Consider the following 60,948-nt stretch of genomic DNA (forward strand, 5'->3'; position numbering starts at 1 on the left):
GCCGAGTCAAAGAGATAAAGGGCAGGTTTGGTTTTTTACCCTTTTGTCAATGTTTGTACAAGAAATGAGGATTCTGTTTCATGTTAGGGAATGTTAGCTCTTCCAAATTAAATAACCCAGATGTATTTGGGTTGAACATTCAGGCAATGGAAGAGTACCTACCACAGAAGTGGATTCACTTATCACAAAAAGCGACAGTTTGCTTTAACCACAGTTTGCGGAATAAGCCATAATACTTTTGTTTACACTCAATGCTAAACCATCAAACACAGTTTGCTGGTCACAATGCTGGGTTCATACATGCCAAACCATAACGCTGGATTCATACAAGCCAAAAGCAAATTCGTTATGGCTTAGTATAGTTATAGTATCTTATTCCAGCTGTTATACAATGGCCATTCCTACCTCTGTATGGACACCAAAGCACGGAACAGAAATATTTAAAGATTGCTATGGAATAAAAGGTGTGCAGTCTTCTGATTTACTCATACTGGTTCACTTAACTTTGAGGGGAACGAAAACATTAGAAGGCAATTTAATCCACGCCATATTGGGAAAGACAGACTGTCATAGCAACCTCTTCTCTCCGGAGGTCAGTCTGCGCTCCTGAAGGGTGACCCTCAAATGATCTTGATCAGGATATTTAACTTAGCGGGGTCAATTTTACAAGAGTCTAGGAATTCATAAAAACTCTTCACTACAGGTAGTCCCTGACTTACAACAGTTCATTTAGTGACTGTTCGAAGTTACAACCGCATTGAAAAAAGCGACTTAGGACCATTTTTCACTCTTATGACCTTTGTAGCATCAACCATGATGTGTGATGCTTGTCAGCCGGTTCATACTTATGACTGTTCCTGTGTCCTAAGGTCATGTGATCTCCTTTTGTGACTCTTGACAAGCAAGGGAAGCCAGATTCACTTAACAACCAAGTGACTAACTTATCAACTGCAGTGATTCATTTAGCAACTGGGGCAAGAAAGTTGTAAAATGGGGCAAAACTCACTTAACAGTTAACAACAGGCTCAGTTGTGGTCGTAAGCTGAGGATACCTGAACATGCCCATTCCTCTCCCTATACACCACACCCAGGCCCACACACACACACAGACACACAATTCAGGCTCAGGAATTTCCTCTTGTTCCCCTGGCTTAGAAATGTTCCCAATCCCAACTGTCCTTTATGCATTTATTTCCCAAGCCCTGCATACAAAGAGACTTGTAACTCCCTTAACCAACAATGCAGCAGTAACACTGCAATTTAGCAGCCAGGAGTAAAAAATTGTAATGTCTGAAATTAGTACATTCCCCAAGCGGGAAGGAGGCACGAGTCAGTGTCAAGGAGTCTTGCACGCTCCCCATCAGAAGGGGCCACGTGTCAAGACCCTCCTCTTGAGGGTTTCTTCAGCAGGGGTCTTGGTAGCACAGGCACAGGGATTCAATTTCCCCATGGCAACCTCCTGTAAGTGCCCACACGTGACACCACCGCCACCAGGTACAAGCACCCCTCCGTCTCAAGGCCCGGAAATCATTGCTATGAACTCCAAGTAACTAAGGAGAACTTTAGAAATGCAAATCCGCCTTGGCGGGGTTCGGAGAGTTTGAGGCAGACGAAGCAGCAGCAGGACAGGCTCTCTCTTGCAGGCTTGCCCAGCAAAATCACACTCTCCAGCATGTAAGAAGTAACATCTCAAGGATTGCAAAACTGGAGAGCTCCAGTTGCAGGAATTGGGGTGGGGTGGGTTGAATCTGGATCTGGGGGGCCAGGAGAACTGAAACTAACAGCCCCATCATAATAGGCAGCCTCTTCCTTTCTTTTAGGGGAAAGAGAGGTTAGATCCTGTTCCCCTATCCCCACTTACATATACATCCTATATTCTAGTTTTCTCCATTCGCTTGCCTCCAATGTGCCTGATATTTGAGCTTCAGCATAATGGTTCCCCCCCCCCCCCAATCTCTTTCGTCCTGGAGCTTTTGATAGCTACCAACCCTCTTTAACCTTCTTCCCTGGTTGTTCTCATTTGCCACATCGTCTGCTCCCTGGATCACCTCTATCCACCTTCTCCTTAAATATGGGTTCCCTTCTCTACACCCCACTGCCCCGCCACTTCCAGGCCCGGTCTGGATCTGACCTCTTCACCCATCCTTTCCCCTCCATCTCTCCTATCCTCCCCTCCTGACAATACCTCCTGCTCCTAACAATAGCTGCCATGGGCTACTAATAATTATTAATAACATTCATCCTTTCCTCCCTCTCCTCTTCTTCAATCACCCCCCCCCTTCCGCGGACAAAAGAAGAGTCCACTTCTCCTTGTATTTATCTGCTTCCCCTCCCTTCTTCGGCCATTGCACCTCCCCCCCCCTTTATTTTTTTCTTACCCGCACCCCTCTACACTCACTCACACACACACACACACACAAACACACACACATCAGATCTCCGGATAGCCCAAAGCTTTCCAGCTTCCTTTTTTCCTCTTACGCAACTTGAGTTTTATTAAGAGACAAAAATCATATAGCCTCAGTCCCGTTCAATCTTCGCCCCTACAGCCAGCACCCACCATTCACAGGGCACACGGGGAGGTGGGGGGAGGTGTTTCTTAATATTGCAACGACGCATATTTACCGAGCATTAATTGCCCGCTTTTCAAAATCGGAAACGCCGGGGATACGAACGCCCTGTCTCCTTGAGTCTCTCGTTCCCTTCCAATTCCCCTCCCTTCTTTCTTCCATAGCCAGAGTATCAGAAAAGCCGAACTACCGCTGCCGAGAGCGAAAAGACATCTACAGAAAATCCGCTAAAGCTCTTCCTCCGTCTTCCGATTTTATTTCATTTTTTATCCATGCAACACTTCTTTAGCGAACGCTTTAAAAAGCAACGACCTTTGCTTAAAATGCACAAAGCCATTTGTAAAAGGAAATAACAAGAAGCAAACACATTGCCTTTTTTGTAACCATTGAAAAAAAAACACCTCCCCTTTTTCAAGGAATAAAAATGTCTTTTAAAACCACGCCAGCATCATTTCTGCCTTTTACTTGCTTTTTCAAAAAAATGCATTGTTTTATATCTATTTATATGTATGTATCGTCCGTTATTATTTTCCCTGTTTGCATTTTTTTGTCCTTTTCCTTAAAGGTTGAGCCACGGACACCACCATCTAAAAAAAAATAATGAAAAAAAATGCCAGAGAGAGGAAAAAAAGAAAGCTCTTGGAAGGAACAATTGCAGCTGCCGGTTTGAGAGACGAAGAGAAAGGAATAGACTGCCGTGTCTCTCTGCGTGTGTGTGCAACAGACCAGCTGCTGCATTAAGCATTTTGCAATCAATAAAGAGCGGGTGAGATTTATGCAAAGTGCAGATATTAATATGCAAAGTTTTAAAGATTTTTAAATGGGAGAGAGAGAGGGAAGGAGACGGAAAGGAGGAGGCGGGGTGGGGGGGATTGCATAGAGACTGCACCTACCTCTGCTTCCATCGGTGGGCGCAAGCTGACTCCTCCATGCGCGCATGGGGGCAGCCCAGATACACAGGGACTGAGGGGGGAAGCAGCAGCAATAGCAGAAGCGGCGGCGGCAGCACTCAGAGCGCGAGCCCAGGCGCGCGCTGGATTCTCTCCATCAATTCCCCCCTCCCCTCCCCATTCCCGGCGACGGTTGCCCGGGCAACGAGAAAGATGCAGCAGCATCAGCACCAGGATAAAAGATGGTCAGGGCAGCAACCGCAGATGGGGATGGAGAGGGGGCGCGCCTGAAAAGGAGCCCTTATCAAAGTCGGAGGTGTGGGGGGGGGGTTGGAAATGAGGGAAGGGGAGGGAATAAATAAGGGACCCTCCGTATTTTAAAAAAATCCATGGGAGGGGGGAAGAGTTCCAGAACAGGGAAAGAGGAAAGAAAGGTTTGGGGAAAAGATGGGATAGAAGAAAATACCCAGTTTAAATGGGGGGGGGGGGTAGGAAAAATGTGGGGGAAGGGTCAGTACAGGAAGTGGGGGCAGTTTAAGATTTGAAGTCTTTAGAAATAGATAATGACGGGAAATAGCAAAATTTGGCATAGGAGATAAGCACTTCCTAACTTTAGGATACAGTGATCCTAACAAATGGTATAAACTATAAAGGGAATATGAAAAAGGTTCCAGGGTTTGATAGGATGTGAAATGTCTGTAAATTTGGGGAGCTGAAGGAAAAAATTCACCCCAAATTTAAAACTGAGTGCATTAAATAGAAGCTGTGAAGAGAAGTTCATAGCAATTAATTATTAATTTTAGTTAAATTTATGGATGCATAATTCAGAATCCTGGAATTGCTAAATGTATGAATATGCAAATAATATACAATATGTATATAACTAAACCTTTAAAAATATCCATGGGCTGGTATGTTATACCTTACCCCTTTTCTTTGCAATGTTGTATTTTCATTGATTAGGCATAAGAATTAAAAGGTCCTAATAATAACCAATTGTTTTCCTTCCATAATTGGCTTCCTCTAATTTAAGCCCATCTCTTGGAAGTGAAAAGCATGCTACAGCATGTTTCCTCATCCAAGGGACCATAGGGATAAAATCTGTTGGTTATGAACATAACAATGCAACATACTGAAAAGATTAAATCAAAATTTAAACATCCTATATTGTGCATATTGGTGATTTTAATATAATTACTATTCAAAGGAAATGAAGCAATAATTACTGTATATGGAAACTAAGCACATTAAAACAAACACTTTACAAAAACCTATTTAGCATTCAGGATTAAAATTATTGCATTCAGTTATTATATGCAAAAATATACAGATGATTAGAATTTTTAGTAAAAACTGCTGAGAAAACTACGCTATTCCATTATTCTAAATAACAGGGAGCACATATTATAGGTAGTATGTAAATAGTGGTAATATATTGTGTGCATATTCAGATTTAAGACTAATTTACAAAATAATGTTCTATCTAGGACTGCTGGATAGAAAGCATAACATTAGTAATATTTCTGTATATTATTTAGAATATTATTCACATGTCCTACACCAAAATAATTAAAGAGGTTTGCATGCAAAGTATGCTAAACCACAGTGCTCCAATTGTCTTAGTCAAAAAGCTGTATTTATCATCTTTTTCTAAACAGCAAGGTAATCTTATGTAAAAAAACATAATTTCCATATGCAAAATAATTAATTATGTTTAATGCATATTTAAGAATCATATTATTATTTGGAGATCAATAGAATTATTTTGTATACCAGAAAAATATACAGTACTGCATATGAACTATTTTTGAAATGTGATGCACCAAAATGATCAAATCCTGCATATCACCTAGAATTAAAATAGTATACAAAATAATGTGTGTTCTGATTAAGAATGATGAATATTTTTAATACAGTATCTAAATAAAATAAGTCTGTTTTGTTAAATAAAGCATTTAGTAGCATTACTTACTACCAATTAAAGAGAGATGTTAACCACATAAAAATGTAAACAGTAAATGCAGTATTCAGAAAAAATATCAAATAAAATAATTCTAAATGGCAAATAAAATTAGATTTCTTTTTCAAATAATGTGTTTTCACATCAAGGATTAATATCCAAAATTATTTCATTTAAAATTTATAAAAGGTAAATTGTTGTTTATATAGGAGGACCAAATGCTGTAAGTTTCTACAGGTTATTTATTAAGATAAGTATTATCTGGGTTGACGAATATCTCCCCGAATGTTAAAATCATGTATAAAACCAATTATAAATTTTACATTCAGTAAATATAGAAAATTAATAACCAAACCATTAAATGAGTGTGTATAAATTAAACATGCCATTGAGAAATGTAACTTTTGCAAGAAACGTACAATAAACAAAGACTCATGTTTAAATATTTTTCATTAGATGTTTGCAATGTTTTAATTCCTTTCATCTAATCAGATAGAAATGTTAAATATAGTATTGTTTAAATAGACTTGATTTGTAATATGGATTTGCAAAAAATATATAAGAAATAAACTATGAATCTATGCAAAATAAAATTGAGCACATTAGAATTTTAGGTTCTACATACTAAGGAAGCAGAAAAATAGAAGAAATGTATCCAGTATTTAAGATTATTACATTAATTGGAAATTAACTTTCATTTAATGCCCTAAATATCAATGAAAGACAAATTTGGCAAAGCAGTTTACCCAGCTTTTAATTTCCAAATACATTTAGGTAGCTGAATATTATAGCTGAAATGTGAAACAAGGAATCTAACTAATTTTCAGAAACAGAACGATACAATTTCCTTCTTTGATGTTGTATATTTATGATGTTGAATGATTGCAAAAGCATTTTTTTAAAAAATAGAAGAGGTAGCTGTAGCTTGATTTTATGTATCTACATAAAAAAACCTAAAAATCCTCAAACATTTGGTGCAGAATTTAATTAAACTTAAAGAATATCATATGAATGACACAGTCATACCACGTTTGTCTGAATGCTGAATTTTTAGATTTTAGGCAACTAATTTGTTAATTTTCTATGAACAGTGTATGCTACAGTGTTGCTATTTAATGCTATTGAAGTGGTAATTCTCATTAGTTAAATAGTTAATAACTACAAACAATATTTGTGAGAGATGCATTTGGATGGATTCAGGTGGTATTCCGTTGTTGGCCGTAACATGTATATAGAACATATAACTGTCTAGCTTCCGAAATTACTGAGATCAGATTCTAACTTAACAAAAAAATTATAAGAAATATTCTTGAAATATTACAATACATATTGGTCATTAGCTATGTGTAGGACTCTCAAAATCTTGCCTACAAAATTAATACTGCATTGCCTGAGTTTTAAATACACACATTTGACTCATACATTTTTCAGTAACTTGAACTTTTTGTTGCTTTATGCAGTCCTTATTTTCATACATGATTTGAGTATATCATACATGCTGGAAGAAAATCGAAATGTTCTGTGCAATTATTAAACTCGTCTAAAATTCACATTTGGGATCAAAAGAACCACAAATGTCAATATGTGCAATATGGAGAATGAAGGTGGTTACAATAAAGCATTTTAGAAGCAAGAGGGAGGGAGAATAAAGAACTGTTGCATTTAGCTCCAAGGTAATTATTTCTTTAAATGTTTGACTTTTTTTCTTTAGCCTACAGTGCTGTAATTGGTGATTATAAGGTCTGTCAATGCTAAGAAATGAGGAGTGTAGATACTGTATCAAATGTGTTTTACTGTTAGGTTGAATGCCAGTGAGCGAAGGACAACATGGGGATTTTTTTTCTTTATTGTTGCTCGGTGGAAAAAAAATACTGATTTTATTAGTTTCCAAGTGAGGAAGGAAGCAGATCATGTACCACAACTCAGGATTACAATCCTGGAAGCAACATCAAGAAAGAGGCATCCAATTTTATTAAACAATAAGTATCAACAATTGCAAATCTCTCCTCCAAGCCTTTTAACTTGGAAATCAAACTGAATTAATTAAATTATTTTGAGATCCAAACCTCCATGTTTACAACATAGGCACACACAGGCATATCCCAATCTTTCAGTCTTGCTGGCATGCCTAACCCATGGCTGACATGCTTGGTGCTTTGCATGCCATTTCAGTCCATGTGTTTGACCATAAAGATTCAGTACATGTCACCATAGAAGGCTGGATCATGTAGAGCATGTACACTTATTCTGTATTCTGTACACTTATCACATCTTAAATGAATGTCATTTGGAACATCACACTTGGTGTGTGTACTTTTTTAAATTAACTTTTTGCAGGAACATTGCATTTTCTAGCTGGACACATCACAAACACATCTAGCTGTTTTTAATAGCTCCAGGAAAATCAAAGAACCAGCCCCTCCATTCTCTAATTTATATATTTCACCCAAAGCCTAGTTATTGCTGTGCTGACAGGCTCACGTATCTTGTGAACAAACGTTAAAAGGGAGGAGATAGGTAGGAAATAACAGAAAATTACGTCTTTTTGTGGACCAATTGCACCAAACAGGAGAAAATCTTAATGAAAAACCAGCAATAGGCAAGCTACAAGGTAGAATCATGAATGCAAAAAAGAGTGGTGTACAATTGGTCACGGCACGTACTCCTAGCAAAAGATAATTACTTCCTTTTGATTAAATTCATAGTTTCCTTGAACTTAGAGCTGTGCTTTGGGTGAAGCACCAGCCACAGGGGCTTTCAAGGGGAAGGTGCAAAAATTGGAAGCTTGGACAGATGAGATCACCGGATATCCCACAGCATTCCAGGATGGTTGCACCAAATAATGTGGGAAAATAATATTACAAGCATTAGAATTATATTAATTACCATTGTGTGTGCTTGTTGATATCATACAAATGTAGTTAACCCACATCTGAGTTAGAGATGTTTGCTGTTTGTTTATTTAAATATCTTTTTTGGGGGTAGATAATTAAGTAGGTTTTTATTGTTAACTTGCTTTCTACAACTTTTGCTCTCCAATCTGAATGGCCTTTTGGTAGCCCAGAAATAGACTTGTTTAGATAGGCTGGATTTTTCTGGTAATTTCCACAGCCTTTCCTTGCTCATAACTACCTCGGCTGGATAGTCCCTTCCAGAACATTCGGCCTGTGGTAGGCCCAAATTCAACCATCAAAATGGCTTTCTAAGAAAGCCCAGACTCTCTCTTTGCTTCCTCTCCCTCTAGAAAATTTGAGGGTACACCTTTAAGGAGATAAACTGGTCTCCAGCATTACCAGTTGCTGCAAACCTCAGCATGGTTTCCTTCACCTGCTCTACCACCATTTCACAAGGATGCAGGACAGGAACGCATGAATTAATATCAAGATAAGCTTTTGCTGTTGAAGCTGGCAAGCAATTTCTATCAAGGCCAGTGGCGCCCTCTTGCCAAAAGGTTTGGAAATGCCAGGTTCAAAAATAATTCCCTGAAAACGTACAGAGGTGTTTCACGCTTTGACACGCCATACAATGGAAGGGTCCTGGGTCTTTCTGGCCCAGATCAAAATGTAAGGGACTAAAGCTCAATGCAAAGTATTTGAATAGAAGGGAAAGGGGAAATGACAGCTGGGGTAGAAAGGGGAGGAAGGCATAGAACAGGTAAGTTTGCAAAACCACAAAAGGACTTGCAAGGTATGAGAATATCCGAAAGGAAAGAGGTATATTATATATATGTATATAAACTATACTTCTTTTTTCATGCTAGGAACTGAGCTCTATGGAATAAGCAAATCAGGACAAAGATGAAGACCACTGCTTTGATTTAATTTTAAATTCAATTAATTTAAAGTAATTTAAGGAGGATTTCTTCCCCTGTGGGAAGAATTCTCCTCTTCTGTCACATTCAAAATTACAGTTTGTGGGACAATTTCTAGAAGAAGGCTAGGAGCTTAGGCACAGATTTCAGAAGAGACTTGCAAGTAGGAATGTCCAACAGAATAGCTGTACTAGGTAAATCCTCTGCTTCGCTCCACCTGATCCACAGATGAGAAGGGAAAATTATACAGCTTAAAAAAGGGAAGGTTACATGGGAAGGCAAGGATGAACACCCTATGAATGGCGCAGGAGTAAATACAATTAAGGTTTCTACAGACAAAAACACACCTGTGCCATGGGTTCACCTGTGTCCCCCATTGTGGCCAATCTCTACGATGAACTACATGTAGTTCTCGACTTACGACCACAATTGAGCCCAAAATTTCTGACTGAGATATTTGTTAATTGAATTTTGTCCCATTTTATTATCTTTCTTGCCACAGTTGGTAAGTGAATCATTGTAGCTGTTAGAGACAAAGCTGGTAACTGGATCTGGCTTCCCTGCTTGTCAGAATTTTGTAAAAGGGGATCACATGACCTCATGACACTGCAACCGTCATAAATATGAACCAGTTGCCAAATGTCTGAATTTTGAGCATGTGACCATGGGAATACTGCAGTAGTCATAAATGTGAAAAATAGTCATGTCCCTTTTTTTCAGTGCCGCTGTAACTTTGAACAGTCACTAAATGAATTGCTGTAAGTTGAGGACTACCAATCCTTCCATTGCATCCAACCATCCTGCCGGAATCGGTGGAGCTTCTTGGATGAGAAGCAAAGCGTCTTCCTCAAGAAAAAAAACTGTTCAGTTGCCTTTTGAAAAAGCACCTTTGAGACACCTATGACCTGGATGACTGAGAATCTCCACAGACATCAAGAGAATTCAGTATCTTTGAGAAGGACAAAAGGACAGCTCTACTAGCCTAGTATTGACGTTCAGTGGTGTCTGCAGTAGAGACTGCAGACACCATTTTGACTGGTATGTATCTCTTGAAAAATTTAGTTAGTCCTCAACTTACAACAGTTCATTTAATAGCCATTCAAAATAATGACAACCCTGAAAAAAGTGATTTATGACCATTTTTCACATGCCCATTGCAGCATCCCCATGGTTACATGATCAAAATCCAGATGCTTGGCAGCTGTCTCATATTTATGACTGTTGCAGTGTCCTAGGATCATGCAACCTTCTGAAAAAGAAGTTTTGAGCTCATCTGTGGTCGTAAGTCAAGGACTATCCATACTGTTACTGTTAGAAGAACAAACAAGGGAAGGAAAGAGTTACACACACCCACGCAGTACCAGGGCTCTGATCCAAATTGGAGGAGAGGGGAAATAATAAATGCTTTTAAACACAGACTAAGCAGCCATGGCTCTCGCATTTAGCTCAGAAAAGATTTTTTTTTTGAGAGCAAGCCTTTGAAGTAATCCAAACTGTTAACCAGGTTAAATGTTAAAGCACTGGGGTTTAAAAGAAAAAGAAAAAAGATAGAGGAAGATACTTCTTTTGGCATGGTAAGCTGTAAATGTGGTAGTCTGTAGATTAACAGCATCTAAAGATAAGCTTAGGGGGGAAAAACGGGTTTCCTAGGAGGGAACCAGTGATTTCCTTTTCAAAATCAATGAAAGTGACTGCTCTGTGCCCCCCTTGCTGGAGAGCAAATTCCAGACAACTTATTTGCAAATTACATGCAAAAGGCTGAGCAGGGGGTTTGATCTTGCAAGCTTTCTCACCTCCAAGCCATTAAATAGGAGGAAATGAAGTGCTTTGTAAAACCTTGGCTTTTCTGTAAACCAGGCACACTTCACCATTGCCAGAGCTACTGGATTCTTTCACAAGGATTCTTTGTGAAGTCAGTTGTTGAAAGACACAAGGAGCAGGAGCGAGAAGCAGTAGACGGACAATGCTGTATTATTACAGAATAACAGTGTTGGAAGGGACCTTGTAGATCATCTAGTAGTCCAACCTCCTGCTCAAGCAGGAGACCTTACATCATTTCTGACAGATGGCAGTCCAGTCTCTTCTTGAAAGCTTCCAGTGATGAAGTTCCCACAACTTCTGAAGGCAAGCTGTTCCGTTGGTTGATTGTTCTCACTATCAGAAGGTTTCACCTTCTTTCTAGGTTGACTCTCTCCTTGATCAGTTTCCGTCCGTTATTCCTTGTCTGGTCTTCAGGTGCTTTGGAAAATAGCTTGACCCCTTCTTCTCTGTGGCAGCCTCTCAAACATTGGACCACTGCTATCACATCTCCCCTGGTCCTTCTCTTCACTAGACTAGCCATGCCCAGTTCCTGCAACATTCATTGTATGTTTTAGCCTCCAGTCCCCTAATCATCCTGGTTGTTCTTCTCTGCATTCTTTCTAGAGTCTCGACATCTTTTTTATACTGTGATGTGATGACCAAAATTGGATGCAGTATTCTAGGTGTGGCCTTACTAAGGCTTTATAGAGCTGTATTAATACCTCACATGATCAGTTATGTTAGTATAATAATTTATGCTCTTTGGTTCTAAATTTATTATTATTCTCTAAAATAGCTTTCTGCAGTTTGAAAACCTACAGGAGGCTAAATTGGTTGGGGATTATAGACAAATAGTCCAGAGGTAGGTGCCTGAGGATGGGTAGATTTAGAATTTGGACACTGTGATATAGACACATTCACACAATAGCTGTCATGGGAAATTAGCTCAAATAGGCAACCTAGTCGCAAAATACCTATAGGCAGTTCTTGACTTGCGGCCACAATTGGGACCAGAATTTTCGTTGCTAAGCAAAGCGGTTGATAAGTGAATTTTGCCTGATTTTATGACCTGTTTTGCTATGGTTGTTAACCAAATCAGTGCAATTGTTAAATGACTCATGGTGTTGATAAACAAATCTGGCTCCCCCAGCCCTTGACTTTAGTTATCAGAGTCTGCCTTGGAAGATTGCAAATGGTGATCACATAACCCTGTGACCTTTGAACATAAAGTATTATTTTAACTTACATTCTTCCTTGATCAATTTGGGAACAATGAATAGTGAGTTTGCAGCAGAATATAGGGTGCAGTAGTGAGATTGCAACAGAATGAAAGATGCATTCAAGAAAATACAAAATATTTCAGGGATATTGTAATCCTTGTGGAAAATGAATTAATATGCAGGAAACAGGCTGAATATACAGTAGACAGAAGTTTGGCACAGGTCTGTCACAGGTTAGTGGAGCCACCTAGTGGTCACTTTGACAACTAGCTCAACGTCAAAGGGAGTGCCTTGTATAGTTCCTGAAGGAAATGCAGTAAAAATTGTTTCTGTAAATACATTTTATTTTGTTTCATGACCAGAAGGCAGCCCTTCTCTGTGGTCACTCCAATGCTTTGGAACTCCCCTCATGACACTTTCCCTAAAGTACACCCAGCCTCTTTGTTACTGAATTTTTTGCAAGAACAATAATATTTAGGCAAAACCCTTTTAGTTCAATGGCAATTGGGTTGCTGCTATTTCTTCTTTTATATTTTTTTAATGTCTGTATTTGTGTTTGTTAAGGGTTTGTGACTTGGTATTAGGGGCTTGATGAAGTGTTATTATATATCTGCTGCTTTTGTTTCTACCCCATATCTGATGAAAAGAAAGAAAGAAAGAAAGAAAGAAAGAAAGAAAGAAAGAAAGATTGTTTAAACTAAAATTTACTTACCAAAGCTTTTTCATTAGAGAAAAAAAGAAGCAAGGCAATTAAAATGCTAGGCTGAAATAGAAATTCCATCAAACAAAAGGATGCATTCAGTCTCTGCTCTCCCCCCAAACTTTGGATAAATCTACATATTATGACAAACTTAATTGAAACAATACAAAAGAATGAACCCACATGCAATATAGCACAATGTGGCACAGTATTTATATTTAATATGCACATAACAATATCATTTTCCCCACACAACCACTAGACCAACAAAAGAGTGGATTATATTTGAACTCAGCATATTGTCCAAATCTGTCCCCCCACCTTTTTTTTCTCATCCCACAATCGTAAAACCTGGAAGCCTTGTTCTCAATTACTTACCAAAGCAAAACGGATGCCCCCATAATTTTACATCCAGGAGGTGTCAAATGATGATCTGGGGAAAAATTGTCCTCTCACTAGGTTTCTTCGCATTCTTTCATTTGTCTTTTCAGTTCTGCAGAATTTTAGAAAACAAATGAATGTAGGAATTGCAATGGAAATGGCATACAATTTGTAATGGCTAGAATCTTGCATGAGGCAGCAGTATTATTTTTTAATCTTGCTTTTCAATCAAAATGGTTACATCATTATTATTACAGATATTCTTGGCTTATAAACCATTCATTGAAGGTTTTTAAGAAGAGATTGGACAGCCCTACCCAAAATGGTATAGCGTTTCTTGGTCAAGCAGGGGGTTGGACTAGAAGACCTCCAAGGTCTCTTCCAACTGTGTTATTCTATATTATTTAGCAATCATTCAAACATACAATGGTACTGAAACAAGTGACTTACAACCAGTCCTCACAGTTACAAGCATTGTAGCATCCCCCCCATTTACATGATCAAAATTCAGGTCCTTGGCAACTAGCATGTATCTATGATAGTTGTGGCATTCCCAGGATCATTCTGACAAGCAAAGCCAATGGGGAAGCTGGGTTTGCTTAATGACGGCACTATTCATGTAACAACTGCAGTGGTTCACTTAACAGCTGTGGCAAAAGAAGTTGTAAAATCGGGCACAATTCACTTGAGAAAGGAAATTCTGGTCCCGATAATGGTCGAGGACTACCTGTTTTTTATATTATTATTATTATTATTATTATTATTATTATTATTATTATTATTATTATTATTATTATTATTATTATTATTATTATATTGTATCACAGTGGCCAGTTGTTTCGCCGGATTTGGCATTGATTACTAGTCGGGCCCCACCCAGGGGCCTAGGAGGTCGTAACGTATTTTCGAAATATGTGTGCAGATCCAAGCAGTGCGGCCTTTTGCATTTGACTGATGGTGATTTTGTCAATTTTTAACTGTTTTAAATGTAATTCCAGTGCTTTTGGAATAGCACCCAGTGTGCCGATTACCACTGGAATTACCGCTGCTGGTTTGTGCCATAATCGTTGAATTTCGATTTTTAAGTCCTGGTATTTTGCGATTTTTTCATATTCCTTCTCGGCGACCCTGCTATCACCTGGTATTGCGATGTCTATGATTGTAACCTTTATTATTATTATTATTGTTGTTGTTATTGTTATTGTTATTATTGTTATTAGATTGTATCACAGCGCCCAGTTGTTTCGCCGGATTTGGCATTGATTACTAGTCGGGCCCCACCCAGGGGCCTAGGACGTCGTAACGTATTTTCGTAATATACGTGCAGATCCAAGCAGTGCAGCTTTTTGCATTTGACTGATGGTGATTTTGTCAAGTTTTAACTGTTTATTATTATAAATATGAGTCCTTCCTCATGGGCTTGCAATCTAAAAGATGTGTCCATTAAAAAGGAAGGAAGGAGTGGGGGCTACAAAGCTCCAGCCTCACCCCTTAAATTTGCAGCAGTAGTTAAATGGTAAAGGCCAGTTTGATCTAGAGAATGGAAGGCAACCAGTTCAAGTCCGGTCTTAGGCATGAAAGCCACTGGTTGACTTTGGGCCAGTCGCTCTTCAGTCCAAGCCACCTCACAGGGTTGTTGTTGTGAGGAAACAGGAGGAAGGTGTGTTGGATATGTATGTTTGTTATAAAAAATAAAATAAACACTTGGAAAGAAAACCACATATTTACAAACAAAAACCAAATATTTACAAACCCCTCCCATCCTGGACATAAATTGTTTCAACTCAAAAAGCCCCTAAAGAGCACTGCACACCAAGACAACTAGACACAAGAACAGTTTTCCCCCCGAACGCCATCCCTCTGCTAAACAAATAATTCCCTCACCACTGTCAAACTATTCACTGAGGCTGCATTACTATTACTATTAGTCTTCTCATTGTTCCTATCTCCCACTTATGACTGCTGGACTGTTACTTTGTTGCTTGTATCCTTGATATTGTTTCCTGATTGCTTATTTGTACCCTATGACTATCATTAAGTGTTGTACCTTATGATTCTTGACAAATGTATCTTGTCTTTTTATGTACGCTGAGAGCATCTGCACCAAAGACAAATTCTTTGTGTGTCCAATCACACTTGGCCAATCAATAATTCTATTCTATTCTATTCTATTCTATTCTATTCTATTCTATTCATTATATTTGCCTCCTTTTCTTCCTCCTTCAAGATTTTTCCCGCCTTTTTTCATACATGGCTCAAGAAAGCGAATATAACTCCTAATCCTTCCTCTTTTCCCCACAATAACAACCCTGTGAGGTGGGTTGGGCTGAGGGAAACCAGCCCAAAGTCCCCTCAGCCAGTTTTTCATGCCCAAAGCGGGACTAGAATTCACAATCACCTGGTTTCTAGGCCAGCATCTTGACTATTGCATCAAATTGGCTTTTTTTTTTTTTTTGAGGGCGATGGAACCCTCTGGAAATGTTAATAGCCATCGATGCCTCCCCCCGCCATTACAAAATGGCTGCCTGAGGGGGAAAAAAACAACCTGAACCCACACCACCATTTCAGAGACTGGCATAATCAGTGACGCTAAAAAGTGGATAATTCGCCTATGAGCCTTGAAGAGAAGAGGCAGCCACCATGTTTGCGGAATAACATTTCAACTCCCTCAAGACCAACTCCCCAAGACCAACTCCCCAAAGTTTCCCTGGATGCTGCTTCATCCCCTTTCTCCCATTTTTGCACTATCCTCTCAGGAGGCTGCTCTGTGGCTTATTTTTATGCTGCCTTTTTTTCCGTGCACAATTCAGGGCAGTGAACATACTTCCTCCCCCTTTCCTCCTCCTCCTCCTCCTCCTCCTCCTCCTCCTCCTCCTCCTCTTTTCCACACAACAGCCTTGCAAGGTCGGTTGGGCTGAGGCAAGAATGGGCGGTCCAAAGTCACCCAGCAGCCTTCCATGCCTGAGAGGATTAGAACTCAGATCTTCCTGCCTCCCCTCCCCCACCCCTCAAATAAACCACACCAGCTGGACTTTTTATGCAGCCTTCTTTTTCCCCATCTACAATTCAGGGCAGCTAACGTACTTCCTATCCCTTTCTTCCTCCTCCTCCTCCTTTCTACACAACCACCTTGCGGGGCTGGTTGGGCTGAGACAAGAAGGACTGGTCCAAAGTCACCCAGAGGCCTGCCATGCCTAAGGGGGGATTAGAACTCAGAGCCTCCTGGTCCGTCCATCCGTCCGTCCGTCCCCAATAAACCACATCAGCTTGACTCTCCCTGCCAGTCCACTGAGGGAGGCTTGGCTAAATTGCTGGAATTGTTAATAGTGTTGCTGGAGAGGGCAAGTAACAGGCTTTGAAATCCTGACAGAGATCCTCTTCTCTCCCTCGTCTTATACTTCATTCTTCTTCCTTTTTATTGTTTGCCAGCCACCTAGAGTAGCCCCATGTCGAGATAGGCAGCCAATAAATTCAACGAATAAAACAGTGAACGCTAAAGAGAATCAAGGCACGGCAATCTTGAGTCTTTTTCCTCACGTGAGGAAAAGGCGAAGGCGATTATTTGCATAAAGCAGGGGTGTCCAAACTTGGGAACTTTAAGACTTGTGGACTTCAACTCCCAGAATTCCCCAGCCAGCATGGCTGGCTGGGGAATTCTGGGAGTTGAAGTCCACATGTCTTAAAGTTCCCAAGTTTGGACACCCCTGGCATAAAGGCTGTTGAATTTTCTTCTCCAAGACCATCTCCGTATTGCTTTACTTCTCAGAGCTGCCCTCAAACCTTCCTTGTGGCTGGCCACCATGGGAGTTGTAGTCCAATGGCACAGCTATGTGGTAGGCTGGCCTGTTGGTGCAGGGTGGGCCGAGAGGGGTATTATTGCTCAGCAGAGATAATGCCAAGAGTGGGCAATCTGCAAACATTTTTTTAAAATTCTGCCTTTATTTTTGTAAATAAGTCAAAGGTGGTAACGAAACCGAATACTCCTTCCTCCTCCCATTTTCCCCACCGAAACAACCGTGAGGTAGAGTTCGGGCTGAGAATGATGAGCCCAGTCACCCAGCTGGCTTCCATACCTAAGGCAGAACTAGGTGGTGGATATTTACAAGATAATCAAAGTCATACTTGTGGTTTTGTTCAGATGATGCAACTTTTGTTTGTGGTACGTGACTTTCCTTAATTTAGCAAGGCAATTATGAACCCAGCCCAGAGTGGCTTGCTTAAAGCAGGATTAAGCAAAGCAAACCACGGGCTGAGCCCAGGTAGTGTTTATTTGTTGTTTTAAAAAGGGTTTTCCACCCTTGTGAACACCACATTCGGAACCAGTTTAATGTGGTGGTGAAGGTAGCTAGCCTAGAAACCCAAGAGGGTCTGAGTTCTAGTCCTTCTTTGGACACAAATGACTGCTGGGTGACCTTGGGTCAATCGCCAAGAGATGGTAAGTTCTCCACTCTCTTCAGAAACATTCTATCAGGTTGGCCCGTCCCGTTGACCTTCCATAAGGCTGTAAAGACCTGGTTATGTGCCCAGGCCTGGGTCCCTCGCTATGTTAAAGCCCTATTTCTGGGCTATATTAACATATACTGCAATAGTTTTACTTAGCAACTATTTATCTATTTATTTTGTATTGTTTTAAGGGTTTTGTTTTTATGATGTACACCACCCAGTCACTTGTTCAGATGGCAGCTATAGAAAGCAAATGAAGGTTTGGCATGAAAACTGTGTTCACCAATAACTTTGTGTGACTTCATGTGGGTTTGGGAAGAGGTTGCAGTGTATATGTCAAGATCCTTCTGGACTGCGTCTCCAATCCTCACCATCTCCGACATCAATGTCTTTCATTTATTGAGAGTACAACCTAAAATCAAGGGGAAACACATGGAGCACCTACTAGTTTGGATCACACCTTTCCATTACTCAGGTTCCTATTAAAAGACTTTTACTCCAGTTTTCACAAGTATGGTTTAGGTCCCTCTTCTCTGACCAGCAAATATTCATCAGCATCTTTTAATGTATTCTAAAGACGAATCCGTCCTTGTGCTGATTTAGAACACCTGAAAAATTCCAGGAATGTAGGTATGAAAGGCTGGACTCTAGGCCAGCTCTGTTCTTGTTAGGAATTAAAGGCAGTTGCAAATTATCTTCTTTATTAACATTGTGACTTGCAAATACAGTACATTAAGAATTTTGTCCAAAAGTGGTTTTTGTTTGGGTTTTTTTGGTAAAAAAAAATACAATTTTTAAATTACTTATTTCTGGCTCTTCCAACTGCAATTTAGCAGCTTCCTTACAATCCAAACCTTTTCATATTTTTAAAGTCTATTATTTATAGTATATACAAAGAACCACAGAATTGAAAAGTATCCTTAGAAAAGTGACTCAAGCTTCCACACCCTTATGATCAACTCTCGTAATATGGAGCTAGGCTGCATTTTTTTCATAAAAGGGAAGAATCTACCTCAGCACCATCTTTGAGAGTGTAAGGTTTTTCTTCCAAGAAAAAGAATAGTTAAAGCAGTCTGCTCTGCTGCCATCTTTTGATCAAGTGTACCTGCTACTTTGTAAAATTACTCTCCAGTGTTGCAAGAGCACACACAAAAATGACAAGTACAGGTAGCAAGCATGACATACACAAGTCAGACTGAAAGAGTGTCAAGGCCCTTCAATGCTTCATTAGCAGATAAATTATCTCTCACAAAGATTTTCTTTTTTGCTCCAAATGAGAAGAATCCAGGCTGAATTATTGCCTTTGTTCATATTCTGCTACATCTAATGTCCATCAAGATCATTCTTGGCTTGTTCTTTCAATGCTTCTGTGGCACAATTGATTCCTGGGAATCCCGTCGCTGCCAAGATCCAGCCCTGTCGCATGACGGAATGATGATTTTCTAAAGTCTTTTTTTTTGTTTTTGTTTCCCTGAAGTCTATATCCAACAATAATCAAGTAGTAAAAATACCCTGTAAAAAAAGAGAAAGCAAAAAGTTAAAGCAGAGGTCTAACTTGATATTTAGCTTGTTTGCAAGCAGTGTTCACTATATTTCTTCGGGAGAGTTTTTATCTCAAGACATCATTAGGATCTAGTTACACTGTTGTCTATTTTTCTAGTGCCGTTTGTTTTTATCTTGTGCTATAGGTAGCCCTTGGCTTATATTATTGGGAGCAGACTTTTTATTGCTAAGCAAGGCAGTCATTAAATAAATTGTGCCCAGTTTTGTCATCTTTTTTGTTAAGTGAATCATGCAGTCGATAAGCAAATCCAGTCTCCCCAATGACTTGGCTTGCAAGAAACTCCTGGGGAAGGTAACAAAGATTGTATCCTTATGATTTATATTGATATTGTTTTCTGATTGCTTATTTGAACCCTATGACTATCATTGTGTTGTACCTTATGATTGACAAACGTATCTTGTGTTTTTATGTACAGAGAGCATATGCACCAAAGACAAATTCCTTGTGTGTCCATTCACACATGGCAAATAAAGAATTCTATTCTATTCTATACTAAAAATAGCAATCACATGACCTCACGACCCAACTGTCACAAATACATACTAGTTGCCAAGTGCTCAAATTTTGATCATATGACCAGGGGATGCTGTGACTGTCATAAATGGAAGGATCAGTTGCAAGTCACTATTTCAGTGCCATTGTTACTTTGAACAGTTGCTAAATGAATAGTTGTGCAAGTCGAGGTCTACCTGTATATATTCTAAACAGAAATGATTCCATAAATTATCTATTGGATATTTCCACTAGACAGAAAAGGATGCATTGCCTACATATTTGGCAGCATGTCATGAGGTTACGCTGTTCTAGGAAACAGAAGCCTGTAACATCAAGACAAAAACCACGTCATATTATGGTTCTGTATAATTTTTTCTAAAGCAGCTTTATTTATTAGTTAGGCTCTTTGCAGATCAAGGCTACCCCAAATTCTCTGAAGCACAGAGGGTCCCTATTGTGCTCCTTACTTGTAGAGCTGATTCAAAGGAGTGAATTAACTTCTGAAAAATGAGAGCTTCTTATCAGTTCCGACAACCAGCTAGTTTGGAAGGAACATACCTATGCCACCTAGTTGTTGTTACCACACCTGGGGGATAACATTTTCCAGTAACAAACGCCGACCCTCCTCATAATCATCCTCATCCACGTTGACTAGCAGCCGAATAGCTTCCTGGCCCACAGCTTCTTTAAGGGAGTCTGTGATGAAGACGCCTTTCAATGCCTCGAGCAGCGAGCCGTTCATATAGTCACTCCAAAAGGCATCCAGGTAAGAGAGCTCTGAGAACTTGATGTCACAGATGATTGAGCCCAGGTCACGGGATTTCAGGATAGTGTTTGACTGCCCAAACACATCAAACTGACGCTCCAAATGGTTCTGCTTGTTGGACATCACATTCTGACGCAAGACAGGCTCATGCTGACAATATTCTGCCCGAACACGAAGCCGGATGTCTGAGAGGAGCACACGAAAGAGAGAGAAAGAGAAGGAGGGGGAAGAAAGAAAAAGAGGGCCATTAGAGATGTCGGTCACAAACAGAGCAAGAAGACAAACACACAGTCATGCAGCGGTATTCTAGGATCAGGCTTTCAATAGTCCTGAGCATAAAAACCAACCACGCTGAAGCTGAAACCCATTCAGGATTCCCCCAAAATTCAGGGACCTGAAGGAGTCAAGCTCAGCAAGGGGCATTTCCACTAATTTTTAGATGTTCCTTTGGCACAAAGTTAGAGCTGAACTTCATTTATACTTATCTGGTAGCCTCCATATTCAGCCTGCAACACCTCCCTATTTCAAATTAAATATGAATACCCATCCAGCCTCAATTCCTACCTAGAGGAGCAAAAGAACAAATCCCTCAGTGTAGCATATCCTCCACCTTTACCATCTATGCCTGCTATCAGCCATCAACATGGGTCTTAATATGATGTACATAGTTTTCAGTCAATGGAAGTTAGCGTATACATCTAAAACAACTTGAATTAATAAAATGTAAGGCAAGATCAACCTGATCTATTGGCTGGATTTGAAAAGAGTCTGAACTAAAATGAGGGACCTATTCTGCACACACCCTTGTTGTTTATATTCTGGACATACTGACATGCTGCTAGGCAGGTTTACTACTGTGGCGTAGATGCCTCACTAATTAGCAAAGTTCAGCTCTAACTGTGGACTGCGGAAGCAAAAGAACAGGTCTGTTTTGTTCAGTCACCCCCAATGTTATCGTCAGCATTGTAGCTGAATGTGTTAAAAGGTTCAAAAGGGAGGGATAAATGGAACGAATACAGAGTAAGATACGTTTAAGAAAATGAGGCAGGTGGTGCATTACATACGCTCAACAAGGCCGTCAGCTTTAATTTCTCTGTGTCTTGTGGTCATCACCTGTAGAAGCATTAACTCAAAGTGCAGTCACAGCCCTTTTCCAGTAACTTTGCACGGCCTGGAGCCCAAACCCACCCACACCACCAAGCTACAAGAAGTTTTTCAGTAGCTGAGAGCCCTCAAGCAGCAGGAGCTTCAGAATCCTTTCCCCCCCCACAACCCCAGATGGGCAACAGCAAAGCTGTGCAACAAACTGCATTTAATAGTGGCCCATAGCATTGATTCATTTTTAATTCAATGGCAGACAGCCAAGAAGCAGCAAAATTTAAACACGTTTAAAGACCTTCTACTGAGCTTCTACTAGAAACAGTTCCTTTCCACCCACATTTACGATCATTGCACCAGAAGGTTGCTAGTCCATACACTCAATACCCGCTTGCCTTAAAGGACTTCAGCTGCTGGGCCACTGGAAACCATTTTGGGGTTCCAAATACAGGTTCCCACCCAATTGCTGACTAGATACATTTAAATTGAAAATCTCCCTTTGCACTGTACACAGCGTAAAATACAGACTTTTTGCATCCATGATTAGGCACATGATTTCATCAGAACAGTTCACCCAGTTTCTAATATCAACAATGTTCTGGAGTACTTTATGAGGCAGCTGTCAGAGTTGGCGTTAACATACTGGCAATCCTTGAGTCACAGTTACATTGCACTTGAACTGATTTAGCCGCTTTCTTTCCTCCCCAGGACACAATGAGAATTAAGACTGTATGAAAGAATCCCAGCTTTTATTTCCAAACAGGCAGGAAGCATATCAAATTGCAGGCTCTGGCTATGTGGGAATGGTCTTCTACATAAATGCCTCCTAGACTGTGGGAATTTGTTCAACCATTTTCCACAGCCAGCAGTAATGCAAGCTCTGAACAGCTGCACTGAATTAAACACTAAACTCATGGGCAAATACACCAGCTGAGGCAGTACAAACACTATCATACCCACCCACCCCATCATTTCAGGGCCCGTCCCAGTGAAATAATCCCACTGTGGTTATTATGTAGAAGTAAAGACAAACTTGAAAAAGTTGTTTCTGAGCCAGATACTGCGCATAGGCTTCTGCCAATGTCTTTTCCCAAGTTTGAGTCACAGTAGCAAGAATGAAGGAAAAACCTTCAGGTCCATTATCACTCAAGTAGCATGGTTTCAGAGAAGGAGGCCTGTCACCTCGGTATTCATGCAACCGCATTAGTGTGTGTTCAACACTATTAAAAGATTACAAACCAAGATCAAGTGACCCAACAGGAACCAGAGAACTTTAAATTCTCAGTTTCCGAGACATGTTGGGACCTACAGATCATCCTGAATCAGATATCTTTATTTTACTTATTTATTTATAATAAATTAATAATAATCTATATATTATCCCACCCACTACCCAAAACCAAAATTAAATATTTACAGGCCAACAAAAACCATTACAGACAATGAAACCACAGAAAAAGGCCTCTACTGCGCTGAAGGCCACAAGTCCCAAAGTCCAAGGCTGTGTCCCTCACAGCTTGTATAAGAGTGCTGCAGGGTCCAGTTGCAGGTTCGCTTCTAACATAGAAGAAGCGCTGAAGAGGCAGGTGAAATAATCAAGTGGGACACACTTAGTTTTTGCTTTTAAACTTGTTTGGGTATTTTTACCAGTGTCTGGTACTTGGCCCGCTTGCCTGGGCCAATACTTATGCTTTTCCAGGGATGAATTTCAACTGTGGACCGAGAGAAACATGGTTCAAGACTTTTAGCACATGGTAACATCAAGAAATCATTCTGAGATTCAATATTGTAAAAGAACACAAAAAATGGCGTAAAGAACCTAAGCTAACTTCTGACATGGACTGCTGCAGATACCAGACTGAATACAGATATTTCTCTACAAGGTGATTAACAGGTAGTCCTCGACTTGCAACCACAAATGGGGGGCAGAATTTCTGTTGTTCGGCAAGGTGGTTGTTAAAAGTGAGTTGTGCCCAGTTTTACAATCTCTTTGCCATGGTTGTTAACGTGAATCATTGAACTTGTTAAAAGAATCATGCAGTTGTTAAGCAAACCCAGCAATTCCCCATTGGTCTTGCTTATTGGAAGCCGCTCGGAAGGTTGCAAAGGGTGATCACGTTATCCTGGGATGCTTGCAGCTGTCATAAATATATTCTAGTTGCCAAGTGCCTGAATTCTGATCATGCAACTATGGCAATGCAGTGCAGGGACTGATTTTAAGTCCCTTTTTTCAGTGCTGTTGTAACCTCAAAAAGTCACTAAGGAATGATTGTAAGTTGAGGATTACCTGTGGTTTTTTAAAATTATTATTACTGAGGACAAAGTGACACACAAACAATTATTCTTATTATATTTACTGGAACTGGGAAATACTAGTGACAACCATGAACAATTTCAGGAATATCAACACTTGTGAATGCATATACCAATAATAAATGTTGGCTAACCAAAAGGGACTGCCCAATTCAACTGATGTGAAGAATTTAAGGACATTTCCACTCCAATCAAAGGGATAAAAAAGGAGCCCTCAAGAATCCCATAGAAGTTATAATGGTCTGATATCTGCAGCAGTAATTATATGCAAAATTAAGATCAGTTGATAGGGAGGCCTTCAATGGACTGACATATCAAAGAATGGCAACTCCCAAAGAACAAATCCCTCACAGCTATACTATCCCAGCCTGTTTCCATCACATTAGGGGTGGGCAGCTATAGCAACTTTATGCCCTATGGACTTCAACTCCCAGAAATCCTGAGCCAGCATAGCTGACTCAGGAATTCTAGAAGCACAAGAATTCTTGAAGAATTCTGGAACCATAGGTCATAAAATTGCCGTAGTTGTTGACCCTTGCATCAGGCCCTGCTGGAGGTTTGGGGCACAAGGCCCCGACAGTGCCAGTCTGGAGTAGCTCTAACCAGTATCATAAACCCAGGAGCTGACAGTGCAGCCCTGTCCCCTATGGGCATTCAAAACAATCAACATGTCTTTATGAAGTGGCTGTCTGAAAAGCTGGCATGCAGGGTGGGCAACCTTTTTTTTTTTAGAAATAGTAAGTCAGCAGATATCATAAAATACAAATTTGCTTTTCACAAAGTACTGGTGGAAATTCGGGTGCATGGATTCATTTACCTTTGCGAGACCATTCTGTGAGGAGAGTGCACAAGTGAGACAGAGTCTCTTTATCATCAACTTTTGCTTAGTAACCTGGAATTTAAATGGTGGATTGAGAAAGAATTGGCAGAAATCAAGCAGCAACAAAAAAATGTTCATTCGGGAGTTTGCATGGATTTTTCTTCATTACGGTATTGCTCTTTCAAACTGAGATAGCCTACAGTACTATAGCATACCAGAAAGGGAGACTCCCAGGTTTAGTTCTGCAACTCAGAAAGCTAATAAAATAGCAGAGCTCATTTCAGAAGCAGCTGCCTAGGAATCTTAAATTCTGCCTCAGTGAAGCAAGGTAATTTTACAAAGAATATGGGCAACAATCTAGGTGTTGAACTGAGTTTACAGTTTGATCCTTGCACCTACCCGGCAGTAGCCTTAGCTGCACTTTGAAGTTGCAGTTTTGAAACTGATTGTATTTTTTTTGAACATTCTTCGTTAGAACCCATGGCCTGTAAATTGGTCAGATGGTAAGACAAGTGTTTTTGTGCATTCGCTTTTGTTTCATTTGCATTGCACTGACACAAACACAATAGCACAAGAGTTCTGCGGGGATCATCTGCCAGCCCTGGGTACCCACTGGCTGAGTGGTGAGGGTGCTACAAACTAGGCAGATGGAACACACTTCCAGATAAGGAAACTGTAAACACATTATGTGGTTTGTCAGACAATGGTCCACCTGCAGATTTCACAGTTTTCTTATGCAGAGTCCTTAGCTAATAAGAAAGACATATAGTATCTGAGACAACCTTAAATTATTCAAAGGAGATAAAATATGCTGGTCTTAAGAGACAGGCACTTACGCAGAGCTGGAAACCAAGACAGAAATCTGACTGTTAATTCATCTGTATGATTTTAGTTTACAATTTAGATACATACTGCTGATGTCAGAGTATAATTCAAGAGATGACTACTACCAACCAAGGCAGGAGGATAAACTTCTTAGAAAATCAGAAGAAACCAAGCAGCACCAACAGAGCTATTCAATAATAGCTCAAATCAAGTGTTGGCCTTTATTGGCAAGTCATTCCAAAGAATAAAACAGCTATTTACTTGGCGAACATATTTAATCTTGTCTCCAATCAAAATAGCATGGCTCTATTACTCATGAGTTTTTTTTTTACTACCATCACACAGAGAATGAGCTTGTGGTATGTATGAACTCCTTGCAGGAATGATTATTTTCTTGTAAATGTAAAAAAGGACTTTTAAATCTTTCCATTCTGAGCCCAGAAGTTTTTCATTTGGAATTAATACTTTCACCAGAATTTTTCCATCTGAAATTATTAAAAGTGGAACTAACCAGATTATCTTGCATTTCTCCAGCTCAACACAGAGATCATCATCAGAGTCATTAAGATACTCTCTTCAAGACCAGCATATGAAACACTTCAGTGTACTGAAATAAGTCTCCCCAAAGCTGATGTTATGGATATCCAAGTTGGAAGGCATTCATAAAATTTGTTGTTATGCAAGATGCCCAAGAAAAGTTTATATGAAACTCGGGTATATATTTTGAGCATAAATTTGTTTTGACAGTAGTGAAAAAATAGTTGTCCATTACCAAATTACGCAGGGAACTGAAGACAAATTCTATGAAGCGGATTGGAGACTTCCCACCTTCTCTCAAGAAGGGGTCAAAAACTCCTATTCTCATTTAGTGGAACCAAGTCTTAATATCAGGTTTAAACTGCAGTTAATATTGTAAGCCAAACCTCAGGCTACCTACACAAGACATCCTGTGTAATTCAGCTACTGCATCTCTTTTTCCTCCCCCCCACCAACCAACCCTACTCCTTTGTGATTCTAGTCAAAGAAAGAGAAATATAAACAATGACCCTTAATTGAAACCAGGGTTGCTAATGTGGTTTCATGGGTTTTCAAAACAAAATAAAACAAAATCTAGATCAAATGCATTCCGAGAACACAAGCGCATGCCAGGCAGACACCTACCACAAGTCACTTTGGTGGGAGCTGGAACCTCCTGCTTTGGAGCAGAAGCCGCTTTAGCTCCCCGTCGTCTACAAAGAGAAGTAGCCTTAGATCGACCTCTGCTTACTCGCTTCCTTTTGCTCGAATTGGAGCCTAGAGAAAGAAAGGGGGAGGGGGGAAAGAAATGATACAAGTTTTCATGGTGCTCCCCATTAGCCTACCACTAATAAATAGAAAAGAATCTCTGTAGCTCAGGATTGAATTGTGAGATCTTTGGCGCACTCTGAGGGTTGTTTGCTTGCAGATGTTTCATTACCGACTAGCTAACATCAGTGCTAGCAAGTGTGGGGCTCGCTAGAAATAAATCTCACGTTACATAAATCTGCCATTCTACATCCATGATTCATGAATTTCAAACACCAGATAGCAATTGATTATAATTTATCTGAAAAATGTTAGTTTAAAATGGATCTTTGATTAGGCACAGAATTATACTGCTAAGTATTAATATCCTGACCTTTATAAAAGTTTAGCATCTGTAATCAACAGTTAAAAGACAAATCAGAACACAGAATATTTTTCTCTTTTCAAATTGGACAATTTACAAACCTGTCTCCCACTGATCATGTCGATGCTCTGAAGAGGCTGAATTCAGACAATTGTCCATTTGTTGATCTGCTGGTAGAACAGATGGTCCATAGGTGTATCTCTCAGGAGAAACTAGAATTAAAAGTTTTGAAAGTTAGGCAGGACTTCAACTGGAAGAGTTCTGCAAGGAAACATCACCAATTGGTCAAATCTGTTTGGATTCCAGTTCTGCTGATGTTCTTATAATCACAATATTCAAAACAATATGTGCAAGGAATTATTCAGTTCTTGAAATTGTTGTAAACATTTCCCCCCTTTAACATTTTGTTGTAAACATTTCCCCCCTTTAACATTTATCCTACTATAAGTAAAACTGCTACAAAATAGGTAGAAATGATCTAGGTTAAATATCCACTAAGAAAAGAAACTGTTACTTTGTGAGATTCAGTCAACAATGAAATGTTACATTTCCCCTACTGCTCCAATCCAGTACCTGTACGCTGCCTTTTCAGGGTAACATATGGCAATAGATCATGTCTTGTTAGCACCCTCAGGAGCTGTAAAAGCTGCACAAAATTGGTTTCATCACATTTGCCTCTCCTCTCCAACTCCAGGAGCAGTTGGACACCATTCTTTGCCTGCAATTTCTCTGCAACTGCCTCAAGGTTGCCATCATTCCTGCCCAAATTACACTGGCACGGGTTTTTCCTCTTCCAGTTTTCTAATGCTGGTGAAGTAAGCTCAGAACCACCTTCTTCTGCTGCCGCCACAGTCCAAAGGGCCGGATCCAATGGATGAGTCCAGGGCTGTGTCTCATCCAGAAGGAACGAGAGCACTTCCACATCATTCTCTGTGAGCTGAGAACCAATGATTTCAAACATCTGATGCAGGGAAACCATCCCATAATATTCAAAGCATTCTTCGTCTTCCCAAATGTGGGCAAAAAGTTGCCTTCTCATGTCAGCCATGTAAAAACACGAATCCTAGGAAGCTTTAAAGATTACAAGCTAGGACTGAATGGATAAGCTGTATTCTGAAAACAGATGGAAAAAGAAGAGTCTCTTGCCAAGTTAAATTAAAAAAATACAGAAACTGATCTGAAGCCTTGAAGGAGGAGCCTTTCAGTTTCACCACACAAGAATCTGTAAATGAGAAATTGGAGTTACTGAATCAGATCAAACCTTCCATTGTTGCCTCGATTAACAGAACAATAATCATACAGATCTACGTCATTAATACTACACACCTATGATTTGTGTGTGTACACTTGCATGCACGTGCCTTTGAGTCAAGTGTTGACTCCTGGTGACTACCTGGACAAGCCCTTTCCGTTTTCTTGATCACCTTTTTCTTTCTTTCTACAGAAGTGGCTTGCCATTAACTCCTTCCTTATGACAAGAGAGTAATTAACATAAAGACACAAAGCTGTCTTGCTGCCTCCCCAGGCAAGACGAGAGGGTTCTTATTGTCTACCCCTCAATGTGACTGTGGTGCTCCTCGACAAAATATCCACTACGTTGTGTCTGAATGTCCGTCAAGAGCTTACACTGGCCCATTGTCTGATTTTTTCAACATAGACCACCCTGTCCTTGAATAGCTGGGTGGATTGGACATTAACATGTGAACTACTATAACTTCTGTGAGTCCCTTGGACTGCAAGGCGATCCAACCGGTCAGTCCTAGAGGAGATCAACCCCGACTGCTCTTTAGAAGGCAGATCCTGAAGAGGAAACTCAAATACTTTGGCCACCTAATGAGAAGGAAGGACTCCATGGAGAAGAGCCGAATGCTGGGAAAGAATTGAGGGCAAAAGAAGAAAGGGACGACAGAGAACGAGGTGGCTGGATGGAGTCACCGAAGCAGTCGGCAGGAGATTAAATGAGGATGGTAGAGGACAAGAAGGCCTGGAGGAACGTTGTCCATGGAGTGGCGAATGGGTCGGACACGACTTCGAAACTAACAACGAAGTCTATGTATTTGCCATACGCTAAATAAATAAATAAAAACGCCGTTTCATGGCCGACCAGACGGACGCCTTTCGGGCAGCCTGCAAAGCATGGACACGCCGCGCGAGGGCAGCCGCGGGCTTGCCCCGCCCCTCCTCCCCCCGCCCCGCCCCTCGTCACAAGGAGCAACACAAACATCCGAGGTGTGGACGAACCCCGCTTGGCGCAGCCGAGCCCCCCCCCCCACGCACACACCACGCAGCCCGAAACTCCGCCCCTGCAGGGACGGAGAGCCCCGCCCACAGAAGGGGAGGGGCGGCGGTCGCCTCCCCTTCGGAACAACCGTCTGAGGCCCCTCCCCACACGGCTCATTTACCCTGTTTTTGACGTCCCCTCCCCCACTTCCTCGACCCAGACAAGCATCTCCCCTCGTTGTTTTTCTCCCCCCCACTCACGTCGCCTCTTCCCCTCCCGCGGCAGGTTTTGACATTTCGCTCCTCTCCATTTCTTTTAATCCTCGCGCAGCCCCTCCGCCCATCGTTGTTTTTCTGACAGTAGGCCACCCCCTCAAATACACCTCACAACTACCGCCTCCCTCCCCGCTTTCCTTGTTTTATCGGCACCCCCGACTCCCTCATCATGAAATCCCGGTATCCTTCTCCACCTTTTTTCCTGACCGTCCCTACTTTGGCACGAAATAAACTGCCTCCCCTCACCGGATCTCTCGTCGCCACAGACTGCCGCCGTCGCCGCCGTTTCAATCTTTCTGGCACCTTCGACTCATCTGCGCCTGCGCTCCCCGCGGGTAGGCGCCTGGCCGCGCGTGCGCTCCAAGGTTATTTGTGTCTTGCTCGCTCCAACTGGGCGTCGAGACGGCCTCTCCCGCGCATGCGCCAGGGCCGTCCCTCGGCAGACTAAGCGATGTCGTTCCCTGCGTCGCGTTCCCCCATTCACGTGGCAGCTCGCTACTGTCCCCGTGACTCACGAGCGGGGTGGGATTAGTCATTCAACAACAACTGCCCCGCCCTCACCCCGCTGATCGGAGACGGCGCTTCCGCGTCCTAATTTGGGCTGAACTGAAAAGCAAGTCACTGACCTGAGGCGAAAAAGGCGATCCCGCCGTCTTTATGCTCTAACGGCGACGCAGTGTTTATGTAAAGTGGCGTCAAGGAAACGGCGCTAATTACGTAAGCGTCCTCAAGCGGAGGCGGGCTCTATGCCCAGACACACAAAAGAGGGAGGATGGGGGGGCGGGGAGGAAACGAAGCGCAGGTCTTCATCCTCGTGACGGGGCGGAGCTACAGAGCGGCCAGGCCCGCCCATCAGGTTGCGGTGCTGATTGGCCGGCGCCCTTCAAGCTTCGCTCCCCTGAAGGAGGGGCTGGGACGTCACATAAATCCTCCGCGCCGACCCGCCTCTCTAGTATCGAGGTCTCTGATTGGCGCTCTCGGGGCTGTGGGGCAGGCAATGAGAGGGCGCGGTGCAGCCTAGGCCGAGCGGGGCCTGCGTGAAGAGGGAGCGGCGAGAGGGAGAGACCGGGCGAACGTCGGCTGGTGGCCGCAGCGGTGGGTTCGGTCCACGGGCCGGGTGAGTGCGGCGCCCTCACCACAGCCCGAGCCGTCCCCTCGCGAGGGGCCGCCTTCCCCTTCCTAGCCACCGCTCCCTCCGCCCGGCCAGCCCGCGCCCCTGTCAGGCTCTCCCCTCAGGCTGGGCTGACCTTTGACCTGCACGTTTAAGGCCTGCGGTGTTGCATCCTCCCCGCCCCCACCGATGTTGCCACAAGTCGACATCAAACTATGGCTTAGCTCCAGTCTGTCACGGGTGGGAAGAAAGGAGCTTGGTTTAGGGGAAGGAAGCCTAAGGGGGAAACGTCTTTGGGCCATGGAAGTGCTGCAACTGGCCTTCTCTGCAGATGGTTGCCTCCCACTTTCCAATTTCCTTGGTGGTTCCCCCTCTGCAAAGAGCTCAGGCTGACATATATGGCCCCCTTCCTCCTCCTCAACCTCCCACCCAGCAGAGGGGATTTCAGTGTAGCCTCTTCATCAGTGCGCTTGCTTTTTTTAAAAAAATAACTTTTAAAATCTACAATACGTTCCTTTTCTTCAAGGAATAGCATTTTCTAGCAAATCCTGTCCCCATTCATTTTCTTAGGCTGAATATACCGTTCCTTTGTGGGTTAATGTGTTGTTCCTGTGACGTGGGGGGGAGGTTGGCACATTTTTTTTTCAATGTCACTTTTATTAAGGTTTCTTTCTTCCTCTCTACAATCTCTGTCCTCCCTTCCCCTCAGGTGGAATCATAATGGCAGAGGAGTTGGCTCCCTCTGTGTTTTTCCAGCACCAGTATATGTGTTCGGAGTGCGGACTTCTCTACAACACTTTGGAAGCGGTGCTGCTCCACCACCAGAGCCATTTAGGGGAATCCTGTGAGACTGCAGCCGCCGCCACTGTTGCTGATGCAGAATCCCAACAAGACAACCGCTATCAGTGCCTGGAATGTGGGTGCGTCTTGTGGTCACCTGATGAGCTGTTAGCGCACCAGGAAGTGCATCCCAGGGAAGTCCCAACCCGACCTTCATCTCTCCCAGCCACCACTGGACAGATCCGCTACCAATGCAATGAATGTAATGAACTTTTTCCTTCTACGAGCCTCTGGCTAGCTCACCGCCGGACACACCAGAAACAGGAGGCTCCAGCAAACTCTTCTCCATCAATTTTACCTTCTTCTCAGCCGCCTCCCTCCCCTTTTTCCCAAATATCCAATCCTCAGCCTCCCCAGATCTCTTGCCTCCCAGCCTTGCAGGAACCACATCCGACGTCACCGCAGTCAGTTCCCCCCATGCATCCTTACGAATGCTCGGAGTGTGCCTTCCTTTTCTTAACACCAGAGGAACTGCTGGAGCATCAGGGTGAACATTTTACTGAAATCGAGAAAGAGAGTGGGGAGCCAGCTGAGGTGGCAACCCAGGAGGCGTCCAGCCCCTACATGTCCCCAGTGCCAGGCTCTGAGGAAGCGATAGCAGTGCCTCCTCCTGCTCAAGTTTTTTGTTGTACTGAGTGCAAGCAGGCCTTTGGCACAATGGAGGCGCTGCAAAAGCACCAACAGGAACATGTGGGGAACAGCGAGGAATTCCTGTGTGGGGAATGCCAGCGTGGCTTCACAACAGCCAAGCGGTTATTGGCTCACCAGCGGGTGCATGTGGATGGCACGTACGAGTGTCCGAATTGCAACAAGATCTTCAAAAAGGCAGCCTCTCTTGAGCAACACATGCGCATCCATAAAGGCGAGGCGCTCTACCTCTGTGTGGACTGTGGGCTTGGCTTCTCCACTGAGATGACCTTAATTATGCACCGCAAAAACCACACGGCCAACCCCTTGCACCGTTGTCATTGCGGCAAGACTTTCAGCAACATGACCAAATTCCTTTACCATCGACGCACGCACGCTGGCAAGAGTGGGATCCCAGCCGCACGGGGGGGTGGAGGAGACGCTACTTCCAGCCAGCCTGCCGAGCAAGTGCCCAGTGAGGAGGAAGCCCTTGTGAATGGCTCGGCCCCTTCCACCCTTTCGCCGGGGAACTCGGCCGAGGCCTCCAGTGGGGGGTTCCTGTGTCCTCAGTGTGGAAAGGCGTTCTCCACCCATATCCGGATGGTGCGGCATAAGCGAGTCGTGCATGTGCTGGAGCGCAAGCACAAATGTCCCACGTGTGGCAAAAAGTTCAAGAAGCTGGTGCATGTACGGAATCACCTGCGGACACATACGGGGGAGAGGCCATTCCAGTGCTCCGAATGTGGCAAGACGTTTGTTTCCCAGGCTAACTTGGCCCGGCATCACGTAACCCACACCGGAGAACGGCCCTACCAGTGCCAGGTCTGCGACAAGCGCTTCACTCAGTCCTCTAATCTTCGCCAGCATCGCCTTTTGCACATGGCTCCTAACGGAGACGGGTCCCACTCGTGCGACGACTGCGGCGCTGCCTTTCTCCGAGCCCGTCAGTTAGCCTTGCATCGAACGGTACACACAGGGCGCTTGCCTTTCTCTTGTCCGGACTGCGACAAATCCTTTTCACGCCATCGTCTCCTTGAACTGCACCGGCTTAGCCACTCTGGACACGAACCCCACCGCTGCCCAGACTGTGGTGCTCTTTTCGTGATGGCCTCCAAGCTGCAGGAGCACCGCTGTGCCGGGCAAAATGAGCAGGGGAACCCCCAGCAGTCATACATCTGCACATCTTGCGGCAAGTACATGGGCTCCTTGGCCAAACTGACCTTACACCAACTGGTTCATTCAGGGCAGCGTCCGTACAACTGTCCGCTCTGTGGGAAAGCCTTCACTACCCCTAGCGGGCTGAGCCGACATCAACAGCGCCACGCTGGCCTGCGCCCTCACAAGTGCCCTACCTGCAACAAGACATTCGTGGCAGCCTCGGGGCTGCAGCTGCACCAGCGCACACACACAGGGGAACGCCCGTTCCTCTGCCCAGATTGTGGCAAAGCTTTCCGACAGGCCACCCACCTTCGTGAACACCGACGCCTGCACACCGGGGAGCGGCCCTATCGCTGTCCAGAGTGTGGCAAGGCCTTCGTGCAGTCCATGCACCTGGCTGAGCACAGACGGATCCACACCGGGGAGCGCCCACACCCTTGTCCCCTCTGCTCCAAGACTTTCAAGACCGTCTCAAACCTGCGGAGCCACCGCAAAACGCACACGGCGCTGGCTGACAGCCAGGATGCTGTGCAGTCTTCGGAATCTCTTGTAGCTTCCGGCCAATCCACCCAAACCATTATGTGCACCAAGTTTGGGGAGACCATTGCTATAATTGAGAGCGCAGAGCCTCTCCCCATGATGGAGACCATAGAGATCTATCTTGAGATGTAAATTTCCCAGAAACGTAGAAGCCGTGCGAGGGAGGGGGATTTTCCATCTTTTTCTGTATTTTGAGTTACAAGGGAGGCGCGAGGGCAGCCTCCACACTTTTCCCTTGGTGCAGAGATTTTAAATCATCTTTAACTCTTCTGTACAGGAAGGCTTAACATGTCAGCAGGAAACGGAGAGCACCCTCTCTTCGTGCATCTTTCAGCAGGGCTTCTCGTTGCACCAAAAGTTCCTCATCAGCTGTTTTAGTTTCGCATGGAGGCCTAAACTACAATTTATGGACCTCATTTTGAGAATTTCTCTGGGCAGTTCCTTTTTTGTCTTGGGGGGGTGGGGGTGCTGGGAATTGGAGTTGGACCAGCCACCTTGATCACAGCTGGGTGCTTCTTGTAAATTAAAAGAGATGTGTTATATTCCATTATGGTCTCCCAGTTTCATTATCTGAGATTCTAAGGAATGGCTCGATACAGTATATAGGACAGGCTGTCCTATAGTTTTGACTATTGAATCCTTTGCTTGCTTTCGGGGGGGGGGGGGGGGGAAATGTTATCCGCTATTAAGTCAAACAAAGTTGTAATTTTATGATAGAATAATAATGCTACATCTTAAGGCAAAAGAAGGGGGATACTTTTGTGCTTTGATAGTTTGACAGAGTTTTATTATGCCTGCAGTCCTAGCAGAACAAGCCGCGTTTTAATTAAAACTGTCCCAACCGAGCAACAAGTAAAAATACAGGATTTCTGCTTTAATATGTAATTCCTAGCTGAAGGCCAGTTCCATTTTTTTAAATTGGAAAAGCTCTGTGCCATCTTTAGATGATTGGCATATGATGACTGGTGAACATGCATGTTTTAAAACTCGAGAATTTTAATGACGATTTTTCCAGACCAAAATATTGCAATATGCATAATGGGAAAAGGAAATAATGGTTTCAATGGGTAGTCCATGGCCCTGGGTAGTTTTGTATTTGCTGCATTTGGACATCACCTTAACATGACTGATGTGACCCAATCCGAGTTCACCCAGCATACTAAACTTTCAACTACCATATGTTGGCTGGCTTGACAAAAAAACATGGAAGTATTTGCGGAATCTGGAATGGTTCGCAAACAGGCATGTCAGTTATCATGTGAGGATATTATCTTTTTAGAATGTAACACTCAAAGACAGTCTCTAACTACCAAAGCAGATGTTGGAAGCAACAGCAGGGATAAAAGCTGACACTGTTGAGTGAAAAGATTCCAGTGTAACAACTAACCAAGGAATTATGCTACCTGGTTGGGGGCCATAATGGGCATGTTAATTCTGCACACCTAGCTACAATCCAGTGCACAAGTTCTCGGCTAATACTAAAGGCTATTTTTTAAATTGGGTGTAGCTTCAATAGCAAGCTTGACAGCTGAGATGGCTAAGAGAGACTGCATACACAATTGAACAAAGTAGAGCTATGCCATCCAATCTACATGCCATAAGCATCCTTTAGTGACCTTGAATTCTGTATAGGAGAATTTATGGCATTTCAAAAGGAACATGAGGCTGGAGCCCATGGTAGATACATAGCTCTAGGACCCCAGAATCTACCCCAAAGGAGTCAACCACAAATGCTTGGGGCAGGAAAAACCTTGATTCCCAACGTTAAGGAGCCAATTTTCATTTAAAAACAAAACAAAAAAACAAAACCCTGTACATTCAGATTTAAATAGTGACGCTGGGGTGGTTATACAACTGAACCAATTCCTCCCTCTCTCAGATCTCTACAGATAGTCCTCAACCGCAACTGAGCCCAACATTTTTATGTTGCTAAGCGAGACATTTGCGAAAGGAGTTTTGCCCCATTTTACGACTTCTCTTGCTAGATTTCTTAAGTGAACCACTGCAGTTGTTAAATTGGTATCACGATTGTTTAGTGAATCTGGTTTCCCACCATTAACATTACTTGTCAGAGAGGTCCCAAAAGGTGATCACATGACCCCGGGACACTGCAACCGTCATAAGTGTGAAATCAGTTGTCAAGCATCCAAAGGTCAATCGCCTGGCCATGGGGATGCTGCAATGGTCATCAGTGTCAGAAATGGTCAGACATCACTTTTTCCAGTGCCCTTGTAACTTTGAAGGGTCACTAAGCAAGCAGTTGTAAGTCGAGGACTACCTATATTTGGCAACAAACGCCAACAGTGATTTTAAAAAAAAATTCTGGGGCTTTCTTGCTGTTATTATTGTTTATCTCATTTGATTCTCTCCCCATTAATAAGGAGTTTCATGACAGTCCTTCCGTTCATGCCAATAATTTATTGAACCGGATGTCTGTACACAGCCAAAAAAAAAACTAAGAAAGAAACTAACACACAATGTTGGGAGGAAGGAAGGAAGGAAGGAAGGAAGGAGGGAAGGCAGTGATGAGGATAAATAGGAAGGTGAGGGAAATTATCCACAGGCTGCACCCTGGCTCCCTAGGAGGAACCGTCAATCCTAGATGATTTGCAAATGGAAAGGGAAACTGGGTTTGGGCGGGGAGGGGGGGGTGTCAATCATTGCAACATTTCATTAAGAAAAAAATTAATCTATTTACAGGGAAAATGGAAAAAAGGAAGCCATTTTAAGGGATTTAGATGAGGAAAATATGTATTTACAGCAGGGAGGGAACAGGCATTAAATTAAAACTTGCCTTCTCCAATTCCCTTTGAGAATGCTACGCCCCCCCCCCCCCCCCCAAGAGATCCACAAAATTGAAATTGCAGCACCGGGGAGGGAAACTGCTCTAGGGAGCAGACGCAACAGAATTCGGAGCAAGCTTCTGCTTAGTTTCCTGCCTGCTCTTAATACCAGCTTGTTCCAGACACGCGCAAACACACAACTGCGCACACACCACAGGGATTTCCCTCCCCCCCCCACCGCAAGAAATCCCAGTGCTACCTCTGAGGGGATCGCAGGAGGAGCGAGGAATGGTTGGCCATGCCCCCTCCCCCTCACAATCCAAGGCAAGGGGGAGAGGGCTTTCTTGTTCCCGGTAAAGAGATCGCGGGCAGAGGCATGGCAAGCAAAGGAGCAGGTGGGGAGGGGAGGGGGAGAGAAGGAAGGGTGATTCCCCGCTGGAATGGGACAAAAAAAAAACCTGAATGTTATTGGGCTATAAAAACAGACCCGCTTAAAAATACAGCATCCGGGTTTTCACAGACAGACACGTCTTGGGATGGAGAAGGAGCCATTAACCGTGTGAAGGGGATATACAAGAGGTGGAGAGTTCGGAAAAGCGTGACTGACATGAGACTGGGAAATAAAACCATTTGCCCCCCCTCCCCAGGGGATGTTAAAAACAAGAGCAACTTAAAACCTCAATTAGGACAGACTTGGGATGAGCCAGAGGGAGAGGGAGAGGAGGAAAGGAAGATGGCAGCAGCTCTCCGGTCCTTCCCCCCCTCCACCCCTCTCCTGAGGCACCAACCTGAACCAGTTTGGACAGAGAAGGGAGCCCTCAAGCCATGGGATTTGTCTGTTCTCCCCACCCACCCCTCCCCGAGCCAAGGCATTAAGAGGACCACCTTTGAGGGAATCCCCTCCCCCCTCCCATCCAAGTGGCCGTCCCATCCCCAATTGGCCTCCCCCTCCACCTGGTCCCCGGGCCAAGGTTGCTTTCCCCCCACCATTCACAGTTCAGAGAAGTCCATGTGGGTGGCCTGGGGGTAGGGGGTAGTGGAGGGGACCTGCCCCCCGGGCCCAGCGACCCCTCAGGACGTATTGGCAATGGGTCCTGCGCCATCTCCTGGTGTGACCTGGCTCCTGTCAGTGTTCATTCTTCCCTCACCTGGAGAGAGAGAGAGAGAGAGAGAGAGGAACCACTCAGTGTGAAGCCATGCTGGACTTTCCTTTTCCAAAGAAGCCGAGTTGTTAGTCTCGTTATTGTTAAGGAGCCCTGGCAGCAGTGGCTGAACTGCAATATTGCAGGCCAACTCTGCCCACAGCCTAGAGTTCGATCTTGACGGGGTTCAAGGTTGACTCAGCCATCCATCCTTCTGAGGTCGGTAAATCGAGAACCCAGATTGTTTTGGCCAATAGGCTGACATTGTAAACTGCCCAGAAACTACATGTAAAGCACTACTCAGCTGTATATAAATATAGCAATAGTGTGTAGATTTATGTATCGCTTCATAGTGCTTTTACAGCCCCCTCTGAGTGGTTTACAGAGTCAGCCTCTTGCCCTTAATAATCTGGGTCCTCATTTTACCGACCAGGGAAGGATAGAAGGCCGAGTCAAAATTGAGCCACTCGGGATCGAACTCCTGGCTGTGGAATGCAGAATTATTCCGCAAGACTGCGTTCCAACCACTGCGCCCCCAGGTCTCTTAAGTGCTATTGCTGTGGCACCCCATGCACAAATAACCCCCTCGTGGGACAGTTCCTCCTCAAAATTCAAGGGAAGCGCCACGAATGAGAAAGCACTCACTGTGCGAGGTTCCAGAGCCTGACACAGACCCAACTGGGGTCGCCTGGGACCGGATGTGCGGTGGAATGAGGTTGGAATTCAACCCTGGCTGGATGGAGAGCTCTGTAAAGAAAAGAGAGAGAGAGAGAGAGAGAGGGTGAAGCTTCCCATAACTCATCTGCGGAGAATTCCCGCATTTCTACAGGCTCCTCAACATGCCTGAGGAGCTGCTAACCTACAAAGGTTGAGAGCTCCACCTGACTTATTTTTGACCCAAGGACCCATGCCACCAAGCATAAAAGAAGACCCAACTTTTTTTAAAAAATGAAACTCAAGCTCTTCACCAGTGATAGTTTAAAAAGGGCTTTTAATCCCCCAACACTACAAAGCTTCAGTTTAGAATAGAATGGGATAGGATAGAATATCGGAATGACTAGAAGAGAAATAAAAATAGAATAGGAATAGAGTGAGAATGAATAGAATAGAATAGAATAACAGAGTTGAGGTCTTCTAATCCACCAGCTTAGGCAGGAAACCCTACACCAGGGGTGTCCAAACTTGGGAACTTTAAGACTTGTGGACGTCAACTCCCGGAATTCCCCAGCCAGCCATGCTGGCTGGGGAATTCTGGGAGTTGAAGTCCACAAGTCTTAAAGTTCCCAAGTTTGGACACCCCTGCCCTACACCACTTCAGGCAAATGGTTATCCAACATCTTAAAAACTTCCAGCAATTATTCAATGACAACGCGAAACAGAAAATGGTTTTAAGATCGTTCAAGCTGCAATTTAACCTTTCAAAAGATGGTATCTGGAGCGTGGGACCAGCCTGAAGCGAAAGGCTGCAGGCCACATGATACCATCAAGGGCATTTTTCTCCTGTTAAACTGTTACACGGGCAACAGCTTCAACTTTGCCAAGTGTGCCAAACCGAAAGGAGCTACGTTGTTAAAAAAAAAAGAGCATTTCAGGCTGCAGTAATTTATTCCCTTCCCAGTTCTACTTCACTGAGGCTGCAACCCTTCCCGGGACACTCAATCTGACCTTTGGTAATAGAGGGAAACCAAATCAAATTAATTCTCTCCATAATCATTCCTTCAAATACAGGGAATAGGAAGCGGCAGAAGGTAGAACGGGGTGGTAGAATAAAATCTAAAGCCACAATATAAATGAAAGTCAGTTTGGTCTGGTGCAGTGGTTCTCAACCTGTGGGTCGGGACCCCTTTGGGGGGTGGGTCGAACGACCCTTTCCCAGGGGTCGCCTAAGTCCATCGGAAAACACCTATTTTCAATGGTCTCAGGAACCGAGACACCAATTTTATGGTTGGGGGTCACCACCACATGAGGAACTGTATTAAAGGGTCGCGGCATTGGGAAGGTTGAGAACCACTGGTCTAGCGGATAAGGTACCAGGTTAGAAAGTGGGAGACAATGAGTTCTAGTTCACGCCTTAGCCATGAAAGCCACCTGGGTCACCTTGGGCCTATCACCAGGAGACAGTGAGTTCTAGTCCTGCCACCGTGGGCATGAAAGCCAGCTGGGTGACCTTGGGGCCTATCACCAGGAGACCAGGACTTCTAGTCCTGAAAACTGGCTAAGTGATTTGGGGGGGGGATCTCTCAGCCCAATTCACCTCACAGCGTTTTCCTTTTGGGGAAAACAGGAGGAGGAAAGTATGTTGTATACGTTCGCCCCCTTGAGTTATTTGCAAAAAAAGCAGGATATAAATTAATTAAATAAATTATTGGGAGAAAGGCAGTCCCCAATGCAGTATCGAGCAGCAGTGGATTTAATTAATGCCTGGTTCAATCAAAGCACACTCCAAAAATTATTCACAGTACGTTTTCCATAACGAGCACCTGGGCTTCCTTGAATTGTTCAGCATTTTTTTGGGGTGGGGGGGGTGTTCAGTCCTGCTTCCCTGATGATCCTCTTCTCCTCCTCCCCCCCCCTCCGCATTTGGGGAACTATTGTGCCTGAAATCCCCTTGGATTTATTTTTAACAAACCAACAAAAAATCCTTCCCAGTTGTGTCCGACTGATTCAATGCCAGCCACTTACCCACAGGGCTGAAGTTGAACAGCGGGGGCAAGTCACGGCCGTTGGCCAACCGAGCGTTGGGCTCACGCAGCTCGTCAAAGAAACTGTTGGCACAGGCCTCCAGGGGGGAGAGGCGAGTGGCTGGGGTGTACTCAAGCAGGCGACTGCACAGAGAGATGGCCTCCAGCGGCGTGCGGGGCTTAAACACCTGCAGCGGGGAAGAGCAAGAAGACACGGTCACGCCCAAACCAGATGTTCCCGGCCTCTTGAAACCCTCCCTTAAGCCCAACACTGTTAGGTTCTCCAGGAATCAAAGTTCATCCAATGGAGGCGCTCCATGCTGGAGATGATTGGTGGAGTGCCTCCTGGCAAACATTTTATCGTGGAATTTTTAAGGGAATTTTAATTTTATTTGTATTTTAATTAAATATAGTACAGTATATTTTCTACCTCCTCCGTCCCATGTTTATGTAGATGTATTCTATTTTGATATGTATATGGTTTTTAATAATGACTGTACACCGCCCCGAGTCCTGTTTAGGAAAGGGCGCGGTTTATAAATAAAAGTTGATTTGATTTGATTTGGAGTGATATAAAACAGCGGCAGCCACCCTCCCCAATCCTTTGGGTACCAGGGACCTCTTCCACAGGGGAAAAAACAGTCCACGGACCAGGGGAAGGCGTGGTTTCGCACGCTACCTACAACTCGCGCATGCGCAGATGACGCTTTGATCGCTTGCACAGCCAGATTCCCAGTGGGCCACGGACTGGGGGGTTGAGGGACCCTCGATATATAGAAGATTCCACCACTGCACCAATTTATGTTCTAGGTGGTTTTTTAAAAAACAAAAAACAAATCTGAGCCCTGTTATTTTATTTATTTATTTAGCGCACGGCCTCTGCGTGGGCGATAGCACGAAATCGGACATCGTGTTTCATCCTCTCTCTCCACAATCTCGCTGCCCCCTCCCCCCCCTTACCTTTATCCATGGATGTGCTTTGATCTGGGGGAACTTAAACTCTGTGTAGTTGGGGTTCATCTCTCGTATCTGTTCTCGCGTCGGGGTTCCCAACACCTGCAGAAGGGAAGGGGAGGAGAACGCTCAAACCACGGCAAGTCTCGAAAAGTCCTTCGATCAAGAAGACAAAAATCCCAGTCGCTCAAGCCCATCAGGCTGACTCCCCCGATTCTACTTTGGTTAATTGCAGGACTGAAAATCGGTTGTAGCCAGTGGGGTCAATTCAGCCGGTTCTATCCGGTTTGGGCAAACCGGTAGTGGTTGCAGCGGGAGGCTCCGCCCACCCACCGGGATGTCATCACCGGGACGCCATTTTTGACGCTCTGTGCATGCGTGGAAGATCCCATGCATGCGTGGAGGTGGCGTGTGGTCACATTTGCGAACTGGTAGCGAAGGTAACTTGATTTCACCCCTGGTTGTAGCACTCTACAGGGCAGGTGGGGAAAAAAGAAAGTTAAAAAGTTACCTTGATGATCTCCACTAGCTGATCCACTCCACTATCCCCGGGAAAGATGGGCTGCCCCAGGAGCAGCTCGGCCAGCACACAGCCAGCAGACCAGATATCTATGGGAGAAAAGGGGGTACCGTCAGCCCCATGCGGAGAGAAGCCATGCCCCATTGCTTGCTATAGAGCAGTGGTTCTCAACCTTCCCGATGCCGCAACCCTTTAATATAGTTCCTCATGTCGTGGTGACCCCCAACCATAAAATTGGTGTCTCGGTTCCTAAGACCATCGAAAATATATGTTTTCCGATGGTCTTAGGCGACTCCTGTGAAAGGGTCGTTCGACCCCCAAAGGGGTCCCGACCCACAGGTTGAGAACCACTGCTATAGAGAGCTGCTTCCTCTTGCTTTCTGAAATCACCCTCCTTAGCTCCCTGGTTTTCTGGACAGGCAAAAGATCTCGGTTGCAAACCCAGTTAAAGGCTGGAGAAAATGCTTCTCAATCAACACAGAAATACACAGCAACAGGAATCAATATGCTGGCTAGAAAGATCAGGAAGGCGCTTCCAATCCTCACCTGACAATTACAAATAGCCCCCCGAGGTACAACTATAATTGGGGGCCAGAACTTCCATTGCTAAGCGATGTGGTCGTTAAACGAGTCGCACCCCATGTTATCACTTTCCCCACAGTTAAGTGAATTTGGTTTCCCCAATTCAACTTTGTTTGCAAGGTCCCAAATGGTAGTCACAGGAGGATGCTGCAAGCATGCCAGGTGCTTGAATATCCAAGTTCTGACAATGTGGATACTGCATCGTCATAACTTCGTACGGTTGCTAAATGAATGGTCGTAAGTCGAGGACTACCTGTAGAGGTCTCTTTTCCTATGATGCAGCCATAGACAGAGCTATAGCATAATCCATAATGCAACCCATTCCCAGGCAGACTACAACTGTCAGCATTCCCCAGCTAAAGCATTTCCGGAAGTTGTAACTCGACACTTGGAGGTTTCGGGGAAAGTCAACACAAAACTGTTCAAGCCATCATCCTTTTTTGCAATTCACACCCAGAGTTTGCTCCCGGAAGCAACCAACATCTACGGAAGGAAATTCACTTGGTCTGAGCAGGAAAACGTTATAAGAGCTCTCAACGGACGGCCAGGTCATTCTCACCTATGTTTGAAGTATAATCAGTGGCTCCAAAAATGAGCTCAGGCGCACGGTAATAGCGAGAACAGATGTAGGAAACATTGGGTTCGCCTCGCACCAGCTGCTTTGCACTGGGAAAAAAAGAGGGAACAGTTGATGGAGATCTCCAGAGAACGGGAATGCTATTGAAATGAGAGGCCCCCTTATGACCCCATCCTCGAGACCCCCAACATTTGTTGACTGTGTTTATTATCTAACAAAAAATGAAAACGGTTCAATGCACAATTTAAGAACAATACTATAAATTACAATAAATCTACCGAAAAGTTCTATCTCAGAGGTCTTCAAACTTGGCAACTTTTAAGACTTGTGGACTTCAACTCCCAGAATTCTCCAGCCAACTCTGGCTGGAGAATTCTGGGAGCTGACGTCCACAAGTCTTAAAGTTGTCACGTTTGGGGACCCCTGTTCTATCTAAATAAAATAAATACAAGGATGGGTTTTGTCCTGGTTGCAACCCAGTTTTGGGGGCTGCCGTTTACCCTCTGCCCATCATTCAGAAGCCAGAGAGAGATCTGAGCCCAGAAAAGCATACCTGCTCCCCCGTTTAACAGAACAGCAGGGTTGGAAGGGACCTTGGAGGTCTTCTAGTCCAGCCCCCTGCTCAAGCAGGAGACCCTATACCATTTCAGACAAATGGTTGTCCAATCTCTTCTTCAAAACTTCCAGTGTTGGAGCATCCATAACTTCTAGAGGCAAGTCGTTCCACTGATTAATTGTTCTGACTGTCAGGAAATTCCTCCTCAGTGCTAGGCTGCTTCTCTCCTTGATTAGTTTCCACCCATTGCTTCTTTTCCTGCCTTCTGGTGCTTTGGAGTATAGCTTGACTCCCTCTTCCTTGTGGCAGCCCCTCAGATATCAAACACTGCTATCGTATCACCCCGTGTCCTTCTTTTGATTAAAAATCCATTTTTAAAAAAGCATTAAAATTAGGGCTTATAGCCCTAGATTTGCAGCAGGAAGATGTGGATCCAAATCCTTCTTAATCTTGAAGCTCAAACCTGTTGCTCCCTCTCACAACCTTCTCACAGAGTTGTGAGAAGGGGAAAATGGCAGCAAAGGGGGTGGGGGAGGAATCCAACTGTGCTGTCCCAAATATCTCGGAAAAAAGGGTAAGATCTGTAACATTTATTTACAGGACGTGGCTCATAAATTCCTCCTGGGAGAAGTTTTGCAAGGTGACCGATAAAACCATGCCAGCAACGACAACAAAAAAAATATCCTTAACAGCTAAACCAGGTTACAGAATGACCAACACTCTGAGCACATTGGGGGTGGGGGGCAGAGAGAGAAAGGGTCAGTCAAGACCGCTGACCAACCATGTGTAGTAACTCTGAAAGAGTAATTGTGCTAGAAAGGAAAGCCTTTTTAAGGAACCAGGCGCAACGCAAAAGTTGCCGGAAAAAAGGCACGGGCCACAGAGAAGTTGAGTTTGCACATAAGACAAAGAGCGCACCAATCTTTAGGGTAAGATTTCAACTTCCTGAGAACAAGCTGACTTTGAGGATTGTATTTGAGGATTACGATCAGGATTGTAAACACTTGTTGCTTGTAGGTACACTGGGAGCTTAAGGACCGGAGAACACATTCCTTGTTCACACTTGGCCAATGAAAGAATTCTATTGTCTTCTATTCTTACTTGTGGCTGTAGAGCCACAAGGTCTATAGACAAACCCCACTTCCTCTGGTTAAGAGGCTGATGTCGCCTGCTTCCTCTTACCTGCCGAAGTCGCAAAGCTTCAGTACGGCTGTATCGGGATCCACCAACAGATTCTGAGGTTTGATGTCTCGATGACACACGCCTTGAGAATGGATGTAAGCGAGGCTGCGGAATAACTGATACATGTATACCTGAATGGAGGAAGGGCAGCGGCCATTAACGAGTGTCAGTTTGGTATACTTTAGATCACTGGCCTAGAAAATAGGAGCCTGTGAGTTCTAGTCCTGCTTTAGGCATGAAAGCCAGCTAACTGACTTCATGCCAATCACCAGGAGCCTGTGAGTTCTAGTCCCACCTTAGGCATGAAAGCCAGCTCAGTGACTTTACACCAATCACCAGGAACCTGTGAGTTCTAGTCCTGCCTTAAGACATGAAAGCCAGCTCAATGACTTTAGGCCAATTACCAGGAGATTGTGAGTTCTAGTCCTGCCTTAAGACATGAAAGCCAGCTAACTGACTTTAGGGCCATTACCCTGAGATTGTGAGTTCTAGTCTCACCTTAGGCACAAAAGCCAGCTGGGTGACTTTCAGTCAGTTCCTCTCCCCAAGCCTGCCTCACAGGGATGTTGTCTATTTATTATTCAATTTTTATCTCACCTTTATTACTTCAGAGGGTGAACACACCTAATACTCCTTCTATTTCCCCCCAAATATCAATCCTCAATTGCTGTAGTGAAAATAGATGGAATGGGTGCCTAGATAAGTTTTGCTGCTTCGAGTTGGCCAAAATACATATTTTAAAGTGGGATAAAAATGTAACGCTATATCTTAAAAGCAAAAACTGGCTATAAATACCTACTTTCTTAATACTAAGGTCATCCTCTAATTCTGATACAGCAAACATAAAGAATAATATGGTATCCGTCTACCTACTCTTCTTAGGGATAATGCAATGACATGTGATTTTTCTGAAGTACATTCCTCACTCCGATGACATCAATTTCCTTATTGTCTAGGAGATTCAGCTCAGCATATCTGGAAGGTGTTAGCCTTACCTAACCTATCTTCAGATTACCAGAACGGAATGACCGTGTTGCATCAGAGCAGATACTTTCAGAATTTAAATGAGATAACCTCATCATCACGATCATTTGTCCCCTACCATCTGATCTACAGCTAGTCCTCAACTTACAACCACAAATGAAGCCTGGAATTTGAGTTGAAAGTATTGCAGCCATAAAGTTGAGGCTCCAAGTGATTTGACGGTGTGACTCACCTTACGACCTACAACCTAATTTTAAGACCATTTTCAGGAAGGTCGTGACGTGAGTCACACGGTGACTCACCCAATTGGTAAGCAAACCACGGGGAAATTAAGCAAATCAAATATATCAGATGGATTTATTTATTTTTTGCTCTTTCCTGCCAGGAAAAAACAGAGAGGGGGGGGGATGTGTCACAAATCATGGCCACATGACTGCAGGACGCTGTAGCCGGTCGTAAATATGAGCCAAGTTCCCAAAATGCAATCACATGACCACGGGGGTGGGGAGGGCGGGATGCAGCAAGTTCGAGGACACGCCGTAAGTTATTTTGAAGTCCGCCGTAACTTCAAACATTCGTTAAGCAGAGACTACGGATACTACCGTGTTTCCCTGAAAATAAGACAGGGTCTATTTTTTGACCTCCGAAATAAGCGCTTGGCCTTATTTTGGGGGCGGAGAGTGGGATCTTATTATTTTTGAGCTGCAGGAGGCGGTGTGTGTGGTCACCTCATGGCGGCTGCCGTGTTTGCGTCGCTGAGCCTGCCGCTTTTTTGTGGCGGCAATTAGCGTGACAGAAGAGGCGTGGTGCCTGGGGTTGCAGGAGCGGCCGTTAGGTAAGGGCGTGTGGGGTGCAAGGGGCATGTTCCCCCCTCCCTTTCCGCCCCCCCCTCTGGCCTCACCTTCTCACCTCGTGTTGTTTATGCGGCAAGCAACAAGATGAAATGGCAGGAAGAGGCTGCGGATGTGTTGAAACATTTTCGGGGAGGGCTTATTTTCTTGGGAAGGCGTATTTTAGCGCATACGCTCAAAAGCCCAATTGGGCTTATTATCTGGGGAGGTTTTATTTTAGGGGAAACAGGGTATTTCTGCAAAACAATGATAATCAGGAAGCTTGCCCATCAATGCTGGTAGATCCCATCACTATGATGATATCATATCTTCCCGAATCTATGCTCACCGTCTTCCGTTTTTGCAATAGCTTACCACATGGAGAATGCCATGCCGGTGGAGAATGGGTTGGGTGGATAAAGAAAAGGGGATTCCTCCCTCCCCCCCACTGCTTTTAGCATTCTGTCTGTTAAACCAATGCTAGTTAAGTGGACAGAAAATCTAAGCAAGAGGCAGACAGAAGCAATCACCTGTCCAGAATAACTGGAGATGTTTTGAGAATTCCTGAACTCCTAAAGGGAGTTAGAGAAGGAGAAGAAAGAGAAACCAGAGAGGATGAAGAATGTGGGGAGAAGAAGAAAAAATAAAAGGAAGAGAAGGGCAGGCAAATAGCCCCATTCCGGTATTCACACAATGATCGTGGGCTGCAGATTTTACTATTGCATTGTGCGATCGGGAATGTGAATATCACTTGATTTTAGTGCTTTTTAAATACATTATTAAAAAGAGAAAATGAGGAGGCTTTTTTTTAAAAAAACCCACAAAATAATGCAAGTAAGTTTTCTTAATGGTGAAATCCATTTCTTTTTGCTTGGCCTGAGGCAATCTGCAGTCACCACCCACATCAGCCAGATGGGGATCATGATGGCATCCAAATTATGAGTCATCCTTTGCCCTTCATTCATTACCACCTGCCCCGAGGGAAGCATCCCTGGGTAGGGAGGGAGACATGCAAAGTTTGTCCCTGAAGTCTGCTCACTGGGCCGCATAGGGCTGTCCCCACCATTTGCACCAGGGAGCGATTCCAGAAGTTCTCCTTAAAAAGATCAACTTATATTTGTCTGCAATCTTTTGGATTGCTTAAAAGCCACTTTGAGAGGACTGGTCTCCCCAAAGGTTTGAAAGAAATCACAATATCAACCAAACAAATAGATAAATAGAGCCAGTTCGCTCTAGTGGTTAAGGCACCAAGGCTAAAAACCGGGAGATGGGAAATCCCAGTTCCTCCATATCCATGAAAGCCAGTGGGATGAATTTGGACCAGTCATTCCCTCTCAATCCAACGCACCTCACAGGACTCTTCTTGTGGGAAAAATAGGAGGAGGATTAGATGGGTTTGCTGCCTTTATTTGTAAAAATAATAAAGGCGGGAGATACATAGATAATAATAATGAAGATAGTTAGATAAGGAAAATAGATAGATAAAGGTTCCCCGCGCACACATATGCTTGTTGTTCCCAACATATCTCTGTTTCAAAGCCAAAAAGCCAAGCACTGTCCGAAGACATCTCCATGATCATGTGGCCGGCATGACTCAATACTAAAGGCGCACGGAACGCTGTCCCCTTCCCACCAAAGGTGGTTCCTATTTTTCTACTTGCATTTTTTACATGCTTTCGAACTGCTAGGTTGGCAAAAGCTGGGACAAGTCACGGGAGCTCACTCCGTTACGCGGCGCTAGGGATTTGAACCGCCAAACTGCCGACCTTTCTGATTGACAAGCTCAGCGTCTTAGCCCCTGAGCCACCCTTAGATAGATAGAGAGATGGATGGACGGATATAAGGATAGGGTGATGATAGCTACAGTAGATAGCCACAAGGGCAAACCGATCTTTGCCTTTGGACTCCCTATAAGTAAGAACCTAATAGCTGCTAATGCCATTGCAAAATGCCATTCCATCTTTACGCCTTGCCACTTGAAGAGAAGGACAAATCAAATCCGATCCACTTTTCGGATAAAAGGATCAAGAATTAAAAATAAAAGAACAGAATTGTTAAAAAAAAAAAACGCAGCACCCCAAAAGCATTGCATTTGATGGAAAGGTGGTTCGAAAAAGGCCCAGGTTATTTAAAAAGACTAAGGCAGGGGTGTCCAAACTTGGCAACTTTAAGACTTGTGGACTTCAACTCCCAGAATTCCCCAGCCAGCCATGCTGGCTGGGGAATTCTGGGAGTTGAAGTCCACAAGTCTTAAAGTTGCCAAGTTTGGACACCCCTGGACTAAGGTATTTAAACTCGTGATTAAAAAAAATGCAAAGCTATTTAAGTGATGAAGAGGGGAGGGGAGGGGGAAGGGGTTGGTGTTTTGTTTTTTTTAAAGGCTTTGTGTAAGGAAAGTCTCCTCCCAGCTTTTCTGGTGAAAAAGAGCTCAGGTCAGAGGTGGTGGGAAAAGACCTCAACCAGAGCCCCTGGAAAGCTGCTATTCTCAGTTCAATAATGCTCAGCTGGGTTTTCTTGGGAATGGGGAGGTTTTCTTGGTACAGTCCCATGCAGCATTGTACAGGTGTAGAAAGAATAAGGAGATCTTTAAATCAAATAGCAATCCACCCAGTCACTCGAAAGGTAAAAAAAAAAAGGAGGCAAAGAGCTGCCGGTAGGCAGAGAGGGGTTTAAACAAGAAGAACTCTGATGCCACTTCAGAGGTAGCTGGAGATCAACTCCCAGGCTAACGGTGAGGGATGCCAGGCAACAACGGGAGAACTACAGTTTCCCAGTGTCTGTCTTGGCACTGCAGTCCGAAGAGGACTGTCTTTCCCTGACTAATGCAAAGGTAGGGGGAGATGAAGACAACCACGTTGCATCCAGGCGGAGCCCTCTAACAATTAACTGGATTGAAAATCAAGGGACTTTTGATTTGAACCCAGTCAAGCTTCTTCCACGCACAACGTAAAAAACCCAAACAGTCAGTGGGCAACAACAGTCATACTGAATCCATGCCTTGTAACCATGATGGCGAACCTGTGGCATGCGAGGGCCCTTCTGATTTCCAGCATGCACATATGCACTGGCCAGCCGGTTTTCTCTGGTGTCGGAGCACCGGAAAACAGCCAAAACCCAGGCTGCTTTTCAGGCCAATTTTCAGATCAATTTTCAGAGTGCCCGAAAAAATGGCCCGTTTTTCAGCCAGCTGCTCTTCCGATTTCTGGCAGGCACATGCACGCCAGCTAGCTTGTCTTCGTGGGCGCTGGAGCACTGTAAAATGGCCTGAAAACTGCCCCCCCCCCAAAATTTTTTTTTGAAAAAACAGGCATGCGCGTGCCAGCCAGCTGGTCTTCAGGTTTTCGTTTCTCTGGCGGGCGAGACCAGCTGGTTGGTGCGCCTGCACATGCCGGAAACCCAAGGACCAGCTGGTTGGCACGCACATGCCTGTTTTGGCCAAAAGCTACCAAAAAACAGGCATGCGTGCACCGGCTGCATGTGCGCACCATTTCCGGTGCTCTAGCACGCACACGGACAAACAGGCATGGGCACTTTGTGTCGAGAAAGTTCGCCATCACTTATAAATAGAAGGTCCATTTTAGAGAAAAGTCTATCTGGCTGCTAAAAATAAACAACAAGAGTACAATGGCATATTATTATTATTAAATAGCCAGGGAAGATGGAAGGCATAAATGCTTGATGGGCAAAAATAATTTTACGGGAATAACTTCAGTATTATGGGTGAAGGATTCCTTCTCAAACAAGGGATCATCGGAAAAAACGCTCCCAAAGGCATGACCACCATCGCCCCCGCCCACCCAAGAAATCCCCCGTCTTGACACCCATCCTGCCCAACCAGCAAACGGTAACCGATTCCCACAACTCCCTCCAATCCTCAATGTGCAAACGACGGCTTGGTTTTCACCTACAATCCAAGCCGTGGTTTTTAAAACCCCGTTTTGCTGGACCAAAGCTACAGCGGCTTGCTTGTAATGTGAAGCGGTGTGGGAAGAGGCGCCTAGAGAGATACGAACGGAAAAAACAGAAAGGAAGTGCGGGAATGGGTGGGGAAGCAGCCCACTCACTTCCCTCTGTCCCGTAAGGTCTCTGTAAACTGGCCTTCAGCAATTTGGCTCAAGGTCACCTTCTCCCTTTAGGGCAGTGTTTCTCAACCATGGTGACTTTAAGTCCTGTGGACTTCAACTCCCAGAATCCCGCTGGCTGGGGGATTCTGGGAGATGAAGTCCACAGCACTTAAAGTCGCCAAGGTTGAGAAACACTGCTTTAGAGGAAGGACAGGTTTTCTCCAGGTGGTCCACAAAGTTCTTCGAGACCGAAACCGCTTGCATTGGGTTAAGAATCAGAGACAATTTGAGAATGGGGCCTACGGTGATAACTGGATGGATTCTCCCATGACGCTAAACCTAAAACTCCAATCTCCTTTAGAGCTTAGTATGCACTGGGAATTAACCAAAGCCTCCCTTTGCCGGTACGAGAGGTTCTGAGAGAGAAGAAACGCACTTACCTTCACATAGATGACAGGGATAGTCTGTTTGGCTTTGGTGAAGTGGCGGGCCACACGATAGACGGTTTCGGGCACATAGTCAAGGACTAAATTAAGGTAAACTTCATCCTTCTGCAAGAGAGGGCGAATAGAAGAGATCACATGGGGATCACATGCTGGCTCAGGAATTCTGGGAGTTGAAGTCCACAAGTCGTAAAAGGGCCACATTCCCCCCCAACTCACAGCATCTTATAAAACAGGGGTGGGAGAACTGTGGCCCTCTTATGACTTGTGGACTTCAACTCCCAGAATCCCTGAGCCAGCAGGAATTCTGGGAGTCGAAGTCCACAAGTCATAAAAGGGCCACCATTCCCTACCTCTGCTATAAAAAGGTCAGTATAGACTACATTATTTTTGTTGATTTGATCTGTCTGGCAGCCCATCTCATCCAAGCGATTCTGGGCGGCTGGCAACAGGTAAAAAGAATCCAAGAAAAAACAAGTTGAATATCAACATAAAAAGGTAAAGGTTCCCCTCGCACATATGTGCTAGTCGTTCCCAACTCTAGGGGGCAGTGCTCATCTCCATTTCAAAGCCAAAGAGCCAGTGCTGTCCGAAGATGTCTCCGTGGTCATGTGGCCAGCATGACTAAACGCCAAAGGTAACTCTGTTCCCTTCCCACCAAAGGTGATTCTTATTTTTCTACTTGCATTTCTACGTTCTTTCAAACTGCTAGATTGGCAGAAGCTGGGACAAGAAACGGGAGCTCACTCCGTTACGCGGCGCAAGGGATTTGAACCGCTGAGCTGCCGACCTTTCTGATCGACAAGCTCAGCATCTTAAGCCACCGCGTCCCTGTAAATATCATACAAACACATAAAAAGTGTCCCTCGTCTGTGATGGAAGCCTCCATCTTCTTAGCGCTGCCGCTTCAATAAGGAAAGATTCTACCCTGCCTGGTAGCTGCGGTCTAAACATGCAGAGATAAAACATGCCTCATTTATAAAATGAGAAATGCTCTGCCTTTTCACCCTCTCAGTAGTTCGAAATCCCAGTTGCAGACAGCGCAGTTGCGGCTTCCTTCCCTGTAATTCTTGAGGTTTTGTGCTCAGAGGCATCCTATTATTACTACACTATATTGCCAAAAGTATTCGCTCACCTGCCTTTCCTCGCATATGAAGTTACCGTAAGTGACATCCCATTCCTAATCCATAGGGTTCAATATGACCTCAGTCCACCCTTGGCAGCTATAACAGCTTCAGCTCTTCTGGGAAGGCTGTGCACAAGGTTCAGGAGTGTGTTGATGGGACTTTTTGACCATTCTTCCAGAAGCGCATTTGTGAGGTCGCACACTGATGTTGGGATGAGTTTACGTGGCCTACCACTTTGTGGCTGAGTTGCTGTCGTTCCCAAACACTTCCACGTTCTTATAATACAGCTGACAGTTGACTGTGGAATATTTAGGAGCGAGGGAATTTCACGACTGGATTTGTTGCCCAGGTGGCATCCTATCCCAGTTCCACGCTGGAATTCACTGAGCTCCTGAGAGCCACCCATTCTTTCACCAATGTTTGTACCAACAGCCTGCATGCCTAGGGACTTGATTTTATACCCCTGTGGCCATGGAAGTGATTGGAACGCCTGATTCTTATTTGGATGGGTGAGTGAATACTTTTGGCAATATAGTGTATCTTTAATTATTTTGGGATTCGGCTCCAACAACAAAGACACAGCTTGCAGCTGAACTCTAGAGTCTTGCCTCAGATGACGCATTGGCTAAAGCAGGGGTTCCCCAACCCCTGGTCCGTGCACCGACATCGGGCCGCAGCACATCAGAACTTGGGGCCATGCAAACAAGCAAAGCCCCATCTGCGGGATGCAGGCAGCACACAAAACCACAGACCTTCCAGTCCACGGAAAAACCTCTCTCCGCGGAACCAGTCCCTGAAAAGGTCGGGAGCCCCACGGCTAAACCACAAAGGTTTGAAACCAAAGAGGAGAATGAAGCACCTCTTCATTATGCAGCTTCATTATTTCAGCATCCCTTACAGACCCAAATTTAAGAACCTGCATGTGTAGATTTGCCCATCAGGTCACGAAAGACACCACTGAAGATGTGCGACGATCAGCTGTGCCGAGCTATTTATATTCGCTAGAAAGCAAGCAATCCGTCTTTCTAGTGAATCGAAATTGTGCAACACAGCTGTTTCCCCCCCCCCCCGACACACACACTGTTCTACTTACGTTTGCAGACTCAGAAAAGGCTTTTTCGCACCTGTGGTGCGCCTGCTGCAAAGCATGTGTTTGGTGCGCATGCACACCAGTGGTGGGTTGCAGGCGTTACGCCCCGGTACGGGCGTACCAGAGCCTGCCCGGAGCACCGGGTACCGTTCCGGTACGGTGCTCCAGAGGGCCCACCCGCCAGCCTGCCCGAGCTCCTTACCGTACAGCACCTGTGCGACGCTCTGCCGAGAAGCTGAAGCATCGCGGAGGCTTTGCGGAGGCGTCAATGGTAGGTACGACGCATGCACGCGCCGTACCGGTTGGAACGGGATCCGGAACCCACCACCGATGTACACGCCAAGCAAACCGGTCGCAGACCTCAGAGCATTTCAGCCCTGCTCCCAGCTTTTACTTTTCTAAGCTGATGGGTAAGAATTTCTCAAGATCGGGCAAGGTTTTGGATAGAGCAAGGCTAGAATACAACATACAGGCAGTCCTTGACTTACGTTTTGTTAAGTGACCGTTCAAAGTTACAACGGCACTGGAAAAAAGTGTGGCTTGTGGTTGTTGTTTTTTTAACACTTACGACCTTTGCCGCCTCCCCATGAGTGTGTGTCCAACATTCAGGTGCTTGGCAACTGGTTCATATTTAGGACCGTGGTGGGATCCCAGGGTCATGTGATCCCCTTTTGCGATCTTCTGAGAAGCAAAGTCAACGAGGAAGCTGGATTCACTGAAAAACCGAGTCCCTAACTTACCACTTGCAGCGATCCACTTAACAACCGTGGCAAGCAAGGTTGTAAAATGGGGCAAAACTCACGTAACAAACGTCTCGGTTAGCAACAGAAGTGTTGGGCTCAATTGTGGTCCTAAGTCGAGGATTACCTGTCCTTAACAATTAGACCAGGGGTGTCCAAACTTGGGAACTTTAAGACTTGTGGACTTCAACTCCCAGAATTCCCCAGCCAGCTGGCTGGGGAATTCTGGGAGTTGAAGTCCACAAGTCTTAAAGTTCCCAAGTTTGGACACCCCTGAATTAGACCTAGAAGAACGTTATTGTCACTTTGAATGGACACTAATCAGCATGCATGAAAACGGAATTTTGTTGCGTGCAGCTCTCAAAGGGTCACCTGGACAGTATTAACCTGGACCGTAGATTCATCACATAAATCCTATTCATCCATGTTCAAGTTCCTTTTGGGGCTATCAGAATGGGGGATCACTTGAACTGCAGGCAGGTTTCAACTCTTATTTGGTTTTCAAACTCATTGGATAACTTTGACATACTTAGCCCTTGGGTCCATGCAATGCCTTAAGACAGGATCAAACAAACCGCAGCATAACCAGGAGATCAGACAACAACTATCCATCTTAATCTGTCTCACAAGGCTATCGTGTGGGTAAAATTGGAGAAAAGAGCAGACTGGAAGTATTAGGAGAATACTTTGGACAGGCAGTGCAGGCATCAAAAGCCAGCTCAACCAAAGCTGTTGGAATGGAATCTCTCCAGAAAATGATCTTTTCATGACAAATGATAATAATAAAAGTTTCTCCCTACTACAGCCTGTCGAATTGCCATATTTCCCCCCTATTATTTATCTTGCTAGACTTTTCACATTGAGAAATCTTCGTAAAGCTACAAGGCCATTTTGGGTAACAATCTGATTACTGATCCAGATAACCTCTATGCTTACATTACTTGGGGAAACTGTGTCGATCAACAGTAAGGATCTCTTAACTACCCATCCTGGAGCTGAGAAGTATATTAAACGGACATTTTTTTTCAAACTATGATTTCAATAAACGTATGCAATAAACACAGTGAGATGCTTCCTTCTGTGGAGGCTGTATCCACCAAGAATGAAGATCCGGAGACGGAAGGAAATAAATTATTTGCGGTTTTTCCCTCCCAAAACCTTGTACACTACAGGTTAGCTCTCAATATACGACCACAATTGAGACCAACATTTATGTTGCTAAGTGAGACGGTTGCTAAGTGAGCTTTGCCCCATTTTATGACCTTTCTTGCCACAGTTAATAAGTGAATCACTGCAGCTGTTGTTAGTAACAAGGTTGTTAAGTGATTCTGGTTTCCCCATTGACTTTGATGGTGAGACAGTCGGAAAAATGGTCCAGGATACTGCAACTGTCGTGAACATGAATCAGTTACCAAGCCTCTTGAATTCTGATCATCTGTCTATGGGGATACTGCAACAGTTGTGTGAGAAACAAGTCACATTTACAGTGCTGTTATAATCTGAACGATCACTAAGCAAAGCGTTGTAAGTCGAGGACTATCTGCATTCCTCATCTGTTTCAAGGAAGAGTGGGATAGGAAGTACAAAGGATATCCTTTGTGAACATGAAGGGGCATCGAGTGTTAACCTGGATTTCTGCAATCAAGTCAGGAAACATGCCTGGGATTCATTTCCATGCCCTACTTACAAGGCTCTTCGACCTTGGCAACTTTAAGACTTGTGGACTTCAACTCCCAGAATTCCTCAGCCAGCACGAATCTTAAAAGATCTGCCTTACAGTATAGAGACAGCATATTGTATAAAGGGATTATAGGAGTTTCAATCAAAAATGCAAAGGGGACAAAATGCAAATCCGAGGCAGACCCTCAAAAGCAGGGGTCTCCAACCTTGGCAATTTTAAGACTTGTGGACTTCAACTCCCAGAATTTCTCAGCCGGCAAAGGAATTCTGGGAGTCGAACTCCATAAGTCTTAAAGGTACCAAGGTTGGAGACCCCTGCTTAAAAGCACAAGAAGAGGAGAAAACAAGCCCTGTCACTTTTCTACGCCGTGCCCTCTTTTCTCTTTTTCCAGCTTTCCCTCACCTTTTCTCCGCTCGAGTAGAAGAAATATCGCAGGCGGACAATATTGCAGTGATCCAGCTTCCGCATGATCTGCAGCTCCCGGTTCTAAAGTAACAAGAGAGATGAAAAATGAGGCGGGGGATCTCGGTGGTTAAAAACTAGCAGGATGGACCAGTCCCCTTTTCCTTCTCATCTGACCTTGAAACGTTTATCTTGTAATACTTTCTTGATAGCCACCAGCTCGCCAGAGTCTGCTAATCGGGCTTGGTAGACAACGCCAAAGGACCCATTGCCGATCACTTTGATATCGGAATACGAGACTTCTTGAGGGCGGTCAGGACCCTGGCCAGGTGTGGCCACCACCGTGGTCACTTTGCTACTATCTCCTGAAAAGAGGAATGACGGTCAAATCCGGATGATTCAGACAGGACAAAAGTCTGATTTAGTCCAAGCGGCCTAATTTGAACTCACCAAATGTCTTTCTCGGCCTTTCCCAATCCTTGGTTAATGGTTCCCAATCTCAACCATTAACGCCCTGAAAACATTTCCAGTCCCAATTAAAAAGATGATCTTTGCCAAACCCACATTAATACCAATAAGCGCCTTGGGTGCGATTCCAAAACAACCGGGATCACTCCTGGAACACCATCGGCATTGACAAAATCCCCACCTGTCAATTGCCAAAGGCAACTTTCCTCGGAACAACTGATATCCCGCGATAATATCTGTTAACACCTTCAAAACATCTACATCTGGCTATTCCAAGGAAGGATTTGATAGGTGGACAAAAATACCAAACTCAGTCTGAACATCTGCCTGTGTGATGGAATCATAGTAATTTTTTTTTTAAGAAAAACCCAAGCTGGTTCATCCTTAGCCCCAAACTCCAACTCTACCCTAAGACTATCCAGGTTCCTACAAAACACATCACACCCCAATTCCTGGCATGCTTGAACACCAGGAAGGAGCACCTTGAAGATGCTGTAGTAGCAAGCTTGCCCTTTTAAGGTGGGACGGCCGGCTGATTGGTACCAAACAGGGACATGTCATAAGAAACATTTCAGGTGAATAACCAGGGAGAAGACCAGGACAAAGGGGTTTTTTCGGGGAGGGGGGGGAATGCATTTCTTCTTTCTTTTTTTGTTGTTTTTTTCCCCCAAAAGAGCTGGCACTCACCATCATGGGCTTTATCCTCCTGCCTGCCTCACCCGCTTTTCCTGCTAGGACTTGCATCCTTGGTGAGTTTCTCACTAAACACCTTCACCCCTCGCCTGACCCACCCCCACCCCCACCCATGGGCTGCCATCCCTTGCCAGGCCCTTTTCTCTCCCTTTTCCATCAGTCTCTCCTTCGGATCCAGCAGGGCAAAAGCCGGTAGCCCAAGACCACCGGGAGGAGGAGGGGGGGCAACACTCTTCCCTGCAAGCGGAGGCCAAATGGAGCTCCATCCAAAGGGAAGATGTGCCTGGAGGAAGGGAGGGAGCAGCTGGCAGCAGCCCCAAGGAAAGCAAGCCCACCTCGGGCTCCCCTGGCCTGATCTCCCCCCCCCCCCGATTTCATCCTAACGTCACCGGAGTAATTCTGGAGCCCTCGTCCAGATGCTGACCTCAGATAGCTTCTTCCTCCAAGCCCCGGTGCGGCCAGGGGAGGACCTCGACCCGGGAAGGGCTCACCTTGGGCGAACCCAGCCTGCCTCTCCTTCCCCCCCCCTCACCCACCGCCCCTCTCATCCCCAACGGCAATGCCCCCCACCCACCCACCCGAGGGACATCCTCGCCCCTTCCCCACCTGCTCCTTGCCCCCCCTCCTCCCCCTGAGCCCCCAGACCCAATTCCCGCTGCCCCAGAGAAGCAGGTGAGGGTCACAGGATCTCCCCTCCCCAGAGCCTCCTCCCCCCCGCCTCCCCAACGGCGAAGCCCCCTCCCGCGCCCACCCGAGGAGCTGCCCTCCCCACCTGCTCCTTGCCCCCTCCTCGCCCTCAGCCCCCAGCCCCAATTCCCGTTTCCCCAGGGGGGCAGATGAGGATCGCAGGATCTCCCCTCCCCGGGGTCCCCCCCCTCCGCCCCCTGCCCAGGCTTCCCCTTCCCGCAGCGCTACCGCCCCCCTCCGCTCCCCCGCCCCTCGTGGCCCTCCCGCCCCCCTCAAGCCCCCTCGGCGCTTCTCCTTTGTGTGGCTCCCCCGGCCGCGCCTGCCCATTCATTCCCCGCCCCGCCCGGCCCCAAACTTACGCCCCAGCTTGAGCCCCGGGAAGGCGACCGTCGAGCTGGTCCCGCCTCCCCCCGGCCCAGGCCCGGCAGCCCCCCCGGGTTTGCCCCCCGGCGCTGCTCCCGAGGTCGGGCCGGGCGCGGTGGGGGCCGTGGCGGGAGCCCCTCCGGACGGGTCTGCGAAGGAGCTCGTTCGGGGCCGGGAAGAACCGGCGCTGCCGCTGCTCATGGTGAGGCCGACACCGGGGAAAAGGGAGGGGGGGGCGCGCTGGCTGGCTCCGTCTGAGGCGGCTCGGGAGCCGGCCCTGCCCGGCCCTGTTGCAAGAGCCGACGGGAAATGGAGTCTCGGCCGCGGCCCGCCTACTTAGCGGTTACGGAAGGGAGAACTCGATTTCCCAGAAGGCGTCGCGCGGGCGATGGCCGTAAGCGCGGCGGCCGAAAAGCGCGCTGGGACGGAGAGTCCTCTCATTCCGCAGCCCTTCTGCAGCCGGCCGGGCTCGGGACTACAAGCCCCGGTGCGCCTAGGAGCCGAAGCGAGGGAGCGTGGGAAATGGAGTCCTGCTCTGCATAGCGCGTAATACGGACTTGACGGGAGGGAGACTGCGCTTCCCGGCATCCCTCGCGCGGAGCCTGGTCGGCCTATCGCGCAAGAGGCAAGGGGAAAAGATTGGAGTTCGGCTCCTCCCAAACCAGAGCAGGAAAAAGCAATCGTGAGGTGCGATAGAGAGGCGAGGCGAGCGCTCAGCCGCCTGAAGAAAAAGCCAAGAGACTTAACCTTTTTCCCACCGCCATTTCTTATCCATTAGCCCAGTCTCAAAGGGATCCGCCCTGAGGGCTGTCAGGCTGTGGCGCGATGCGCGGAGAGAGAAAACTTGCGGGACTTCGGCACTGCTTTTCCCGAAGTGCTTTGCGCGGACCCCGTGACTCGGCCGAGGGGGAGCGGGCGGGGACTAACCGCGGCGGACTACGGCTCCCATAGTGCATTGCGAGGGGGGAAAAAGCCGTTGTCAGGGTGAGGGGCCTTGGGCCTGCCGAAGCACCGAGGACTCACGAAACCCTTCGTCCCCCCCCGACACTGCAGACGAGAAGCGCGGATACCCAACCAGGCGGTCGATGCCTCGGGCCCAAGAGCCGTCAGGAGGCTCAGGCGACCTTCAGTGAAGGCCCGACACGCTTCCCGTCATGCACCGCTCTGCCCTCGAAAGGACTTGTGGAAGTTGTAGTTTGCGCTGCGGGATAAAAGGCGCCTGGGAGTCAGAAATCGCAGCCTTCTCTATTAGCCCTGCTAAAACTGCGGCCAAACTTCCTAAGCGAGCGGGCTGTTTTGTCCCGAAATTGTTTGCTTGAAGGATCAATAGCAACCAGCCATGTTATGCATTTGGATGTTTAAAATATTCGTCCACCAAACGGAAGGCGAGGCAATATATAGCCTTTCCTCGCTTTATTTTGCAAGAATCCAGGGAAGTAGTAGATGGCAATGCAATAGCATACAGCAGGGGTCCAAACTTGGGAACTTTTAAGACTTGTGGACTTCAACTCCCATGCTGGGGAATTCTGGGAGTTGAAGTCCACAAGTCTTAAAAGTTCCAAGTTTGGACACCCCTGGCATACAGTATAGCCTTTATTGTCATTGTATATCATGCATTCAGCGAAATTGGTTTTAGCCTTGCTGGTGCAATCCATGAGAAAAAATACAAACAACATAAATAGTATAACGAATAATCCCTGTGCAAGTAATTAGGGAAAAGAAAGAAAGAAAAGCTTGTCATATGTTTCCGCGTGTGCGTGGAGTGATTGTGGTTGTGTTTAAGAGTCTGACAGCCACAAGGATAGAAACTATTTTAAAACTTATTCATTCGGCTGGCTATGCTTTGATGTCTTCTGCCCGATGGTAGAAGTGTGAAGAGACACTGACCAGGGTGTGAATCATCTCTGAGTATCTTCCTTACTCTGCTAAAGCAGCGAGATCTGGCAATGTCATCCAGTGGTGTCAGAGGGCAACCAGTGGTTTCTTGTGCCGAATTGATCACTCTCTGTAGTGCCTTCCTGTCCGCAGCTGTTAAACCAGCATACCATACTGTAATACAATATGTGAGGACACTTCCTATGGTGGACCGATTGAAGGAGGTCATCAGCTGTTGTTCCACCTGATTTTTTCGCAATGCGGGGTTGTGTATCAATCATTATATTTCATAGAGGAATTGGGAATTTGATTTAATCTGGGTTATTTGTATCTTATGATTTACGATCTATATCATTTTTTGCTGTTCGAATGTTAACAGAACTTATGGACCGGAGACAAATTCCTTGTGTGTCTGATCACACTTGGTCAATAAAGAATATTCCAATTC

At 45.1% G+C, this 60,948-nt stretch overlaps 3 protein-coding genes across 9 annotated transcripts; 1 reads left to right on the forward strand and 2 right to left on the reverse strand.

The window, feature by feature from the left end:
- Positions 1-18,459: 18,459 nt before the first annotated feature.
- DEDD2 (death effector domain containing 2) lies at positions 18,460-58,268 on the reverse strand. Of its 4 annotated transcripts, none has more exons than XM_081961751.1 (6): positions 58,259-58,268; positions 27,878-28,526; positions 27,406-27,516; positions 26,818-26,949; positions 20,393-20,785; positions 18,460-19,287 (listed from the first exon to the last, which is right to left on the reverse strand). In XM_081961751.1, the coding sequence occupies exons 2-5, from the start codon at positions 28,350-28,352 to the stop codon at positions 20,412-20,414; spliced, it is 1,092 nt and encodes a 363-aa protein (XP_081817877.1). In that variant the 5' UTR covers positions 28,353-28,526; positions 58,259-58,268; the 3' UTR covers positions 18,460-19,287; positions 20,393-20,411. The 4 variants fall into 4 exon arrangements, with proteins under 4 accessions (XP_081817877.1, XP_081817875.1, XP_081817874.1 ...); XM_081961749.1 differs by lacking the exon at positions 58,259-58,268 and adding an exon at positions 30,427-30,556; XM_081961748.1 differs by lacking the exon at positions 58,259-58,268 and adding an exon at positions 30,047-30,182.
- On the forward strand, positions 30,388-36,907 carry LOC309396558 (zinc finger protein 574-like). 3 transcript variants are annotated; one of them, XM_081961744.1, is made up of 2 exons: positions 30,388-30,517; positions 31,621-36,907. In XM_081961744.1, the coding sequence occupies exon 2, from the start codon at positions 31,632-31,634 to the stop codon at positions 34,206-34,208; it is 2,577 nt and encodes an 858-aa protein (XP_081817870.1). In that variant the 5' UTR covers positions 30,388-30,517; positions 31,621-31,631; the 3' UTR covers positions 34,209-36,907. The 3 variants fall into 3 exon arrangements, with proteins under 3 accessions (XP_081817870.1, XP_081817869.1, XP_081817871.1); XM_081961743.1 differs by lacking the exon at positions 30,388-30,517 and adding an exon at positions 30,743-30,917; XM_081961745.1 differs by lacking the exon at positions 30,388-30,517 and adding an exon at positions 30,770-30,895.
- Positions 36,683-59,542, reverse strand: GSK3A (glycogen synthase kinase 3 alpha). 2 transcript variants are annotated; one of them, XM_081961746.1, is made up of 11 exons: positions 59,373-59,542; positions 56,592-56,779; positions 56,415-56,498; positions 51,372-51,482; positions 45,054-45,184; positions 43,298-43,404; positions 42,148-42,245; positions 41,643-41,738; positions 40,684-40,870; positions 38,647-38,748; positions 36,683-38,007 (listed from the first exon to the last, which is right to left on the reverse strand). In XM_081961746.1, exons 1-11 carry the CDS (start codon positions 59,398-59,400, stop codon positions 37,931-37,933), a joined length of 1,209 nt encoding a protein of 402 aa, XP_081817872.1. In that variant the 5' UTR covers positions 59,401-59,542; the 3' UTR covers positions 36,683-37,930. The 2 variants fall into 2 exon arrangements, with proteins under 2 accessions (XP_081817872.1, XP_081817873.1); XM_081961747.1 differs by lacking the exon at positions 59,373-59,542 and adding an exon at positions 58,622-58,927.
- Between the last annotated feature and the right edge of the window lie 1,406 nt (positions 59,543-60,948).

Source organism: Natrix helvetica (genome assembly GCF_964273705.1).
Source record: "Natrix helvetica genome assembly, chromosome: 9".
Taxonomy (NCBI): Eukaryota; Metazoa; Chordata; class Lepidosauria; order Squamata; family Natricidae; genus Natrix; species Natrix helvetica.

What these genes read in the sequence shown, in the direction of transcription:
- DEDD2 (XM_081961751.1), bottom strand. Translation starts at nt 28,352, where the DNA reads ATGGCTGACATGAGAAGGCAACTTTTTGCCCACATTTGGGAAGACGAA. An exon ending in CCTGAAAAGGCAGCGTACAG is followed by an intron (nt 27,517 to 27,877) that starts GTACTGGATTGG and finishes TTTTAATTCTAG; the next exon opens with TTTCTCCTGAGAGATACACC. An exon ending in ACATGATCAGTGGGAGACAG is followed by an intron (nt 26,950 to 27,405) that starts GTTTGTAAATTG and finishes TTCTTTCTCTAG; the next exon opens with GCTCCAATTCGAGCAAAAGG.
- LOC309396558 (XM_081961744.1), top strand. Translation starts at nt 31,632, where the DNA reads ATGGCAGAGGAGTTGGCTCCCTCTGTGTTTTTCCAGCACCAGTATATG.
- GSK3A (XM_081961747.1), bottom strand. Translation starts at nt 58,826, where the DNA reads ATGAGCAGCGGCAGCGCCGGTTCTTCCCGGCCCCGAACGAGCTCCTTC. An exon ending in TCCCTGTCATCTATGTGAAG is followed by an intron (nt 45,185 to 51,371) that starts GTAAGTGCGTTT and finishes TCCTCCATTCAG; the next exon opens with GTATACATGTATCAGTTATT. An exon ending in GTTCAACTTCAGCCCTGTGG is followed by an intron (nt 38,749 to 40,683) that starts GTAAGTGGCTGG and finishes TTTTCTTTACAG; the next exon opens with AGCTCTCCATCCAGCCAGGG.